Source organism: Spinacia oleracea, chromosome 4, assembly GCF_020520425.1.
Source record: "Spinacia oleracea cultivar Varoflay chromosome 4, BTI_SOV_V1, whole genome shotgun sequence".
Lineage (NCBI taxonomy): Eukaryota > Viridiplantae > Streptophyta > Magnoliopsida > Caryophyllales > Amaranthaceae > Spinacia > Spinacia oleracea.
The window spans coordinates 78,193,118-78,265,206 of NC_079490.1; the positions used below are offsets into that span (position 1 = coordinate 78,193,118).

General features: G+C 35.3%; 4 protein-coding genes across 12 annotated transcripts in view; all 4 read right to left on the minus strand.

The window, feature by feature from the left end:
- LOC110798357 (uncharacterized) overlaps positions 1–14,109 on the minus strand; it is a 15,156-nt gene extending 1,047 nt beyond the window's left edge. The window contains exons 1-8 of one of the 4 annotated variants that reach the window (XM_022003541.2): positions 13,722–14,109; positions 13,003–13,272; positions 10,911–11,037; positions 5,197–5,258; positions 4,820–5,032; positions 2,579–2,700; positions 2,032–2,193; positions 241–379 (exon numbers count right to left, since the gene is read on the minus strand). In XM_022003541.2, the coding sequence (XP_021859233.1) occupies position 2,193; positions 2,579–2,700; positions 4,820–5,032; positions 5,197–5,258; positions 10,911–11,037; positions 13,003–13,272; positions 13,722–14,063 (1,137 nt within the window). In that variant the 5' untranslated portion in view covers positions 14,064–14,109 and the 3' untranslated portion in view covers positions 241–379; positions 2,032–2,192. Of the gene's footprint in view, positions 1–240; positions 380–2,031; positions 2,427–2,578; positions 2,701–4,819; positions 5,033–5,196; positions 5,259–10,910; positions 11,038–13,002; positions 13,273–13,721 lie in introns of those variants that run through there. The other 3 variants (XM_056843790.1, XM_022003540.2, XM_022003539.2) reach the window with 3 other exon arrangements.
- An 8,369-nt stretch (positions 14,110–22,478) lies between these two features.
- Positions 22,479–34,635, minus strand: LOC130459439 (uncharacterized). 5 transcript variants are annotated; one of them, XM_056826813.1, is made up of 13 exons: positions 34,329–34,635; positions 29,184–29,468; positions 27,324–27,542; positions 27,145–27,236; positions 26,920–27,057; positions 26,101–26,831; positions 25,462–25,681; positions 24,970–25,301; positions 24,699–24,884; positions 24,459–24,569; positions 24,288–24,372; positions 24,092–24,190; positions 22,479–22,931 (listed from the first exon to the last, which is right to left on the minus strand). In XM_056826813.1, exons 8-13 carry the CDS (start codon positions 25,113–25,115, stop codon positions 22,926–22,928), a joined length of 633 nt encoding a protein of 210 aa, XP_056682791.1. In that variant the 5' UTR covers positions 25,116–25,301; positions 25,462–25,681; positions 26,101–26,831; positions 26,920–27,057; positions 27,145–27,236; positions 27,324–27,542; positions 29,184–29,468; positions 34,329–34,635; the 3' UTR covers positions 22,479–22,925. The 5 variants fall into 5 exon arrangements, with proteins under 5 accessions (XP_056682791.1, XP_056682788.1, XP_056682787.1 ...); XM_056826810.1 differs by having other exon boundaries at positions 22,479–22,966; positions 25,415–25,681; positions 26,101–26,827; positions 34,329–34,626; XM_056826809.1 differs by having other exon boundaries at positions 22,479–22,966; positions 34,329–34,626.
- LOC110798358 (uncharacterized) lies at positions 30,038–32,780 on the minus strand. Its single transcript, XM_056841893.1, has 2 exons — positions 30,733–32,780; positions 30,038–30,512 (listed from the first exon to the last, which is right to left on the minus strand). Exons 1-2 carry the CDS (start codon positions 32,778–32,780, stop codon positions 30,038–30,040), a joined length of 2,523 nt encoding a protein of 840 aa, XP_056697871.1.
- A 13,756-nt stretch (positions 34,636–48,391) lies between the features above and the next one.
- On the minus strand, positions 48,392–57,464 carry LOC110798356 (hypothetical protein At1g04090). 2 transcript variants are annotated; one of them, XM_022003538.2, is made up of 2 exons: positions 56,948–57,464; positions 48,392–50,200 (listed from the first exon to the last, which is right to left on the minus strand). In XM_022003538.2, the coding sequence occupies exons 1-2, from the start codon at positions 57,117–57,119 to the stop codon at positions 48,630–48,632; spliced, it is 1,743 nt and encodes a 580-aa protein (XP_021859230.1). In that variant the 5' UTR covers positions 57,120–57,464; the 3' UTR covers positions 48,392–48,629. The 2 variants fall into 2 exon arrangements, with proteins under 2 accessions (XP_021859230.1, XP_056699667.1); XM_056843689.1 differs by lacking the exon at positions 56,948–57,464 and adding an exon at positions 50,917–52,202.
- Positions 57,465–72,089: the final 14,625 nt, after the last annotated feature.

Below are 72,089 nucleotides of genomic sequence, written 5' to 3' on the forward strand. Positions count from 1 at the left end.
GTCAGGACGGCAAAAAAAAAAAAAATTTAAATAGAGCATTCCATGCTTTAAAGGTGTTTTAATTATATATGTCTCAGATAAACACCAAACTCCTTGTTTGATGTTCACATGCAACTAAACTTAAGCAGGGTCGACATGTAACTATATAAGTAGTTAATAGCTTATATGTCTCCAAACTTAGTATGGATGTTAGACAAGAAATTAAACGTCAGATGTGAATGATCAAGTGATGAGCTTTACATGACAAGCCATTGACATGCCACTGAGAGCAGCATTCTCTAGACTTGATCCCAGCAGCCAATCACCACAAATACCAGTTCTTCCCTGAGGATCAAAGATGCATGGTGCGCCTGGAGTATTGTTTGGAAGAGCTGCACCCCTGCAGATAGCAGAAAGGATCAATACTGTTCGCTCCACCACATTCCAAATTCCTACTTTAAAGAAAATTAAAAACTACAGCTTAAAGCCTTAAAATGAAGCATGACCTCTACGGAGTAACAAGAAACTAATTTAATTAACATTGTTACATTTTAATCACATTGGTCAAAATATCTTGATCACACCTCAATGTTGAATTACTTACTAAATTAGACATTTTTTTGCCAGCTTCCTTATAGAGGATAGCAGCCAACTATCACATCTGTGTATCCATCTATAATCCACGATTCCACGATCACAAGTAAGGTTTGCATCACTCCTAATGAAATAAATTTCATCATCACAAGTCTCTAATCTCTTAATTGTGACCAATTAAAAACATTGGTAAACAGGATAAGGGAAAAAGTTAATGACAAGTTTGTCAGAAACATTGAGGATACATCATCATCTTTAATATCAATTCCGCCAAAGAGGCTCCTGCATTGGGTGGGGTACGGGTGTTTGGATGTAAACAATAAATACCATAACAGAGAGTTCCTCGACAATTTACCCTCTGTTCATAACTTCATACACAATAGACAACTATCGTCTCCTCCATAATCCAAAAGTCAAAGAACAGTAGTCTTGATTATATTGAAAATGGACCATGTTATACCATTTAATAGTCATCAATTTTTTGGATTCTCAAACGAAAAATATTTTAGGACAGGGTAGTTTTTTCTATTTAGGATGACTTTTTATCTTTTTTGGGGGGTAGTCTTCGACGCTTCACCCAAACCTTAGTCTTAATTGTACTTCAAAACAGGCAAGTTTTCTCATTAACCATAGCCATACCATTTCCCAATGCCTCTTATGAGGATTCCTTCAAAAGTCATGTAATGTAATAGACTGGAAAATCAGAAAATTGAAATGAGGAAGACAAAGCGAATTTGAGGAAAATATTGATAGTTGATTATATCCGATTTTAAATAATCGAATGTGGTTTACTTACAATACCAGACCTGTGGCTGGATACTCCCAAAACAAAAGCTTGACAATTTATTGCTCAGATTTCTCTCCCTGATAGCCTGATCTCCTCTTTATATAGCATTTCTATGTCTACTAACTGACTTCATTCTTCTACAAGCTCATTCTAACAACTAATAATGCATTGTCTACAATACCCCTCCCCCTTAGGCTACTGTATATCACGTTATTAAGGGGTTCAAAGAAAAAGACAGGAAGAAAAAACAGCTGGTCAGTTTGTTTGTGATAGTTTTCCACATTAGAACTCAGTCAGGTAATATATCCCTTTTTCAAAGTTATATTTCAAGAAGGTAGCCTATTTAAAAATTTTGTGCTAATAATCCCGCGGGGGGTGGGGTTGTATAGCTAATATTCTACTTTCCTCCGATTTTTAATACTCGCAACGTTGATCATTTTCACGAATGCCAATGCACAACTTTGATCATTAGTATCTTTAATTCTCTTTAAGTACAAAATTACAAAAAATTGATATTTTGGAAGTACACATTGAGATGAATCTAACAAGATCTTACATGATTATATTTTATCTTACTTAAAAATAATCAATAATAGTCAAAGTAGAATATGTGAATAGTGTAAAAAGTTCAAACGTTGCGAATATTAAAAATCGGAGGAAGTATTATTTACTGATGCACAACTTTATCCGTCATTTTCCAGATTCCACGTCCTTGTTCTCCTTGCAGTCAACCTTAGTTACTTTCCTAATTCAACGATTATGAGTATATTTTTTGGGATGGCACTGAGTTGACTGCGCTTGGATGAATGAGAATAACATTTCTTTGCTGTCATCTGTCGACACAATAAGAACATAGAACACAAGTGAGTTTCTAATTTTTTCGCTAGAGATTTAGGTGATCACTCCCGTTCAATTTTTGCAGCTGCCGATCCCCGTTCACATCGGATACAGAATACAAGCATCCATCCCCTTTCATCTGAAGCCAAGCAAACCAGAGTACTCTCTATCCCTCCGGCCCTCCCACCCCTCAAAAAGAAATGACTTCAATCCTTTAAATCGGATATTTCTGTTCCAGATAGAAAAAAAACAAAATGTAGTACAATACACAGAAAAACATGTACATTTCTAATACTTTTGGCTAGATATTTCTGTGAATACTCCCATAATAACACATGCAAGAACGGATACTTTGACAGTAATCATAAATAAGTTCCTTACCATAGTTGCACCCTGGTATAAGTAGGTTTCTTCAGTGATCCTTTTGAGAGCCCTAGTGCAATCTCTACACCCTCCAGCATTTGTGTTGTTACCCTCTCTGCTGTAACATTTGGAATGTTTTCCTACAAGTAGGTTAATTATTATTCAGCTACATAAGCACAAAATGTCTAGCAAAGTGTGTGAAAAGGTGAGATGCAGCATGCATGAGGGGCTAATGCCTCTAAGCCACAAGGTTTAGTGGATGATCGTATTTATAGCTATAAGCGAGGCCATCTTAGTTAGACGCGTTTGTAGCATCCAAGGAGCTCTAGCTGCATATCTGAGCGTTTGATTAAACTAGTGTCCATTTCAGCTTCGTATATAAAGAAGTCACAAGTCCTACTATTCTTTTTTATATGGATTGTCGACTGTGCTTTGAAGCATTATTATTGAAATATTAACAATTTATAGCTTACATTCGTAATTTGACAAAATGGGTAGGATAGACTTCATACTACCTCCTTTTTTTCTTTATATTTACCTAATTTCCGTATAAGGTTATTTTTTTCTTGGCAAGTAAAATCAAAATTTATTACTATAAACACTAAGCATAAAATATCAGTTATAACCACCACAGTATACAACATCAGCCATCCAAGTGACAGTGCAACATTAGTAGACTTCAGTATGAATAAACCACTATCTTCTAGGAAGGGCGGGGAAAAATCACTCTTCATAGCCCAACAACTTGATATCAAGGCCAAGAGATAATACTTTGATAATATTTTGAACCTCTGATACTGATTTTATTAGTTTGGGGACCCTTAAAACTTTGGTCTGTTAAAACCAAACACTACTTCTACTTTATCCCACGTTTGACAAACACTTATACCATCTTATCCTTGTTCAATATATATTTATACACTTTTTTTCTAAAATCACGTGCCTTTTCACACAACATTTTTATTCAATTTCTCTTACTTGATCCATCTTTCAATTCTTGGTTGTCAGTAGAACAAAAAATAACCTGCAAATAGTATGAGTGATGATAATCTTATCTCTGGAAAATTTCACCTCTTTCTGCCAAGGCATGTGCCTTTCCTCCAGCTATATGAGTAGGCTCAAGCCTTATATATCACTATATTATAAAACAATGACGGCATTCATTTAGCATATCATACCTTAAAAAGGATGATGTTATCCTTAATAAGGTCCATCTATGTCACTAATCATATCATAGTAAAATTATACTATTGACTTCCCGACACTAATAATAACAATTTTTAAGTTTCTAGAATCAATCACTCTTGACACTTGATGAAGTCAAGGATAATCTAGAATGCTCACCTGTAACGGACCTACCTAAAATCCTAAAACTTGATAACAGACAAGTAGATGATAATCTATAGAGAAATTTATTCAGCCTTTTGGATTCCACACTGAAATTTTCTCAGTAGGGACTATTCAAACTACGTTAAGTAGCTACAAAAATATATAAGATCTCAAAATTTTAAGATGTTTCACTGGAGACCAAAAGTGACTTTCTTTTCAGCAGGGCCAGAGACATACGTTTTGAAGGTAGATTAAATGAACCATTTCATACACTTTAGCATATCTCTATGGCTTGATTCCTATTATCCAAGCCATGAAGTCAGAGGACCAGGCAGAAATTTCAAGACCACCTTCAGATAATGTAACTAAAAGTTCACAGTGATGGAATCTGGTGGTAGAGTTTCTCTCCCTTGGCCATCGATTTAATTGGTTTTAGATCTCAAAGGGGGTAGAAAAGGGATGCAACTCAGAGGTAGACCATCCCCTTGATGGTTTTAGGATATTAATCGTCAACAATTTAGCTTTGATCAATTAGAGTGAGTATTAGGCATACATATAGATGCCTGAGCAAGCTAACTCATCTGATCTAACTACCGAAAAAAATAAAAATTGCAGATCTACTCTTTCCAAGCTTTCCCCTGATAAGTTTACCATAACCATTGAAGTTTTATTCAGAATCTGGGTGTTCAGAACACTAACATTATTTCATAAAGAAGGCAGAAACATGACCAATATATTTCTGGGAGAAGGGTAATTTTAATAGCAAGTTACGACAGAAACTCGTGTGTGCATTTAGTTTGTTAAATTATCAGAACTAAAACAAGCATCAGATGAATTAAAATCTATTAACATGAGCTTAGGGAAGGTCTTTAGTTTTCTCCGAAAGTCAAATTTGTACTAAAATGTTCCACAGTTTAATGCGTAACAAACCTGTGGAACCTTGTTCTGCTTTCCAAAAGCTGCTGTACTGAAGAAGGTCCAGCAATGAGGACCACCTTGGGTAGATGACAATTTTGCAGAGTTGTTTGCCATCCATGATAAAGCATCTACTCCTTTAACAAATGCTCCTTCAAAGGGAAATGTCAAAGGAAGAGGATCTTCAAATGCTGCAAGCAGAGCCCAAATAGAACTCAAATCTAACCTCTGCAAAACAAATGTACTGCATCTTCAAATACAGAAAGCTAATTTACAGTTCAAGCCTGATATCATAAGTTGGGCTCCGATGAAAGCAACATTTATCAGGGAAACAATTAAAAGTAAGCACCAAAGAAAGCTTACACATAAAACAAAGGAACTTAACCACACACCTTCATTTGTTTAGCAATAAGTGGCAAGCCCGAAGTAGCGAGTAAGCGATTTGCACATTTCCCTGATGAATATTGACAAGATTTTATGGTCAGCAATGCGCCAAGAGCTAGTGAAGCCTAAGCAGAGGTAAAAAGAAATATTCCAAGGACGTATAATGCAACCTGTCTATTAACTAAACAATCTGAAGCCTTAGTTAATATTCATCAGGATGAAATGTAGTTAATAGAACAAGTTTAAAAAATCAGCAGGCTTAAAAACCAGAAGCATCAATTAATGAAATTCTGGAAACAGCCATATCAGAAAATATTTGATATCAGAGTTTTGTAATGAAATAAGGACATTAATAACGAGGCTATGATAGATGGTAATTGTATATTGATGCTATTAAATCACCAATAGAGGATACAACTGAGGTAGAAAAAAAAGGAAGATGACAAAAAGAATCACATGATCAGCTTTTACGTTTCTTTCCCTATTTATAGTATTCGGCTCTCTCCCAGGAAGCTTCCTCTCATGTGTCTAATTCCCAACTTATTGCCCAAGGCATATTCTGTTGCTGACACATTTAGTGCGAAATCCCCACATTGTCCTTCCTCTTGCGCCTAACTATGTCATTCTCACAGGTTCATGACAATACCCGCCCCCAAAACTTTCACTTTGTCCTCAAGGTGAAAAACTAGGAACATGTTATTGCTGCAAATTCCTCCCTTCGTATTCTGGCAGGTTAGCCCATTTAATGAGGACTTCCAAGACTGTGCTATCTCCAGCAGCTGCAGGCAGAACTCCTAAAAATGCTTCAGGCTCGGCAACCAACTCCAAGTCTTTGTTTAGTGGTTCCGGCGGAGGTACAGGACTGATTACATCATCTTTGGCTAATTTCAATTGGGACACGTGAAACAAGGGATGGATTCGTGAGGTTGGATACACCTCAAGCTTGTATGCCACTCTTCCCACTTTCTGGATTATCTGATATGGCCCATAATAGTCGGGTGCCAACTTCTCAAAGGGTCGTCGTGCCAAGGATTTTTGACGGTAAAGTTGCAACTTTAGGAAGACCAAATTTCCCACTTCAAAAAACCCATCTCTTCTTTTCTTATCTGCTACAGCTTTCATTCTTCGTAGAGCTCGAAGCAAGTTAAAACGAAGCTCATCAATCATGGCGTTTCTCTTGCAACTGTTCTTCCAAAGAGCCAATAGGGCCTATGTTACTTCGACTCTTCATTTTACCTCAAGTATCCGTGTCGGACCCTCGACACTCCGACATGGGTATGGACACTCCGACACTTCATTTTCGACTTAAAACTTGGAAAATTTTCACAATTTAGCCGAGTCGGACACTTGGACATGTACCCGTGTCCGACACTAGTACCCGAGTCCAAGTAACATAGAATAGGGCTCAGTTTGGGTGGGTCTCGGCCATATAGAGCCTTAAAAGGACAAATGTGCATTGAAGCATGAGGCGAGGTATTATAAGAAAATTCTGACTAATTGGTAACCAATTCTCCCAGCAGCGAGGTATGCAATACTTTGCGGATGGTATGCAATACTTATCTTGAGAGCGGTGCCTTGGAGACGGAACAATTCTTTCCAAAAACGATGAAGAATACTTTGTCCCCGACCAAGACAATAGAGGATGGAAACCCATGGAAGAGGACCACCTTACGAACAAAATGCCCAGCCAACAATGGAGTCAATGGAGTTGTTGTGCCAACCTGATAAATGATGTATATTTGGTTAGCCTATCCACCACTACCAAGATTGTATCAATGCCATGAAATTTGCGAAGCCCTTTGATGAAGTCCATGGTGATGTCATCCCACCCACATTTGAGAGGCAAGTGGCAGGGGCGGCTGCAGCGACTACGAGGGGAGGCGTTTTTTTGTTGGCATATGAGGCAATGTTGCACATATTTTGCTACGTCCATCTGCATTCCGAAACAATACCATCCGGAGGCCAAACGGAGATAAGTCTTTGAGTTCTCCCGAGTGTCCCCCACAACAGAGTCGTCATACTCATGTAAATGGCAATTATAACAACCGGATTTGGGGGTATGACCTGCTTGTCCTTGTACAACAAAATGCCACCTTTGAACTGAAACCCATCATGAGTTTTATCTTCCTTTGTAATCTCTCATAGTAGTTGTCCTATGTATGGGTCTCTGTTAATTTCCTTTTGAATTGTTTCCCAAACAACACTGCACACAGATTCCATGTTACACATTTCTGAATTTGGGTTCACTTTTCTTGATAATGCATCAACCACTCGATTAGAAGTTCCAGACTGGTACTTAATTTCTAAATCGTACACCATCAAAAAATTTTATCCATTTTTGGTAATCCACACCACCTCTTGTTGCTCTAGGAGGTAATTCAAGCTTTGTTCGTCAATTCGTACAATGAACCACGACCCAAAATATAATGGTGCCACTTTTGAAAGGCTAAAACTATAGCCATTAATTATTTCTCATAAATCAACTTCAACCTTGATTGACAACCCAAATTGTAGCTATAAAAAGATATAGGGTGTTGTTCTTCCATTAGCACCGCCCCTAGCCAGAAACCCGAGGCATCCGTCTCTATCTCGAACACTGACAAAGATGGGCCTGGCTAAAGGTCGGAGCCCAAACCATAGCCTGCTTGAGTGATTCGAAGGCGACGGTGGCTGCCTCACTCCAACTGAAACGGTCTTTTTTCAACTGTCAAGGGCAATGATATTTTGGCGTATAATATCCGGTGAGACCCAAAAAGCCACACAATTCCGTCAAGGATTAAGGTTAGGGCCAAGCTAGCATAGCTTGGACCTTTTCTTATTCCATAGAATCCATGGGTTGAAATTACATGACCAAGCTATGCAACCATGACTTGGCCAAAATAGCACATTTTGGCATTAATATACACCATACCATGTATTCAGTCCCAAATTCCCAAAACAATTTTCACATGTTTGCTATGCCCTTTTGCACTCACATTATTAATTAGGATATCATCAAAAAATACAAGGACAAATTTCTAAAAAAGGTAGGAACACCCCTAGTGTTAGAATCCAACCTTGATTGGAAAGTTGTTGGGCCATTAGTCGACCCAAATGGCATGACAAGGAATTCATAGTTCCCCTCGTGAGTACAGAAGAACGTCTTGGGCATGTCCTTTGTCTTCATCCTAATTTGATGATATCCTGACTTCAAGTCCAATTTATAGAAAGAATGCAGACGCGTGTAGTTCGTTAAGAAGCACGTCGATGTGTGGGATCATATACTTATCCGATACTTTTTCTTTATTCAATGCCCGGTAGTTAACATAAAATCGCCACGACTCGTATTTTTTTCATCCTAATTGATGATATCCGAACTTCAAATCTAACTTATATTTCTGCCGGTCAACATGAAACTCCTAAACATTTGTGTCAATCAACTATACTTCCTTAACAATTGTGTCGGTCAATATGTAACTCCTAAAAAGATACGGAGGGAGTAGTGATAAGTTTGAACTATGGAGGCAAGAGTTGGAAACAGAAGATAGAGTAAATGTTTAACACAATTCAAAGAGTGCAAGTTTGGTATAGAGATGAATTTAGGTAAAGGATTGTGAAACAAAGTAGGAGAGAAAATTGTTAGGGTCCAGAACGTCTATTGTCCAATAAAATAGAGATACTGGTAAGACGATTCATGCTACATCAAGTTTAAAATTAAAAGGAAAAGATAAGGACGGATGTTCATCTACTTTGTAATAAGGTCGGAATAGCTCCAAGAGTAAGGAAATATCTTATAGGAAGATAGATGTGGCAAAGATGTCTATCGTATGGTGATGTGCGATAACTCGAGAAAAAAAAAATACATAGCATGATCGGCACTTTTTTTCCATTAATCCCTAGTGAATGGACTCCTAATCATGGTATAAAATGCGGTATCGGACGCGATGATGCGGTAACAAAACAATCTCGGTGGTCGCGGATTGTGTCGCGGTGGTCACATAGGATCGATTACTAAGGGAAATAAGAAGTAATTAAAAAAATACTCGTATAAAAAGAGTAGAATAGTGAGGGAAACTAAAAATTTTAAAAAAAAAAAAAAAGAAAAAGAAAAGAAAGAGAGAGACAAAGCATATGGGTTTTTGTTAAATTGTTTCCACTTTCCAGTTTATTAAGAAACAATCTGCAGTTCCCATCACACAAAAAAATGAATCCAGAGTCCCAATTCTTTTTCCTCCTCTTCCAAACATCAATGGCGGTCATCACTTCTTCTCTACTCTAAATTCTCTGATTCTACTCCTCCTTTTCTATGAAAAACCGGTCAATTCCCGAGCCGTATTGATTTATCTCGGGCGAATTTGGACCGGAACGGTCAAACCCAGTGAAATATTGTTTTTTTATAAATTGTCACGATAAGATGGAAAATATTGTATCAGGAACCTCCAATCCGGTAGAACTCGGCCGATACAAGTTGACTCGACCGATATTTTACACCCTACTCCCAATTAACATATTAACTCCTTAGGTTGTTCCCTACATGAGAAAGTTTTGATATTCCAAGACAATAATATTCTAGTCATTTGCTTAAAAATTCACAACTTAGATATTAAGGATGAAATTGTGAATAATTATCTTGTTTTATTCACATCCACCACTGCAAGCACCTTTAGTATTGTGCCCTTACATTTTCTATGGTAAGAGAAAAAAGGGGCGAGAAAATGGTCAATAAGAAAGTCATTTTTGACCCCAAAAGAGGAATGTTGGTTTAAATTATGTAATTAAAAAAAAGTTGTTTTAAACTACTAGGAGGTTTTATACCCTATCAAACACTTTTAAAAGTAAATTGAGGAATCATGCACAAGACAATTATTAGATTGACTTCCAACGTAACCACTAGATTTAAATACAACATGCTAGCTGGTGTAGACAAAAAAAATTCCAAGGATCAACTTCGAAACATGAATTTCTTCTAAATAGTAAATTACTAATAAATTACCCAAATAGAAGTCTCTTTCGCTTCAGCAATCACCACAATGGATGGCACACATATTAGATTTACTAAAAGACAAAAGAGGACTATTTTCATCGTTTAGCAAAGCAATTCACCCATAGGGCTCTTCTTTCTGATGATATTAATTGCGGATTTTACATTTTGTTGCTGACTGTTGGTTCTTCATGAAAAAAAAATTATCCAAGACTGCTTGTAATCATCAAAAACTCTGTCTTTCTCCAATACACACTTGCGAGAAAAACATACTATTATTCGAGGGTTTATTGATAAGAAAGAATATATTAGTAACAATGAGGAGTTGACCTTACGTAGATTACCAAGAGTCCACTCACTAGAAGATTAATGAAAAAAAGGTGCCAATCATACTAAAAGTTTGAGCCAAGGCCATGGAAAAGCTGCAGCACTAAGACAAAAATGAAGCCAGAAAAGTGACTCTACACCAAAAGGAGCTGAGCCCTGCTTCAGAACTTCTAATAAAAATTATCAACTGTTAACAAAACCAAATTCTTGCTATAATGAACACCTCTTCCCCCTAAATTGTAAACAAAGATAAGCATTTATCTCTTCATGGACTTCTTCATTCATAATGTCAAGCAAAACTTAGATGAATCTTTGTTTTTAAAAGCAATTGGATTTTATTTTATTTTCGCAACTGCAATTGGATTTTAGTGTAATTAAAAATAGTGCAAAGGAAGTAAGTAATAGAATGCTAAGGAACAGAGGCTGCCAAGTTACCGTTGTGTGCAATGACAATAGCATCAAATTTTCCACGTGGCTTTCCATTCTCACTCAAATGCCACATCCCATTAAATGGCTCTATTGCACTAATCCAACAAGGCCTTACGACTTCAACCATTTTTGTCTGCACAAGATCAAGCATTAGCAGAATTAGTAGACTCGCTGAATGAAGAAAAGAATGAAAAAAATGTCACTTCCATTTGAGTCTGCGTATAATACAATCTTTTGCAAGATATTCCATGCCAATGTAAATGAAAAGGAAAGAAGAAAGACGGACGTAAGGTTAAGATTTCAAGAGGCATAAAGCACCAGAAAGATAAATTTAATGGTAAACTTTTGTCATATGATTTCCCTCTTCCCTTCCTGAAGCCTTTTTTAATAGGGTATAATGAAATTGATAAATTGGTAACAATGCCACTTAGATTGAATGAACCAAGACATACAGTATTGACCAAATCACTTTAATGGCTGACCACTCCAACAATCTGACTCTTGAATTCCTCAAAACAAACACACCACAAGGGATATAAAAAGTAGAAATCTTGGATATAAACACGCCGCCCGGAGGATGGAAATGAATACTCACGTCAGCACTCATAGTGTTAATGTAAAGCTCCTGCACAATTATATTATTACCTCCTTTATAATCAACTCACATTTTTTTGTCAAATATCGATACATTATTTCAATTACCCATAAAAAGTGGCAAGTGTTTGTCCCTTTTTATACGACATCCTACACCTCTTGTAGGAGAAAATTAGAACTCAAAGATTGGTCACTAGTATGATGAGTGATCCAGTGTCTGCAGAGATTAATGTAGTGTTAGAAAGCAAGAGTATGACTAAAATCATGTAGTTCTATCTTTGTCGATGTTGTATCAATTTACTGAAAAAAGAAAGGATCTGCATAAGCAACTCCAATCAATACTTGTGGCACAATTTCCAAGATTTCCTTGTCTTGTACCACACATAACACACTTAAACTTAAGGTCAGCTTCACATTTATAATAAACATCTTGCATAATCAAGACAGCGTCGTCAAAAGGATTATTCCTACTTGGGAATTTGTTCGGTATCAACGTTATCTCCCTTTAAGGGAATACTTTCACACACACCACATGATACATGACATAATGAGTAGTAATTTGATCATTCAGCTTAAAAGAAAAGAACTAAAGACATCTTATTTATAAGCCCTGAATGATTTCCATAAATAGCTTCAGAAATACACTGATCACCAACGTAACCATTTCCCAAAAAAATCATCTTTATAAAATTCCATCTAAGTAAACGAATATCTTAAACAGCAATAGGGTGTTGAATCACGACGATTGGGGGATGATGTTACGAAGGTCAGAAGCTTGCCGGGGAGGGTGGCAGTGAAGTTAAAGTCTGGCTGAGCTCTAGGCTCTTTTACCGGCAAGTGACGTTGGGTTAATGATACGTTAAAATAATGGTAGTGAACTGGAGATGATGATCCAGATGATGAGTCGGTAGTGTATATGGTTATGGTTGGTCAAAACGATACATATACTAGTACAAGCTCCATGTTTTGCTCCTTAAATTGATTTTGGTAAGTGTCAAATACAATATTAGAGAGGAAATTTCTTTCACTAAAAGTAGGGACTAGGGAGTAATTTTCCTATTTGTAGAACTCATTTTTAGTGGATTATATTTAACCTATGCGTTTGGTGCACATGTTAGAAAAAACGTTCTTATATTTGGTTAAAAATATGACTAAAATACTTGGAAAGTCTAACTACCATCTTCTACAAATAATATGAAACGAATGAGTTAAATGATGACAAAACTGTCAACACTAAATCAACAATTTCAATATGAAGATAAAGGTGTTCTGTTATACAATCTCTGTCTAGGTGCTACCACCACCTGATGGTAATCAATAAACTCATCAAGAAACCCCGTCCATCAAGTGAGAGAGAAGCTATGTCACGCGTTCTGAACATTTTAATGAGAATGGCAGAGATTTATATACACAGTTCAGTGACAACTAGCAATTCAAAATGCATATATCACGAGTAACTAGCAAAGTAAGAAATAACTTTGGTGAACAAAGCTAACAAAATCACCTCTGACAATATCGAATCAGCCAGTGGACGCATTCCATTGACACCTATATATCGTGTCGGGGAATCAGGCAGTGGAGAAAACTGACCCCCAGCTTCAATTTCTCCAACTATACCCTTCCATTGCTGTACTAGCCCCTTCTCTATCCATCCATTGACCAACTCAGCATACCGTAAATCGCTTACAGTAAAGAATTGAGCAGCATGGTCGAAAACATAGCGTTGAGGTTCAACAAATCTTGTTCCCATCCTCCCTCCCAAACCATGCATTCCCTACGACAGAAAAACTATCAGGGAACTCAGAACTTCAGCAGGAAATTATCTTACTAACGAATAAAGCATAAGAATATTTGAAAGTTCTTTTCTTTTACTCATAATGTGATGAATAAGAGGTCCAACAAATGACACTAATTGCAAATGTAGCCTATCATTCCAGTATCACTCACTGAAGATTGTATCATGTGAAGTTAAATTTTTGACAAAAATAGCATTAACGTTGCATCGATTTGAGCCATACACCACATTCAGTTTAACTAATTTCCCTAATAAACCCAAAATGAAAGTTGCCTGTCTGTTTGGAATTCAGTAAGCATCATCCATATCATCCACGCCCCCATAAACTTTCTCCATATTATCAAAATAGTAATACAATAAATCATAATTCAGAAAATTTTGAAATTTAACATAAAATTATAGAAAAGGAGAAAGAAAAACTACCCAACCGTATCGAAAACGGTGGAACGAATACCCTTCTTCTCCAAATCTAGAGCGCACATAAGACCCGCCATCCCGCCACCGATTATCCCAACTTCCGGCTGATCAGAAATCGGAGCTGTAAACACCACCTGTTCTTGAGATAATGTTTTCTTAATAACTGACCTTCTCCCAAAGGACCGTTTTCTAGGGCTTCTGCGAATTGGTTTGGTCTCGGAATGAATTAATTTCGGGTTAATTTGAGGAATGTAGAACTGAGAAGATTTGGGATTGAAAATTAGGGCTAGGGTTTTAGGGGTTTTGAGAGGTTGGGAAATGAAAGGAGACAGGAAATGAGTGGGTGTGCTCATGGTATTTTTACTCTGCTACTGAGACTGATACTCTTATCTAAATTGGCTCCCAATTCTACTCTATTTATATAAGCGCCAAATACAGTTTTGACCGTTACTATATCCTTGAGCATCAGGTTACTGTATTACTCCGTATCACTTTCCTTGGACTAACGTTAAAATTTTGCTGTAAATAAAAACATTAAATTTTATTACAAGAATATATGAAGCACCAAAATTATTACAATGGGGCTATTGACTATTGTAACATCATTGTATTACATTCGCTGACATCGCTGTCGAAAGTCACTCGTAACAATATGTTTACCGTTACAACGTAAAAACATACTCTTTCTATTTCAGAATACGTAAGTACTAATGCAGCATATAAAACTTATCTATTACTATATACTAAAAGAGACACCATGAATGACATGTGTCACTTCCTGGTGAAAAATTTTCCCGCCAAAAACTCTTTCCTAAAACGACATATTTACTTTTTTATTTTTTTTATTTTCTTTCCTTTTGTATAAATGTTTATTTATGGAAAAAAATTATAGGATTATGGATTATGCCATTATTAAAATTTTGGTAATATTTTAGTCAAACTGTCATATCAATAATAGAAAATATTCTTACTCAATATTTTGACCAAATTAGCATATTAAAAATATCAAATATTTTAGTCAGATCATTATATTAAACATATAAAATATATAATACGTAGTAAGTTAAAATATGATAAAATGAGTACATTCGAGATTATTAATTACTCCAATTAATTTTAAGGGGTACGCAATAGATTTAAGGGGTAAATAATTCAATTAATTTTTTTATAAAAAAGACAGTCAAATAATAATTTTCAAATATCCGTGCGTGCACGGGACCTAATCTAGTTTACACTATAATAAACCCAATTCCACTTGCATGGACCCGATCCATCATAAGATTACCATGGACCAGGGTACTTAGGTAATTTTAATAGTGAGTAAATTATAGAAACTGTAGATTCTGTAAAGTAACTATATCTCCAGAATAATAACTATGAACATAATAATGATAAGAATAACTATTCTATCCAAAGAGTAACTATATCATATAGAAAAGTAATTTTAACTGTAAAACAATTACTACTATGTATTCATTCTTGCAGACAAAAAGAGTAAATTATAGAAACTATAGGTTCTGTAAAGTAACTATATTTTCAGAATAGTAACTATGAAATAAATAATAATAATAATAATAATAATAATAATAATAATAATAATAATAATAATAATAATAATAATAATAATAATAATATAGTAATTTCGATGAGAACAATTATTCTATCCAAAGATTAACTATATTATATAGAAAAATAACTTTAGCTGTAAAACAATTACTATATTATAAAAATAAACAATATGATATAGATGGTTTAGAGGTTATATAGTAATTTTTTCTATTATATATCACATAATTACTGAAATATAAAAGAGTAACTATATCAAAAGTAACAGTAATTATAACTCTTGAAAAATAATAAAGAAAACATTAACTACTTGGTTAGTTGTTTTAGCTACGACATTCTAATTCTTTGCATCTATTAAATAAACCATGTTAAACTCAAATGTTTTTTGAACTAAAAAATACTAATCAACACGTCCACGTGGACCACGTCTCTTTTTTCCACCAACACATCATGTCCTTCCTCTACGACGTTCTTGGTTTCCATTGTTGTCAGGATTTTCTTCTTCTCCTCCTGCTTTTGTTTTCCTTGCAGAATTTATTCTTTACACGATTTCAATTTTGGGTGCATCATCTTTGCATTTCTGAATCAATAATATTTAAACTAAGTTAATAATTTAACATTTAAATATGAAAAAATAACATAGTAACTATGTAAAACGTGTAGTTTCTATTATGCATCATATAGTAACTCTTACAATTAACGATGGTAAAATACTTGCAGAATTGCATATATAGTTATTGTTATTGTTATAGTCATATAGTTACTGTCAAAATAATATAGTCACTTTTATTAATAATAATATGGAGTACAAAGAAAGATCATTAAAAGAATATAATGATAAGATAATAACTATTAAAAATATGTAGTTACTATTATACATGATATAATAACTCTTAATATTAATGATAGTCATATACGAGCAAGGTTGTAGATATAGTTATTGTTATGATCATATAGTTGTTGTGATCATAACATAGTAACTCTTATTACTAATAACATAGAAGACAACAAAGAACATAAAAAGAACATTATAATATACATAAAAAAAACTATACCAAACATATAGTTACTATAATACAATATAATACCTATAAATATTATTGATGGTCATTTAGTCACAGAGTTGCAGACATAGTTGATGTGATAATAATATAGTAACTCTATCCATAATACAATAACTATATCATTAAAAATATAGAATAACATAAAAACATGCACATAACATAATAAACTAACATAGTACCTATTTCAAAAATATAGTAACTATATAAAACGTACAATAACTATTAAAGAAAATAAACATATGAACAAGTCATGATAAAATAAACATAATATCTATTTCAAACATATAGTAACTGTATAAATAATATAGTAACTATATAAATAATATAGTAACTATTGAAGAAAATAAACATATGGTAACAAATCATGATAAAATAAACATAGTACCTATTTCAAACATATAGTAACTAATATAATAATATAGTAACTATTGTACACATATAGTTACCATTATAATCACACAACAACTAGCTTAACATATAGTGACTATTATTATAATATAGTAACTATTGTACACATATAGTTACCATTATAATCACACAACAACTAGCTTAACATATAGTGACTATTATTATAATATAGTAACTATTGTACAAATATAGTAACCATTATAATCATATAGTCACTATCTAAGAAGCGGACAAATACATACTCTAAATAACATAGTACATAATGTAATCGTATAGTAACTATTATTTATCAAAAAGTCACTATAAACTGTTCATAACATAATAATAACTATCTTAAACACATAGTTACTGTTTTAAACTTATAATAACTTTCTAAAAAATATAGTGACTATTTTAAACACATAGTTACTGTTTTAAAGTTATAGTAACTTTTAAAAAAAATATAGTTACTCTAAAAACTACTACTAACATAAACACAACGAACATTCCAATGACTATTAAAAACACTATTTCGCAACATAAATTAAAGGTGACTATATCATTTATATACTAACTATGTGAAACACTAACCCTAATTTCAACAAAACAACAAACATTTCGAATCACTCAACAAAATAATAACTATTGTACACATATAGTAACTGTTGTACACATATAGTAACCATTAAAATAATATAGTAACTATTGTACACATATAGTAACCATTAAAATTATATAGTACCTCTTTAAATCATATAGTTACTATATTACTCATATAGTTACTATTTAAAATCGTGAAGTCACTGATCAAATTCGCGAAGTGAAAACGATACTTCGGTAAAACAAAAACATTAATTTCTTCAAACAACAAATATTTTCAATTTTAAATAAAAATAGACTTAAAATTCTTTAAAAAAACAACAAACCGAGATGTGATCTCTAAAAATTCTTGTAAAAATTTGTAGGCGAGCGTAAATTCTTCGATTCGATTTCGGCAACGACGAACCTCCTTCTTGATCTACTACTTCCTCCAATTTTTCCTCATCTAATAGATCCAATCATAAGAATTATAAGATAATTACGAAGAAAATCGAATAAAACCTAGAAATTTGGGCTAAATTTTGAAAAGCATAGTGAGAAAATGAAGAGAGAGAAAATGAAAGAGAATGAATAGAATGTAGATCTGAAATTTTGATTTGTGCTACAATAGTACAATGGTGAAAAATCACTCAAAAACGATACTTCGGTAAAACACAAACAATAATTTCTTCCAACGATACTTCAAAAATCACTCAATAATGATTTGTGCTACAATAGTACAATGGTGAAAGGTGGTAACTACCGGTCCGAAAAATGACGACGTTGCCGGTTCGTCGAAAGAACCGCCGACTGAAGTTGTGCAAACCCAAGGTTCACAACTTCTGGTATGTTTTAGAAGTTATTTTATGGTTTATTTGTTGAGTGATTTGAAATATTTGTTGTTTTGTTGAAATAAGGGTTAGTGTTTCACATAGTTAGCATATAAATGATATAATTACCTTTAATTTATGTTGAGAAGTGTTTTTTGGTGTTTTTAATAGTCACTTGAATGTTCGTTGTGTTTATGTTAGTAGTAGTTTTTAGAGTAACTATATTTTTTAAAAAGTTACTATAAGTTTAAAACAGTAACTATGTGTCTATGTGTTTAAAATAGTTACTATTATTTATTACAGTATCTATATGACTCTTTATGTTACCAACGGTTTTATAGTAACTTTATGATAAAACATACTTAATACTTCCTCCGTTATGGATATATCGCACCATTTGTTTTTTACACTATTCACACTACGATTTTGGCCATTTTTTGTGATTCGTATGTAAGAAAATTTTAGTGATGTGGGGTCATTTTAGATTCGAAACGATATATATTTTCTAAATATTAATTTTTTATAATTTTTACTTGCACACGATGTGAGATCTTAAGAGTCAAAGTAAGACTTAGAGGAGTAAAAGTCAACCATGGTGCAATATTTCCGGAACAGAGGAAGTATATGATTACATTATGTACTATGTTTTTTAGAGTATGTTTTTATCTGCTTCTTAGATAGTTACTATATGATTATAATGGTTACTATATGTGTACAATAGTTACTATATGATTATATTAGTCACTATATGTTAACCTAGTTATTATGTGTTTATAGTAACTATTGTTCTTGAATAGTTACTATATTATTATATTAGTTACTTTATCTTATAATTGATTCTTTTTTCAGTTGTGAAACAATCTGTCACAATTAGCAAGAAGAAAAAGGGAGCGGATCCTCCAAAATCTAAAGCTATTGAACCAAAACCTAAGCAACAAATGATTCAAGCTGATTTTCTTTGGTTGAAGTTGAGCTGCTTGATGTTCAGCTGCTTCAGTATCAGGCAATGAAAGAGCTAGGTTGACGTTGATGGCTTACCGCTGGTGTAAGTGTTTATTTTCTGCAAAAGTTACTATATGTTTTATGTAGTTAGTATATTTTTTATATAGTTACTATATGTTTGAAATAGGTACTATGTTTATTTTATCATGCTTTGTTACCAAATGTTTAATAGTAACTATATGTTTTAAATAGTTGTATACTATCATTATGTTCTTTTATGTACTCTATGTTATTAGTAATAAGAGTTACTATATTATTATGACAGTAACTATTACTATAAGAATAACTTTTCTGCAACTCTGTATCTTACCTTAATTAATACTAAGAGTTACTATATCCTTTGTAATAGTAACTATATGTTTCACATAGTTATTATGTTATTGTTTCACATATGAATGTTAAATTTCTAACTTAGGTCATATAATATTGATTATTTTCAGGTATAGTTTTGATACACAATGTTCTGGTGGTTCATAGTACAAATTAATTAAAGGATTTACACCACAACTGAAGGCAACTGTGCAAGAAATTGGTGTTGGGGGCTTGTTACATCTGCAATTGTCCAGAAAAAATACGCAGATAATGTATCGGTGCGCGAAGTGTTTTGCCGGAGTTAGTTCTCTCTTCACAATCAGTGATACTAAGGAGTTTGAAATCACTGATTATAATGTTTATGATATGTTCATGTTGCCTCTTTCTATGATGGAGGTTGAAGGGGTTAAGCGAGGTCCCAATTCTACTAATCCTGACTTCGAGTTGAAGCGTAAGCAGCGACAAGAGTTTGGGTTTCAGAATGAAAATGCTCAAATCCCTGTGAGGTTGTTTGAGAAGAAAATGAAGCTCTTGACAGAGGATGGTGATTTGCCGCGCAGGTAACCTTGGTGCTCAAGATTTCTTGCCGCCCAAGCGATGCTAGCAGCTGCTGTTGTTGCCCCACGCGTGGCTTGATGCCAACGATAGGCGCTGTTGTTGCCTTGTGCTCGCCTGGTTACTCACTGGCTTGTTGCTGCCCACGCGTAGCTCGCAGCCCGTGCGTTGGGCGTTGGGCCTGGTGCTGGCTCTAGGCCTTGTGCTCGACGTTGGCGCTATGCTTCATGGGCCGGTTTGTCGAAGGATGGGCTGGGTCACTTGCTGGCCAGTTGCTCGTCGTGCTTCCGGTTTATTTTCTGATTCCGGAATTTATTTCCGATTCGAACAATATTTGCGTTTCCAACAATATTTCCGATTTCGACAACGTTTCTAATTCCGATAATATTTCTGTTTCCGGAAATATTTCCGATTCCGACAATATTTCTAATTTCGTTAATATTTTCCGAAACGAACCATATTTCCATTTCCAGAAATATTTTCGACTTCGATAATATTTATATTTCCGTTATGAGCCATATTTCCTTTTCTGGCAATATCTTCACATCCGGAAAATATTCTTCCTTTTCCTTTTGATGATTTTAGCTCCCACTGGAACCAACATCCATCATTTCGAATGTCCATAATTAGAGTATTTACCGAATATTATATTTACCTAAATACTTGATCCGTTCACGTACTATTTGTGTGGCCCTACGGGTTCAGTCAAGAGTAAGGTTGTGGTATTAATTAATATTATTAATTCCACTCAAACTGAAGCGGCCTCTAGCTAGGCATTCAGATCACTTGATCTCAGTGAATAATAACTTGTTTAATTAATATTGTACCGCATTTATTAGACTTAGCATTAAATGCAAACTTGGACCAAGGGCATTATTTCCTTCATATTAGAGTAACTATAAAAATGTAAGAATAACTATATGAAAGGAAGAGTTACTATATGATTTTCACAGTAAATATGTAACATATATTAGTAATTGTAATGTTAAAATCTCTGTATAGTATTACAGTAACTATATTAATTGGATAACCTATTTGGCATCCTAATTCTACCAGGTTGCCGGGAAGGTTATCCAGATGTATAGTTAGCGTGCCAGAATGATTTTTCGGAGGTATAGTCGGGATGCCAGATACAATTTCTTGAGGTAATGTTCAAGTTTTGGATTTCTCTTCTGGAAATTCTGTTTGATTGGTATCTTTTTACAATATGAGTCCGACAAAAACATTGTGCAAAACAAATATGACTTGCAAATATTACGTACCGTAAAGTAATTGTCGTAGTAGCTCACCATTAATTGGTATCCACCAGTTTGTAGTGTAAGGTGAAAGTTGAATACATTTGAAATTGTAATTAATTTACAAGTCATGAATATTAGAGTGGTTCAGGCCTGACACAAATGAAATGGAGGCCCATGTGCTATCAATTAGAAATAGTCCCCTAAAAAAATTTGAGGCAAATTATTTTCAAAAATCTCCAATTAAAAAGCAAGAACAATACAGTAAGCTACTGTTATATAATGAAAAAGTTTTTGTTAGAAAAAATGAAACAGTTATTAAAAAAATTAATAAAAATTGTTTTTTTTTTTTTTTTTTGCAATATACTCTTTCCCATACTTTGACACCTCTCTTTTTCCTTGGGAATGAAAAAGAAAAAAAATAAAGTACACTTATCTTCTCTCTCTTTCACGTGTTTACTTTAAAGTTTTTTTAATATCCAGTAAACCAAATTTGGATTTGGGGGGCCTTTATAATTGGGGCCCTGCTCCATGTCCCACTAATTTGGGTCGGTTTTGGAGTGATTACATACCTTTTGGATGGAAAAAAGCTATAAATTAGAACAAGGAAAATTCAGGAAAAATAATATATAACATTTTTCAAAAAGATGCAAGCTAGGAACGATATGTTATAAATCAAATATTTACAAAAGGATAACCCCTCTACGGAGGTCTATCTTCCAAGATAACATCTGAAACACACACGTGAGGTTGATCAAAAGTCTCTAAATCATAGTTTGCTATTACATTAGTCCTGTAAATCTGAAACATACACTTTATAGGACGCCTTAGAGGCGTTCTCCAACTCAGCGCACTATAAAGTTTATAAAACGGGTAAAAGAAGCGTTTTATATACCTAGTTATAAAGTACAGTGATAAGAGATAAGCATACTCTATTCCCTTCCTAAAATCAGAAAATGAAGAAGGAATATAGAACGGTTAACGTACATAACCGTCTCCTATACTCTACAATAAAGCGCGCCTTCCGTACATAACCGTCCTCTATTCTTCCTATTAAATATTGAGATACAGAACGTCTTCCGTACATAGGCGTACTATATTCTACCCTCATTTTTTTTAATATTATTTAAAAACAGCATGTGCAATTTTTTTTTATATAATATTTTAAAAAGGATATTACGATTCTAGTATGTAAACCAAATCTAAAACGATAAAATATAAATGATATTGACGCAATCTTTCCAAAAATCCTTTCATTCAATAACAAAATAATATTATTCATTCATTCAATAACAAAATAAATGATCTACACAAGGTACGGCAAAAAAAAAATCTACCCAAGGTACGGCAAAAATAGAAATCCAATATCACTGTAAATATAAAAAAATAAAATAAAATAAAATAAAAATAAAACTCAACAGCAACAGCGAACAAATTCTCCAGCAACAGCAGCCCCTTCAGCAGGTGCAACAGAGTCTGCAGCAGGAACAACAGCAGGAACAGCAGCGTAACAGCAACATAACAACACCGTAACAGCAGGAACATCATTGTCTGCAGCAGGAACAGACTCTGCAACAACCATCTCAGCTAGCTTAAGTCACACTAGATCATCGTCATCATCATCTTCATCGTTATTTGGTTGGTGATATTCGGTAACGTATGAAATCCACCTCTCCCTTAGCTCGTCAATCCTAGTTTGAGAATACGTGGGAGTTTTGGTAAAATACTACAAGACAAGTTAAAATGTAAGAGTAAGAAATAAAGAACATGCAGCAAGCAACAGAACCAGTAAGTGATGAGTATATATATCAAGCCACAAATCAAATGGTAGGGTAGAAGAACACTAATGCAGTATTAGTTAGAGTGGTGTATTGCAACTATATTATCCTAACACCAGTTCGAAACATGACCATTGACTGCTACATAGTGTAGTCATGCAATATAATCAGACATTAAAAGCCAAGCACATTGTCCACAACCAAACAACAGTAACCTGTGGCCCAAGTTCAAGAATAACAAATATGTACACAGTGCTTTATTCCAGAATAAAACAAAATCCAACAAACAGTCCAAAGACCCAGAAATACTTTAGTTTATAGCAGGAAGGTACAGACAGACAGACAAGGAGGTAAAAGCAACCAGTAGTGGGTGGCGCTAGCCGTTTGCAACAGTAGAATAAGAAGCAAGCAATAATAGTATGTCTAATTTTCTCGAGTTCATTTTTCATGTTCAGCTTCTTTTGCAAAAATTCTCGATCTTAAAAATTATTTTAACAGAAAGGGTGACTTGATGTTGTGTTTGTTTTTTCCTATTAGAAATAGAAACTGAAGATCCGAGGACAGATGCCTCTGGATATCATTTTGTACCCTTTGCTTATGGAAACTCTGCTGATTCCAGTGGACAGAAGACTCTTGAAGTGGCTCCGGACATATCTGCGTTTCATCCACCATTTTCTGTGCCTGAAAGTTTACTTCAAAACCTGGTAGGTTTATCCCTTTTTAGCTATACATCTTATACATAGCTTTAAGAAGAGTCTAGACTTTAATGATGATTTTTTCATTTTTGAAGAGTTAGCTAATGTGGACAAATAGTATCTGTCTGATGTGCATATGTTATTTTGAGGCTTACTATGTCTAAGTTTTCAGATGCTTGGAGCAGGGTGAACTTCTTCTGACCTAAAGTTGCCATTCAGGGGCACCTTGTTCCCTTTTGATGTCATGAAAGATAGGCCGTGCATTAGGACCATAGAGTTCAATGCTTAACTGGAAATTCAAATCATCGTAGTCGCTTGGAGCATATGGAATGAAATTCAAATAAGCATGAGTTTCAATGCATCAGAAGAAAGCAATACCTTTTCAGGAATGAACATTTGTCTCAACGCTATTGTTTCAATCATGTAGCGACCAACATAATATCCACTTTCCTTGGAGCCTGGAGGTTGGCGTGGGCACTATTACACAAGAAAGTTTACATCATAATTAAGCACCTAAGAATACAAAGTATTAACAAACTAATATTGTTACGAAATTGTAATTAATATCACATACCTCAATTTTTTGCCACTTAATGAAAGGGTTCTTCTTTATTTTTGGGATATCCTTACGGTATTCCGCGCTAAATTTGATGATTGCCCTAAGTAATTGTTAATAGTTCAGTTATGTAATTTAATATACTACAATAGGAAAAATATATGACAAAATAAGTAATTTAGTACATACCTGTTGATTATTATTTGAGAAAATTCGGGAGGTTCATTTTGTGCTCCAAGTGGACCTAACCACTGAACCAATGCAATCCATGGACAAATAACAACCAACATCCAATCCCGACTACACACAAAATTAAGCAAAAACAAATATCACATTGTTCGGGGATGTAGGGTCAGGTACTGTGATTATAAATACTATTGTTTCTGTTGCAAAGTACTGATTAAAATATTAGCTGAAGAAATCACTTACTCTTCTATATAGGGCAAGAAGAATATTTGATATTTATTTTTGCCATCATTGCACGCAAATACCCTATATAAATAGTCACATCGATCATCTTCTTTTTCCACACGTCTTAGCGGGGATAGATAGGTGGAGTCACAAAATCCATATAGCCCAGATATGCCATCTTTGAGAACCATCTCACTCAGATGCCTTGCACATCAAAAAACAATTAAATCATTTTTTAGAAACCAATATATACATTTACTTGGAATCAAAAAGGATACAACACACTTACATCATTAAAATCAACATGTGAGATGATCTTATCTCTCTTTGAAAGCACCAATCAAGCATGTCTTCATAATCAAGGCTAACACATTGCTCATTTAGGAACACTCTAGCCGGGATCGTGAAGGATTTGGTTTTTCCGCTCTTTTTCATTCCAATAGCTACATCCTTGAAAACTTTAACCAAATTAGAAGTCAACTTTAACCTATCAGTTGGAGTGATCGTATACTTTCGAGTGCATGATGACTGTGATGATGGCGAGCGTGGAGATGGCGAGCGTGGAGATGGCGAGCGTGGAGATGGCGCGGTGAATTCCTTTGTTATTTGTTTATCAGCAGCCTTGTTATACATTAACACGAAAAAAGAGATAAATATAAGGTATGTAAAAACTATAGGCTGAATGAAACAAATAAGTATCGTGATATGTAACGCATAAAATTTCAATAACGTGCCTTCTTTAAAGGAAAAACCAAATGAGCAGGCCATATTAAAAATCTACCCGAGCTTTGACAAACGAATTTTATTTCCCCGTCGGGACATGGCAATTCCGCACTTGAGTTGATATCTTCTTTAATAAAAACTCGATAATGACCGCTAGGCACGGTTTTGAAATGATTCTTGACCACTTCTCCTTCCCTACCAACGTACACTTCTCCAACGGCAACTATATGGACACCTTTGTCATTCTCAATCGCCAAGGAACATAAACTGCTAACACCCTAATCATAAAGAACATATAAGTAGAACATGTTATTTGTATTTGCATTTAGAGGTTTACTCTGCTACGGAGTCACATCTACTCTCTGATCAGATCAGTTCTGACCTGTTCTGTTCAGATCAGTTATGTCTTTAGGATTTCAATTAATAACTTGATGTGTTAGTTGATTTGCATCAGTTCTGATCAGTTCTGATGTTCTTTTCTGATCAGTTTTGATCAGATCAGTTCTCTTATCAGTTCAGTTCTGACGAGTTGATATGTTTAGATCATTTATTTCTTTAGGATTTCAGTTTCTACCTGTTTATTTTGCGGGTATGGATAATTGTGAGCAACAGAAAACTTGTAGATTAACGGGTTTTAAAGCTTGTAGATTAACCTGGCATGATAACTAGATCAATTTAACTAACAAAATAATGTTACCTGGGGAAATGGTTGATCATTGACTTGCTCAGTGTAGAAAGTACAAACTCAGTTTCAGGCACGTATTCTTTCTCTGGATCAGGCCAAGCAACATGGTACACCTCAGTTTGGACTTCTGGAACTTGAACTTTATTCTGTTTTGAGGCAAGTTGAAAGTTGGCACCTTGCAGTCTTTGGTCACTCGTACTCCCTAACATACCACCTAATCCTTGACTGCCACCAAACCCACCCTCTTGGAAACCCTCTAAACGACGACTAACTTGGTTGCTGTCAGGCACATTCTCATGCTCAGGCCAAGCACCATCTTCTTGCTGTTGCACTGTATTCTGTTTTAAGGATAATTGGAAACAGGCACCTTGAAGTGTTTGGCCATTTGTACTATGAAAGTGGGCAGACTTGGCACCCCCGAACCCTAACCCTTGGATACCACCACCATCACCAAATTGTTTCAGTTGGTCTTGGTTGAGCTGACCAATAGACATTAAGTAATTTAACAACAAATCCTGAGTGTTTTTCATAACAGTTAATTCTGATTTGACACCATTGAGTTCGGAGCGCAATTGACTAGATGGTGTGGGTTTGTTGTAACCAAAGTATTGCTTATTGGTAACACCTGATCCAGCACCCCTAACACAACCTCCATGTTCAGGAGTCTTTAATGATCTTGCTAGGATATCATTTCGGCCAATGGCATCAATTTCTCCTTGGATTTGTTGTGCCTCTAATACTTTCTGACATAAAAAATGAGCAACCAGATCAAGTTAGCATAATAGTGACAGCAAAATGTTTAATTTGATTTATATATAAATATATTCTCACAATTGCTTTAGCTATTTCCAAATCGACGGGATTGTCAAAGGTTATCACACCATTTTCTTCTCTAGAGTGGGCTCTTATCCAAACCAGATGTCGAGGCACATCAGCAACTTGGATTTCTTATTTCTGAAGCTCGTCAGCCTAAGAATACAAAATAATAATCATAATCATAAGAATCATATGTATAGGTTTTCAGTGTTAGACTATATGTGATCGTTCTGAACTTACAATCTCTGCTTCATAATACAAGTACCCTTTTCGACCTCCACGATATCTTGAAGTATTTTTTTTGCCCTTTCTGAATTCAAGTCACTTAGTTCCTATCCATATTATGTACATAACAGTAAGTGCACAAAGTTCATTTGAATGTTCAGTAACTATGCATTGACATGGAGTATTGAAAGTACCTTGAACTTAGGATCAGTATATGTTGCAATGAATGTGTCCCAATCAGTTTGCGTTATCCATCCATACAACGAAGGTGGAGTCCTTATTATCACATTTTCATTCTCTTCCTTGGAGTCGTACATGAAGACTTTCCTTAATCTAGCCTTGAAACATCTCCACCGAATTGAAGCTCGCCCTAACACGTAACTTCTACGTTCTTCGGGCACTATGAATCCCTTCTGCAAATTCAAGAGAAAGTTATCCTGAATATACTTACTGTTGAGAATCATGCTTGCGAATACAGAGAAAAGGTAAACTTCTGAAGTTCTGATCATTTCCGTCTATAATATTTACTCTGAATATGTGTATTCAGAAAACCAACAACCTGTCTTTGAATATCAGCTTTCACAGTTTTTAATCAGCAAAAACTAGTTCTGAACTTCTGATAAGTAAACTTCTATTTTATTGAAAATGTCTGAATCCCATAGATGGACTAGTTAAGATGTATGCTCATGAAGCTAAATTGCAGGCATTCTTTCAAGTAGCAGATGCTTTGGAGCAGCCATTTGAAGATGGTCAGCTTAATTTGGTTTGGTCAATGGAGAGTGGTGAACACATGCCTGATAAAAAGAAGGTTTTAGTTCTCTCTATCTTAGACCTTTTACTAGTATAAAAAACTTGGTAAAAATAATTATTAAACTCCAACTTGGTAAGATGAGAGAAAACTCAAAGGACAGAATCAAAACGTCCACCATCTTATCGGAGATCGTAATGATTGTGAAAGGAAAGTGATTGACACACATGGTGAGCTCAAAGGAAAAGAAGAAGGAAAGATTAGCTGGCAAGTCAACTCAAGGGAACGGGATAGAGGAAGCCTCAAAGTGTTCTGTAGCAGCAAGGAACAAGCAGGGTTAAAGGCTGTTCTTCAGGGGGTTTCTGAAGCTAAAACAAGGAATTGGAGGCACCCGATAATTAGACCTCCGAGCACGAAAATAACTAACATTCTCATTGGGAATAATGTCTAGGGAAAACTAGCATGCCATTTCTGGACACTTTAAAAATAGTAGTTTGTTTTTTGTTTTGGCTTCATTTAAAGAACTATAGTTTAAAAATGTAAGCCAGAAGACAAACACTCCAGCAAGATTATTCTGGAAATTCCAGAGCACACACTCCGACTTTACAAACATTTACTAATGCATACATTTGATTAATAGGGTTTTTGTGTTCAAATTGGATACCAAAATGTCAGCCTCACATTGAATGTCTCTCCCAAAGAAGATTTCTGGTCAGAAAGTTATAGACATTCATCAGATTTCTGGTGTTTGTATTTCTACTCTAGTACTCAGCTGGCTAAAATCCAGCAGATGCACTGAGCCTATAGCTCATGTGTTGTATTTCTTAAAATCCAGCAGAATAAGTCATATGTTGGGTGATGAATCATTTTGTTCAGTTTTGGATCTGATAGAGTCAGTTTGTCTGGGGTCACACGATTTTAGTTTGTTCTATTGATTTGTGGTTATTAAACCCTTGAATGGTTCAGCTACTGAGCCAACAATGGGTGTTGTTAGTTAGAATGGTTCAGATACTGAGCCAACAACAGGAAATTCAAAGAACAGGTGTTCCACAGATTCACCAGATAACCCACAAAGAAGGCAAATGAATCTGAATTTACAGCTTTCGAACCTCCTATCTAGATCAAAACCTTTGTAGTAACGTCAGAATCTCAAGACGATTTGCACATTTACATATGCTGTTTACTGATTAAACAATTAAGCAATTAAACAAAAAAAATAAACTGCATCGCAATTGAAAAAACAGGAAGAAAAAAAAAGCGAAATTCAAATGGGAGAAAAAAAAACTAGAAGTGATATCTTTCTTACTGCAATATAGTCATAAACTTCATTGATGACTTTAGGAACTTCATCCCACGCAGTAAAATTGATGTTCACTCGTTCACGAACAACAACACCAATGTAAGAGGCGAAGTAATCTTTGTTATCCCCAACCGGCACTTTGTTGCGATTCCATTCTAAGGGGAGTTTAATGCCCTTACGAATTACATTTCCAACTAATTTAAGCACCGTACGACCCCTGCAATTCTCACATTCAATCAAAGCCTCTTCATCTCGAGGGGACTTGCTCGCTTTTTCTTTCTTGCCATCAACCTACAAACATACAAAGTTCATTAGATAACATAACTAAAGCACTATATTAATATAAATATAAGCATTTGATATTAAAATTAGGCATCAAATTAGTAAGTTAGTAAGTTTATTCATTGATTCACAACAACCTGTACGACGACGTTTTTTTTTTTCCGATTTGCATTACAAGTTTCATCTTCAAACCAAATTCCTTATTCATGGTCACTACGGACATATGTCGATGTATCATCAGTACTATCATTCACATTAGCTACCTCACTAGTGGAAGACCTTTCCTCAGACACAACATTATCATCATGGTCATCAATGGCATATCGAGGTTTCGTTGTTATAACGACCGACCATGTTTTATCAAGTGGGTCAGTCATATAAAACACCTGTTTTGCTTGACTAGCCAAAATATAAGGATCAGCCTCACTGCCAAGTTTATTAAGATTCATTGAAATTTGCCCTAAGCCATCACATATAACGTTATTGTTATTGTCAGCCCATTTACAACCAAACACAGCTATTGAAAAGCCCATATAATGCAACTCACAAATCTCATATATTACCCCATAGTATTGCATTTAACTATAGACAGGACGATTGTCTTTAGAACTTGAAAAATACATTGCTTCAGCTTCGAGAGATACCCCACTGTTTTGCATAGTACTTTTATCATCTTGGTCCCGCGTATAGAATGTACAACCATTAACAACATATGCAAAGAAAAATGAGGCACGGAAATCAGGACCATAGCACAAACTCCTAAGTCTCTCAGAAACAGGTTGTTCTTTCATTAGTTGATCTTTGAACCAAAAACGAAATGATTTACTATGTTCTGTAGCTAATGCTTTCGGGTTAGCCTTTCGGTTCCGCGCCTTCAAGAAAGACATGTGTCGGTTGACATACGGTGCAACTTCATCTTCATTAAAAAGAATATATGTGTGGGCCATGTGCCACTTGTCAAGAGACATATCATGATCTCTACGGCCTATAGTTCCCATACCATCAAATCGACCATTGTGTCGAGAAGAGGAAGCCCTACTGTCTTCACATGATCTATATGTTCAAGACAATATTCCATAGCTAACTCATAAAACATTTTCTCAGCGATACAAGCCTCAGGTCGATAAGCATTCTTAACACATCCCTTATAGGTTTTCATTTGCCTTTCAAAGGCCCATTGAGCTCTCATGTGCACAGGACCACAAAATCTGATCTCTCTTATTAAGTGAATAGGCAAACGCATCATGACATCAAAAAAGACGGGGGAAAATACATCTCCAACCGGCACAAAATGACGGCAATTTCAATCTCTAAATAATCCAATTCTTTAGGATTAATGACTTTACTGTATATTGCCTTGAAGAAACAACATAACCTAATAATGGTATACGGTACATTTTTAGGCAAAATTGAACGAATTGCAATAGGTAAGAAATCTTCCATCAGAACATGGCAATCATGAGACTTCAGCCCCATGAGTTTCAAATTCTCCACTGAAACAAGCGAAGAAATGTTTGAAGAATAACCCTCAGGCACTTTAACTCCAGCTAAGGAAGAACAAAGCTCGACTTTCTCCTTTTTGGACAATGTATAGGCAGCAGGGGGTATATACTTCCGTTCTCCGGTCTCCTCAACAACATGTAACTCATTTCTAATATTCCATTTCTTCAAGTCATCTCGAGCCTTAGGACCGTCTTTTGTCTTCTTATCAATATTCAATAATGTGCCAATCAGACTATCAAACACATTTTTTTCGATATGCATCACATCTAGAGAATGTCGCACAAATAAAAATCTCCAATAAGGAAGACGCCAAAAACCAGAACACTTTTTGTATCCCTGTTTAGGAAGGGCATCTTTATTTTTCTTCAACTTTCCAAATGTAATTTTAATGTCTTTTACCTTGTCAAACACTTCTTGGCTAGTAAAGACTTTTGGGCAACTTTCAAAATTTTGTTCCCCATTAAACGCCTTTTTCAATTTGCGGTACTGGTGATCAGGAGGAAGAAATGGACGATGATCAAAGTAGACATACTTTCTCGATGCTAATAACCATTTCCCCTTCAAACTATCTTCACATATAGGACAGGCACATTCCCCTTTCACGGTATAACCAGAAAGATTTACATACGCTGGATAATCTTGGATAGTGCAGAACAACATGGCTCTTAAATTGAACATTTCATTCCGACTAGCATCGAATACTTCAACACCTTTCTCCCACAACAACTTTAAATCGTCAATAAGAGGTGCCAAGTACACATCGATGTCATTTCCCGGTTGTTTTGGCCTAGAAATAAGCATTGACAAGATAATATACTTTCTTTTCATACACAAGGAAGGAGATAAATTGTACGTTACCAACATGACCGGCCAAGTACTATGGATGCTACTAAAAGAACCATATGGATTCATACCATCAGTAGACAATCCAAGGCGTAGCTTTCGTTCTTCTTTACCAAAATCACTGAATTTTCCATGAATAAATTTCCATTGCGGAGAGTCAGCTGGGTGTCTTAATAACCCATCATCTTTTTTCCGACCAAATTTATGCCATGTTAACATCTCCGCATCTCCTGCATCTGAATACATTCTTTTGAACCTTGATATTATTGGAAAGTACCACAAAACCTTAGCCGGAATTCCTTCCTTTTGTTTCTTGTACCTCGAGACATTGCACTCAGGATAATTCTTTAAAGATTCATAGTCACCTCGATACAATATGCAATCATTAGGGCAAGCATGAATTTTTTCATAACGCAAGTCCGTTGTGTGCAACATCTTTTTTGCCTTATATGAAGCACCCGGCAAAATATTGCCTGCAGGAAGTATGGCTTTGAACACCTTGAGAAACGCCGTAAAACATTGATCTGTCACACCATAACCCACCTTCACATTATAAAGCTTAAGTATAGTTGATAATTGTGTGTGCTCACTATCTTCGTATAAAGGCTTCTCAGAATCGGTCAGTAGTTGTTCTATCACTTCAGGATCCTCATCAACTCCTCCCTGAAATTGATACCTCACGTCCTCCATTCTATCACCCTCATTAGTATTGTGGCTTTGATGACCAGAAGTTTCTTCCCTTTTTTCACCATAACGATACCAACAAGTATATGTTGTATCAAATTCCCATTTACTCAAGTGGCTCAGTATTACATTAGGTTTGTGATGCATAAGATTATGACAGACATAAGAAGGACAAGGCAACTTATCATGACCTTCAGTGTTATTTTCCAAAGCAAATGTAAGGAATTCCATAACCCCAGCTTTGTATTTTGGGTCACCCAATTTTGTTGTTGTTATCCAACTTCGATCCATTTATACACACTATTAAGTTAAAAAATAAAACACATATAATTAAAATTGTAAAGTCAATATTAAAAAAAAAAATGCAATACAAGGGCGGGATGTTGTGGCACGGAAAATTGATAGAAATTTGAGGACGCACGCGAACGTTTTAGTGGACCTTAATACTATAACAAAATTACATTTTTATAATTGATTACGTTAATAAGGATTGTACAAATATTTGCGAGATACCATGTCTCTCACTTATCTTATTTATAGTGGTTTTATCTTAGTTTCTAGATTTTTCTAGACTTGTCATTTATCTAGATTTTTAGGATAAATCTAGACATTTCCTTACAATCATATATTTCTAGATTGTTTTACATTAATACATTTCACTACTAGAATTTTACAATCATATTATCTAGATAACCGAACCATTAAAAAAAATCACCAACCTCATTCTACCTAGGGCTGTGCAAAAAAACCGAAAAAACTAAACCGAAAATGCGGATAACCAAACCGAAGTTATTCTTAATTCCCATATGATTCCACTAAATATGGGATAACTGAACCGAAGCCAACTTCTTAATTCCACTAAATTCCGACCTTAATCCTTAAACATGGAAACTGTAAATTGTTTTATGTAGATATATATATATCCAGAAGCCTAGGAGAATATAACTACATAAAACAACGCCATAATCAACTTCAGAATACAACACCGGGATTATGATCATTGCCACCTCGTATTCAGCAGCTCAATATGACATTAAGCCAAAGAGCAGATCGAAGAAGAGCTGAAGAGGAGAGCAAAGTCGGGGCATGTGAACACGACGTGGGTCTTCCCATTCTCGTCACTAATCTTACGAAACAATTCGTCCGACACGATGCCACCCTCAATGTTATTTAAACAAATATCATGAATTATAAAACAAAATTCATTACTACAACAGTCTTGCAGCTTACATTCAGGTAAAACTACATTTTTTATTCTCCCTTTGTCTGCATTTCTGCTCTCCTACTCTATACCCCAATCATTAGTTTATTAACAACAGGATTCTCGTTGAGATTATGCACGAAAACCAAACTTTGGGCTAAACACCAGAATCACTAATACCAAATTTTTTCGACCAAAATCAGGCTGCAAACCACATGAAAGACTAATACCATATTATTTCTGACACAAAATCAGGCTGCAAACTAATACCATATAAAAGTTTATTCCTACTTTTATCACAAACCACATAATCAGAACACCCAAACCACGAAACAGGGCTGGAAAGACTAATTTACCACATATTTTCGACAATAACACTAATAAATTAAATGTAATTCGATTAATCATTATAACCTCTCAACCAAAAACTTCAACAAAAATCTCTTCCACATAGAAACTTCAACAATTAGGGTTCAATAAAGAGTTTGCAGCAGAAACTTCAACAATTAATAACTTCCACAAAAATCTCTTCAATAAAGAGTTTGCAATAAGAATTCCATATAAAACATTACAATTTGATAATTAAGAACGTTATTAATTGAAGGATAAAGATGTAGAACAAAAATAAGAATACCAACCTCAAAAATCGGAGTATGGAACCTCGACTTCACCAGATTTTGAAACAGAGGTGCGGCGGTACAGCGGCGGCGGTACAGCGGCGGAGGTACAGCGGCGGCGAAGACTATGGTGATGGGCGGTTATGGTTTGGATTTTGCGGGAGGGGTGAATTTAGGTTCTGTGAGAGGTTGAGTTCAGGAAAGCTTTGGAATAGGTTTTGCACTTTTACGGGATTTTTTTTTTTTTTTTTGAGTTTTACAATCTGCCGCCAATGCTTAATTGGGAGATGATTTTGTTTTTTTGTTTTTTTGTTTTTTTTTATTAAATGAGAATATAGTACGCCTTTCTTACTTTATTTAAAACACAGTTCTATATGTTATTAATTTGCATACGTACATGTACATATTAAATATAATTTTTTATATTATAGTAAAATATATGAAACTGTTAAGTAAGTTAACCGTTCTCTATTCTTTATCCCACAGAACTGTTTTCAGTTAAATACGTTCTCTATTATCCTGTGAAACGCTTAACTCACTTAACCGTACTCTATTTAGCGTTACTTATTTCTACTTTTGTAGTAGTGAAATACCTCGCTATATTTGCATCATCACCCAACTTGATGAAAAAAAGAATCCACATTAAGTTTAAGCAAATTATAGGGAGGGGGGTTCCAGGTTTGATGACAGAAGGAGAAGAGGAGTAGGTGGCTAAGGTGCAATTTCGTAAAGTGTGAAATTAGATCCCAAATTAGAGCTTGGGCATCCCGAATCACTTATCCGCGGCAATTTAGAATTGTTTGAAGGTGAGAGTGTTTCTTCTCTTCCATATAACCCAAACGAGAGGAGGAAATGTTAGGTTATGATACATATGACAAAACATAAATCATGCGGAAAACCTTAATGCCAGGAAACATATTATTTACACATAATCATTTAGCATAATTCAGATGCATACACTTTGTAGTGTGCCCTCCCTAGCTGCGCCCGAACCGAACAAGAACAAGTCTTTAGGACTCCAAGTGTCGTCCCTCCGTAGATAGTCCACAGCACGTCCGGATCCGCCTTAAGCTTGACCAACTAGAATCGCCCTTAAGGTTACTTAGGATTTTCGGCTATTTTGGGTTGCAAGTGTTTGGCTGATTTTTGCTTAAAATCTTACCTTTGAATACTTCAATATCGTCTATCAAATATGTGACCCTAGGCCCTTATTTATAGAATTTATGGAAAGGAATTATAATCCTACTAGGATGTGGATTTATTAATTAGAATGCTATTAGAACTCTAAATAATAAATTTAATCTTTTAGGATTAGGATTTAATCAATGCACGAATTCCGATAGGATTAGGATTCGTTATGAACACGAGCGTCCACGACCACGAGCATCGCACAAACCCGTGCAGGCCTTACGGCCCACACGAGCAGGCGCTGCTCGCAGCCCACGAGCATCAGCCCGCGCGCGCCCCATGGCCTTGCTGGGCCTGGCCTTGCGCTGGGCCTGGCGAGGCTCTGGCAGCTTCGTGTTGGGCGCTTGGCTTGCTGGGCGCGGGCCTGGCTTCGTGCTGGGCCTTCGTCTAGGAAGCCTCGTCCGATGCTAATTCGTACGATGCGCTTCCGATTAAATTCCCGATTCCGGAATTCATTTCCGATACGAACAATATTTAATATTTCCGATTCCGGAATTAATTTCCGTTTCGAAAAAATATTTAATATTTCCGTTTCCGGAATTATTTTCCGATTCCGATAATATTTCCGATTCTGACAATATTTCCGTTTCCGGCAATATTTCCATTTCCGATAATATTTTCCGATACGTACCATGTTTCCGTTTCCGGCAACATCTACGACTTGGATAATATTTATATTTCCGGTACGATCCATATTTCCGTTTCCGGCAATATCATCGTTTCCGGAGTATTCATTTCTTGCTTTGTGACGATCTCAGCTCCCACTGAAACCAAGATCCGTCGATTCCGAATATCCATAGATGGAGTATTTAATGCCATTAAATACTTGATCCGTTTACGTACTATTTGTGTGACCCTACGGGTTCAGTCAAGAGTAAGTTGTGGATTAATATCATTAATTTCCACTTGAACTGAAGCGACCTCTAGCTAGGCATTCAGCTCACTTGATCTCACTGAATTTATTAACTTGTCAATTAATACTGAACCGCATTTATTAGACTTAACATTATATGCATACTTGGACCAAGGACATTATTTCCTTCAGTCTCCCACTTGTCCTTATAGACAAGTGTGCATTTCCTAATTCCTTTGTCACTCGATGCTTGCTCTTGAACATAAGGTAAGAGTTGTCATCCTTATTATGTCTAGAGGTGTTTCTCGGTTTCAGAGTTCAACTGATCAAATAAACAGATAATCATAACCTATGATTCATCCGAGCACGGCCATGCATTTTACAGTTTCTAGCTCTCCGAGTGGCCTTGTACAACTTTTAAGCATCTCATCCCGATTTATGGGAGGACAATCCCAATCTTGCGATCTTGAGATTAGACTTCGTTTGATAGGTGATTACCTGAGCGTTGCCTTTATAGCCTCCTTTTACGGTGCGACGGTTGGTCAACGTCAAAGTAAGCAGTTCTCAAACAAGTAATCTCAAATTACTCAGGTATTGAGGATTTAGTGTCTAATAATTTTAATGAAATTTACTTATGACAGATTTTCATCTCTTACAGTAAAGTTTCATAGGTCTGTCTGATACTAGTCTTCTCAAAGTAAGTATCTATGCAAATGATTATGACATTGCCATGTCCACATAGTTCAAGAAACAGAACTACTAGTCATCTTGCATTCTAGTCGTCTAACGTTTTCTATGCGTCCATCTTTATAGAAAACTCCGACCAGGGACCTTTTTCAACTTTTGACATTCAAGTTCACTTGATAGACATTTCTTAGTCACAAGACTGGTCCTGACAGTCTATCTTGAATATATCGTCAAATTGAAAGGACTCATCATTTAATACTAAACCAAGATTAAATGGAATATGAAAATACATTTCATATATGATAAATGTTCAACCCTAATGTTTTACAACCATGGGCCTCGAACCCATCTTTAAAACAATTAATGGAATTTAAAGCTATGCTTGATTTCCAGTGCCACAATGTGAGTGTTGTTTCTCACTTGTTGCATAGGTTTAGTTATCATGCTTTGCCAATCTTAATATCCTTTTCATCGAATGTTCTTCGAGATATGATGATAAGATCTTTTGAGTTTGTTTATTATGTGATCTAGTCTTTCTTACTTCGATAGTGGTTCTACGCATTTTGCAATGAAGAACCATCAAGTCAGCAGACATGTGATCCACCCAAGTTCAGTGAAGAACTCTTTAACATAAACAACCCTGTTTTATTGCTTCTTAGGCAATAAGTACTTTTACTTCAACTGTATAGGTTGTTAGTGATGCTTTGTTTGGATTTACTTATCCAAGCAGTTCACAGATATGCGGAAGACTTTCCAACTATATCTTAGAACATAGAAATTATTATTTTAATTTCCCACGCAACAACTCATGGTCTCCAATCCATGTTGCCATTTCAAAACACGATGCTCTTTAGCTCGTCCTTGTCAATGGTTAACTCCAAAGGAATCTTTCTTGATTCTTTGCCAGTGTTTATGCGTGTAGCATCAATATTTAGCATATCTTTATTTCCTTGAATCAAGAACTACTCTTATGTACCTTTTCAAGTACCATAAGTTTTTCTTGATCTCAATCTAGTTGATCTTCACTTAGATCAATAGAGATTGGTATATGTTCGTCATGCCTAAAGTCATACGATACATTTTTGGCGATCCTCATATTATATCATACATGATAAATTCTTTTGCAGAATAATTCCCAATTGAATTCTATTCATGTAACTTTAGCTCATATAGTTTTAAGTAGATAGTAAATCCAGCTAAATTCTTTGACATATAATATAGGTTAAGAATCTTACTTAGGTCCTTTGATGTTTAACTTAGTAAATGCTTATACATAGTTCAAACATCTTTTACTTAGATTTATTCATATGGGTCGAATGTCTCCAATGGAGTCTTTCGTGTTTGATTTAGTAAATGCCATTACTTAATCCAGAACAATATTATAAGATCTTTGTGAATGGATCTTAATACCCAGTATGCACTAAGTTTCGCCTTGGTCCGTTATTGATGAATAATTTCAAATCTAAGTCATTAGCATTTGAATGTTATTTCACAATAGAGAGATATGTGTGTGATACACATAGGACCAATTAAGTTTTATGTACTCCCACTAAACTTCTTATATATATCTATAAGAATCATGTACATTTTATGAAACTAAAATCTTAATAGCTTCACTAAAATACAGTTCCAATTCCCAATTGCTTGCTTAAATCTGTACTTAGATTTTATAAGCTAGCATCCATTTCAAGCATTATTTGGATCCACAAATCCTATAACATGCCATGTACATAGTTTCTTCCAACATTTGACTGAGGAAGATGTTTTGTCATCCAATTGCCATATGTACCAATATGCAATCATTGCTTGAATTATAGACTTGAGCATTACGATTTTGCATGAGGTTTCAACACAATCCACACCGTGAATTTGCTTGTAACCTTTAGCAACTAATCTAGCTTTGTGTGTGAACACAATTCCATGTTTGGTGGTTTTTATCCTTAAAACCAATTTGCAACCAATAGGTGTTAACCCATTCTTGCAAATCAACAAAATTTCAATTTTGTCATCAAAACATTGAATATGTTTTATGGCCTCTAACCATTTAAAACATTTGAGTCTATATATGGCTTCTAACCATTTTAGGGTATCTGGGTTTCGTCATAGCTTTCTTACAGGTCACAAACTCATTAATCTACATGATAGTTGACTGCAAGTTGTAGGTTTTTTCACTATTTAATAGAAGAATCGCATAGCTTCAATGACCTGAACTCCATGTTTCTTCACTATCTAATAGAAGAATCTCATAGTTTCAGTGATTTGAACTCTATGCCTACTTGGGTATAGAACATCAAAAAATAGAATATCAACAGATACTTTGAAAGTCCTTTGAATATTCTGTTCTCCTTGAAGCACTTGTAAAGTCTTCTAAGAGATGTCTATTCTTAAAAGCCACTTCTAAAGTCCTTAAAGAATATGTGTTCGGAATTTCTGAAGAACTTCGAAAAGCCTCCGGAATGTCCATTTATGTTTGTTGTTCGCCTCGAAGACTTTCGAGGTCTATTTTCTCCCACTTGTCATTTTGGAAACGAATCTCCAAAAGGACATCATTTCGAGCAAACAAACATTATGTTCTCAAAAATTCGTGGTAGAAACAATACCCTTGTGTCTCATTTGAATAAATCACAATGAAACATATATCTATACTTGGGCCTTAGTTTGTTGAATAACAAACACTAAGCTCCCACTGAGTTTAGCAACTCTTTAGATATATAATTATGAAAAGATATTCTGAAATTACTTTTCAATAGCTTTGACGAATTTGGTTTAGTTTGGTGGTAGTTGAGAATTTTGTTTTAGAAATTATTGGAAAAGTTTTTATGATTCATCATTGATCGAATCAAGTACTAATTGACTTCGATCATGCCATATCTCATGGAGCTAGATTGTGAAATTACAACACACAATCATTGATGATCATTTTTGGTCTCAAGCAATCATTAACATGATCTATCCTAGATCTTTTATGATTTCTTACCAAGTAGGATTTATACTTCTGAATCTTTGAACTAGCCAAACAGATTCAAACTTATATCACATTGAGTAAATAAACCTATATTCACTCAAATCTGTGTGAAATAATAAAGTCATAAAACCTTTCTTTAGCTTTGAATTAACTCTGTTGTCTAGGCGTTCTAACAATAGTTCATACCTTTTGTTACTTTCAACAAGTAAGACTAGTTGTCTTAAATTGATCTAGAAATCAATGAACTTTCAAAAGTCCATCAAAATAGAGCTTTTGAATGTTAACTTGTTGATATGGTCTAAGCAACAATGCTAAAGATTAGTGGAACTCAAATCAAGGGGTTGATTTGAACCTAGTAAAGTTTTAATTGTTAAAGAGTTGTTTGTTTTTAATCAAGCATATTGACTCAAACCGTAAATGGCCATTTCATTCAAATAACAAACAAAGAAGCATTGTTTTCGTTCTTCTGAATGTGAGTCTTTCTGTGTTTGAAGCAGAAATTTAGGTATGTTGATTATGGAATAAAATAGCCATTAAGTTCCAGCCTTTGAAAGGACTTAAAACAAACTAGATGACCCTACAACTAATGTAGCATTGCCATGCTTCATTTCCCACTTGTAGGCCATTAGTGTAGCCTAGCTTCCATTGTTTGAGTTATTACGGAAGTAAGAACCTCAAGCGGTATATGATACCAAGGAAGTTTGATTGCTAGGTCACTTCTCTTTAAACATAAACTTATAGGTAGAAACGGATTTGTAAATTCCTTTCATTTGTTCCTTTGTTTTCCTATTTCTTGTACCTTTCCTAATAGCCTTAAGAATTGAATTCTCTAGTGTTGACTTTTATACTTTGTTTAGACATGTCCAATGTCATTCCAAAGTTCTTACCATTTATGTTGAATATTCTTGTTTCAACTAGATGATCTTACCAGAAGCTTCTAAAGTTCTCTAAGCATCGATCTATTCGAATGTCTAGGGACTAGACTCATTCGAGAATTAAATGGACAAAGATGTTAGGTTGTTAACCGTTGGTAAAGCTGAGCGTTTAAACTCAATGCTTTATGATCTCAAAACTACATTGTATTTTGAATTCACAAGCACCAATCGGTTTGCCATTCGATTTTGATATCGAAAACAACCATAAAAGTCGCTAAAAGAAACGTACATTTTAAATTGCTCATTTTCTCTCATTTCCGTGAATCGTTCTTGGATTCACTACCAATCGAGGAAATTTATTGTTACCTTTCTAAAAGGATTTATTGCAGTGCAAGATATTTAATTATAAACAATAATTAAAACATACATTGAAGCATGCAAAGTCTAAACATTTATCATGAGTAATAACTTGAAAATTAAAGTATTCATGCAATTTAAACAAGTCATTAGCATTTTATTCGAATTTATTGTTCCGGCAGGTGTGAATAAAATGATTCCAAGACCCTAAAACCATTGAAGAATTAAGCACATTATGTATTTTGACTCAATTCTAAAACATTTTAGGTAAGCAAAAGCCTTTTGCTAATAGTCTAGAAACTACTCTTGGTTGATAGGTACGTCTAAGAACTTATTAGGTAACCCTATCGATTTTGCCACGACATAAAAGGACTCCTTACTTATATCGTTGAGTTTCACCAAAACTAACATGTACTCACAATTATTTGTGTACCTTACCCCTTTAGTATCGATAAGTAACACCTCGCTATGGCGGAAGACTATTACTAAGATCGATGTAAAGGATATCCAAGTAAGTTTTATTTTGGCATGGCACCTTTTAACTCAATTTTTAAGTTTGGAACTTAAGGCTCTTACTATGTTGGTTAGATTTTAAGTGAACTAAAATCCTTAATCATGCAACATAGTCAAGCCACAATCTCATGCATATTTAAGACATATTTAAAAGCAATAAATAACTTAAAGCATGCATAAGATAAATGTGATCTAGTATGGCCCGACTTCATCTTGAAGCTTCAACTTCAAAATCCGTCTTGAAAATCTCCGTGGGAGGCGCCATTTTCTTCAAATAGGATAAGCTATAATTAAACTAATTACAACTATTTGATGGTACGTAGACCATTTTGAATTGAAAAACAAATTTGCTGCTTTAGACCAATTACATTCAAATTAATGGTACGCAGACCATATTTTCTATCCTATTTGGCCATACTAGTCACTTCATAACCTGCAAAACAGTACATATACAATATATACCATTCATCCATTCATTATCATGAATGGCCCACATAATTGGTTAGTTAAAACACATTGTATGCATCACATAAATATTTGCAGCAATTAATTAAGGGCACCAATAATCTACCAATTATTCAGTCTTTATTAATTCTAATCAAGTTGTTTAACCTTAAAGGATTTGTAGACCTAATCAAGAGTTTATGACTAAAATTGATCCCACTTAAACCAATAAATTCATATGCTTTACTAATTTTAAACATAAAAATGTATTTCTAGTCTAACCGGAAACATACAAATTTAATTAAAATTTAAAGCTCATATAAATTTATAATTGAATCCACTTATTTAATTTATTTTCAGTCGAATTTAAATTAATTCAAGGTTTTTAATTTTAGTAAAATAATTAGAATAAATTAAAATTTACAATAATTATAATATTCAAAATTAAAATCCAAGAAAACAATTTAAATTATTAATTTTAAAATTAATTAAAATTATTCGAACTGAAAATCTCAAATTAAAATTTAAAACGATTTAATCGTAACACGACGAGCACTTGGGCTTGCGCCCAAGCCCCATCGTGTGCACGATTGGTCGCTGCACAAGGCACGCACATCACCACGCAACGCACAGCCATAGGCCACACGCACACGCAGCCATCGCTGGCCACGATGCGCGCAACCTCTGTGCTGTGTCGCGTCTGCTGTTGCTTTCCCTCGCAAGGCACCGCTCGCTGCGCGAGCCTGCGCTCGCTGCACGCGAGGCAGTGCGCGTTGTGGTGCAGCTCGCTTGCTGCCCACACGCGACTGCTCGCTTGCCTTGCCCCTCGCCCACGCCCATCGCATAGCACACACGGCCAGCTCCTTTGCTTCGCGCGCGCGCTACGCTATGTTGCTCGCTGCATTCGTACCGTAGGGGCGACGAGCTCCCTTGCTCGTCGTCGCGTGCCCGCATTATACAACACCCTTAAGGGTAACACGTAGCTTCCATTTCTTTGTGCGTGCAACATTCATGAGTGTTTTCATAAAAAATTAAAATTAAGGCAAATTTGTCAGAAACCACCTTTTAAAATAGAGATTTTGCGAGAAACCACCTTTTAAAAAATAAATTGCGAGAAGAAACCCGATTTATAAATATTTTTGCGAGAGACCACCTTTAGCCGGATTCCTGTAGTTGACTCTTTGTTTCGGTGTTGACTTTACATGTGACTTGCACGTGACTTTTTTAAACAAAAAATTAAATCGTTTTTTCATATTCTTCCCTTTAATTTTCCCTTAAACACCGCTCATCTGAATTTTTGGGTTTCTTCCTCAAATTTTGTTGAATTTTTGGGTAAGTCTTCCATAAACCCTGTTACTCATTTTGCAGATCACCCAGAAAAACTAAAAGAAGTTCAAAGTCAAAAGTTGAAATTAGGGACATTCAACTCCTAAGTAGTTGTTGACTTGTGTTCTTGTTATTGTTTTGTGGCGTGAATTTTACTAGGGGTTATTTATGTTGGAGATTCGATAATTTGTTGATTTCTCTTTCTCTATCTCTTTCTCATTCTGACATTTTCTACCCAACACCTCGACTTTCTCTATCAGTTCACCAATCACCACTACAGTTGAAGGTGATAGAAATAAAATGGAGTGAAATTGAATGGGAAGAATACAAAAAAAATATTTAATTTTTTGTTTCAAAAAGTCACGTGCAAGTCGACGTCGAGAGAAAGAGTCAACCACCGGAATCCGACTAAAGGTGGTCTATCGCAAAAAAATTATAAATCGGGTTTCTTCTCGCAATTTACTTTTTAAAAGGTGGTTTCTCGCAAAATCTCTATTTTAAAAGGTGGTTTCTGACAAATTTGCCTAAAATTAATGACAAATTAATAAATCATATCAATTTCATAATTTTAGGGCGAAAAATCGAAAATTTATTAATTAATTAATTAATTTCCGATTAACATGGATTCAAATCTAGGTCATAAAACTTTAAAATTTAACATAAATTAACAATTTTTATCGTGGATTTTAATCATGGATACCTAATTAAATTATTAATTAATTATGAAAAACAAATCAATTCTAAATTATTCGAATTTCAACAAATTAATCATAATTACAAATTAGGTTGTATAATTAACAAGTCTAGAAATTCATAATTGTTAAACATATACTGTAGGTCAATAAAAAACTCAAGATTTATCAACAAGAATCGCAAATATTCAATTTAACATCTTAAATTTACAAACTTTTGCGTTCGGAAAACTAAAACCTTCGAAAACTCATAGTTAGGCTTCGAATTTGGGAATTCTGGGTTTCAGCGAAAGATACTAATTTTGTCAAAATTTTAGAATGCCTTTTACATGCGGAATTGACACAAAAATCACTAGATTTGGATGAGTAACGAATATTCTGCCGAAAAACTGCGTACATATAATTAAATAAACGCAATTTGCAATTAATTACGAAAATTAATCACCCCTTTAATTCTTTGCAAATTTGTAAAATTTAACCATGTCCATGCAATTTAGATTATGAAAATAATAAGAGGCTCGTGATACCACTGTTAGGTTATGATACATATGACAAAACATAAATCATGCGGAAAACCTTAATGCCAGGAAACATATTATTTACACATAATCATTTAGCATAATTCAGATGCATACACTTTGTAGCGTGCCCTCCCTAGCTGCGCCCGAACCGAACAAGAACAAGTCTTTAGGACTCCAAGTGTCGTCCCTCCGTAGATAGTCCACAGCACGTCCAGATCCGCCTTAAGCTTGACCAACTAGAATCGCCCTTAAGGTTACTTAGGATTTTCGTCTATTTTGGGTTGCAAGTGTTTGGCTGATTTTTGCTTAAAATCTTACCCTTGAATACTTCAATATCGTCTATCAAATATGTGACCCTAGGCCCTTATTTATAGAGTTTATGGAAAGGAATTATAATCCTACTAGGATGTGGATTTATTAATTAGAATGCTATTAGAACTCTAAATAATAAATTTAATCTTTTAGGATTAGGATTTAATCAATGCACGAATTCCGATAGGATTAGGATTCGTTATGAACACGAGCAGCCACGACCACGAGCATCGCACAAGCCTGGCTTCGTGCTGGGCCTTCGTCTAGCAAGCCTCGTCCGATGCTAATTCGTACGATGTGCTTCCGATTAAATTCCCGATTCCGGAATTCATTTCCGATACGAACAATATTTAATATTTCCGATTCCGGAATTAATTTCCGTTTCGAACAAATATTTAATATTTCCGTTTCCGGAATTATTTTCCGATTCCGATAATATTTCCGATTCTGACAATATTTCCGTTTCCGGCAATATTTCCGATTTCCGGCAATATTTCCATTTCCGATAATATTTTCCGATACGTACCATGTTTCCGTTTCCGGCAACATCTACGACTTGGATAATATTTATATTTCCGATACGATCCATATTTCCGTTTCCGGCAATATCATCATTTCCGGAGTATTCATTTCTTGCTTAGTGACGATCTCAGCTCCCACTAAAACCAAGATCCGTCGATTCCGAATATCCATAGATGGAGTATTTAATGCCATTAAATACTTGATCCGTTTACGTACTATTTGTGTGACCCTACGGGTTCAGTCAAGAGTAAGCTGTGGATTAATATCATTAATTTCCACTTGAACTGAAGCTGCCTCTAGCTAGGCATTGAGCTCACTTGATCTCACTGAATTTATTAACTTGTCAATTAATACTGAACCGCATTTATTAGACTTAACATAGAATGCATACTTGGATCAAGGGCATTATTTCCTTCAGGAAAATGGGTCTTCCATGGGAGAGATGTGTGGTCAGGCAATATGTGAGTCAAGTTAAATAGCTTGAAGCCAAGGGTTCAGGCAGTATCATAGAATGAAGAATTAACTCCAAAAAGATCCCAAATTTCTTTAGCTTGGGGACAATCTCTAAGTACATGGAATGAATCCTCCATAGAGTGTTGATACCCCGAATGCACAAATTAGAAGAAATCATATGCCTCACAAATAGACATCTCTTATGCAGAATATGATCTTGGAAATTGAGCCAAAAAAATTAATTTTATGAATCATATCACATTTCCCAATCCAACTCTACGAAACAGGTTGGGATTGCTCCCTCCGAGAGAGGACTTGCAAAGCTTCTTTAAAATCAAACCTACCATTTGTAGAAAATTTGAAAATCATAAAATCATCCACGTGAGAGTTTTTGTTAGGCAAGGGGATAGAATGGCATTTATTAGCAATGTCTACATGGAGCACGAAAGACAAATGGGAAAAATTCCAACTAGCATTGCACACCAAGTTACGGACCTTCATATTCTCCTCACCCCAGATCAAAGGACCCGACATAAGCTCTCTAAGGGTGAACTCTCCCACCCATTTATCCTCCCAAACACACAGATTGGAATTGCTACCCATGGACTTCCAAAGATGGAACCCATAGGAGAAGGAACGAAAGAGATTATCAGATTTTGAGTACTTGTCCTTAATGATCCTCACTTCCAAATTGTTTTCTTGGTGAAGGACCCTCCACCAAAACTTCAGAAATATAAGCTCTAATAATATTCTATATTTAGGTATTATACTGTTAGCTAAATAAGTAATTGGAACAACTTAGATGGATAATACGTACGTACGAACTGAACACTTGTCGCGTCGTGGCCGAACCACTGCTCTAAAAGACAATTCTGCGCTACCTCCGGTGCAGTAGATCACTTGCGGTTGCCCTCTAGGGTTAACACGACACCAAGGATTATGTGCACTCACAAGCCTCGGTTGGAGACTAGAATATTTGCCAGAAAAATGAGAACAGTGTTTAGCGTTTGAGGGAGGATGCATAATACTTTCTGTGATTGTGTGTTTGTGAGAAACTGAAGAGATGTATTTATAGGGGAATTGTAACAGCCATAAAACGGCTAGTAGTGGGGTAACGGGAAGTAGTGGACATAAAAACGGTCAGTAAGTGGGAAAACGGGAAGTAGTGGATGTTTAGTGGGGCAGTTACAACAACATTAGTGGGGAATTAATTCTGAGAATTAATTAAAGCAACTTTTTACCAAAAAGAATAACCCCGCCCACAGAACCCACCCCACGCCCGTGAACCGCATTCGCCAAGGCCCACGGCCCGGCCCGCGCGTGTCTGTATTGTGTGTCTACTCATGCCACTCACATGCTTTCTTAAACAAATGTTTCCCTCAAACCCCAAATATAAACATTGAAAGTAGTTGGTGTTTTCCCATGTGGGACTTTTCACATTCCCTTTTCCCCACTCATTTTCTTTTGTATTCTCACTAGGATTTCCAACCTATTACCTACATTTAGTACAATAGTTTGACCTTAAAACTGAATATATACTAACTTTGACTCTAGTGATATTGATCGTAGGAGTGTTGTTGCATTAGGACACTTTACAACTTTGATTTCTTGATCTTAGTATACTTCCGTTTTGGAACTTTGGTTAAAAAAATCCTTCAAAAAAAAACTTTGGTTAAAAAAATACATAAACAAATTGAATACATGTGTGGGCAATTGGCCAGGCATGAGTAAAACATCCTAAACTTCCAACTCCATACCCACCGACCCCGTTGTACGTGTAAGTAGGGGTCTTAACAAGCTGAGTCGAGACCAAGCCCATTGCAGGCCCGAGATCGGAGATCGTCGAGCTTACGAAATTGAGGTTGCGCTCGGATTCGGAACTTGAAAACCGAGTTTGGTTCGACTTGAAGCTCGATAGGCTCATTTGAGACTCGATAAGTCCGGTCGAAACTCAAACATCAAATATTAACCAATTTCCCATGTGTTAAAAATAAAATTCCTATTAAAATTAATTTATGTAGAAAAAATATTTAATAAAAATACCAGCGTTAGCAAAAACTCGAGCCTGCTCACGATCTATCTAGCCGAGTCATTGGTAGCACAAACTTGACTTGTTAAAATCTCAAGCCAAACTAGAGCTCGACCTCGATGCAAGCTTTATCTGAACCGTATAACGAGTAGTTTACGAGCAGGTTCGACTCATTAACACTCAGGTGTAAGTATCCTTAAAAACTATTTAATTGCAACCAAACATCTGGTAAATGTGTGACATTGTTAGTCCTAAAAGGTCATATTTCCATTACCTTGCTTAAGTTATTGACGAATCGGTACATGAACGTTGTAGATATATAAATTGAGAGCTAGCATTCTAGTAAATGAAATCAAATAAAAATACGGATAAATAAGCAAATAATGTATCCCTGTAATCTTTATACATGAAGTTGAAAATAAAAGCACAGACTCTAGAAATGAAAATGAAAATCAAATAAAAATAAATAAGCAAACAATGTATCCCTGTAATCTTTATACATGAAGTTGAAAATAAAACAGACTCTAGAAATGAAAATGAAAATCAAGTATGAAAATGAAAAACAAAAACAGAAGCAATTCCGGATTAGTTAACCTCTTCTCCATCCCAATTCTTCTTCATCTTAGGACCAGTAGGCCCTAGTTCCCCCATCAACTCAGCCGGCAAGGTCTTAGTAAAAGCAATGAATTTATCCTTAAGTATCCCTGGCAAAAGTTTAGCAACTTTATTAATCTCATGATTAGTATCATAAGTAATCTTAGGACCCCATGGCCTTGCAAAATTCAACCATGCCGGCTCAGTAACTGTGCCTAGATAATCCGCAGAGATAATCTTGTAACCATTACCAGTATCCCACACATAGTTACTCTTCTCTGTATCATTCTTTATTCCAACATAACTAGAACCTTGTAACACCTCCCCTGGTTTACGGTAAGTAGCATGACCATGCAAAGAAGCATACCCTACAACCTTATTATTACCATCACCAAATTCAAGGTCTGTAGGGTACACCCATTCACCCCCAGCATGTTGTGAAAAAAACACCTTCCTTAACAAACCATTAAAGTTACTAATCCTTAAAGTTACATGCTCCCAATCCCCTACATGTTCCCCTATTTCACCTAAAGGTATAGTTAAAAACCCAACTTTAGCTCTAGACGGTCCATTAAAAGGGTAAAACAACCATATAGCTAAGTCAGTATACGTTCCTGCAAGCATAGGCTTAATGTGATAATATGCACAAGCTGATCCTATATCACCTTTCTTCACTCTTTCCCGTTCATTTTGATCCTTTGGAAGATCTATCCAATATTCACCATCATTGGTGCCGCCTTGTGGAAGATTCGACCCTGAGGGATCAATAGGGACTGGATTTGACTCGTCTCCTTTCTTGTACAACATTGCCCCATTTTGAAAGAACCACTCAACTGATGAAGGCAAGTATTCTTCTTTTGGGTGATTGTATATCTTTGGAGAGTAGGTGTTTATCAGTGCCTCCAATTGTTCTAAATTAGGCATGTATGTGTTGTTTTTTAGAGTATACTTTAAGCATACTAGCAGAGGAGTATCCCCTGTTGTTCCTCCACCACTTTTTGCTAAAAATGTCCCTGCGCTCACTGCTGATGCCTGCTTTCCTTTCCTGACAGGTCTGGACTCGAAAATGTTGAACTCGTCACTATCAACACCCCCTTCACGACCCCATATCCAATCATCGGGTTCACACAACGTGGTGAAATCAGACCGAACACAACGAACCTTTTCTAAGGGTGGCTTCTCAGGGGTTGAGGTAACCACAAGGCCCACGGCTTGGTAGCCATCTCTTGGGATAGGAGCCCAAATGTAGCCAGGAGAGTCTTCCTTAACAGTTTGAGATTTACTACTCCAAACAAGAGCATAGTCTACAGGCCACCTTAAAGCAGGATTAGCAGGATTACTAGTATCTTTACCTACAAGAGCACGCCCAAATAGAGGTCTGTTATTAGGTTGGGCATAATAACCCAACAGATAAAACCCTTCTGCTAGTCCAATTGGCTCGAAGAAGGTTGCGCCTTGATCGCTTGGTCCTCCATTGTATGTTGCCCACACCTTGCTGAAATTTGTCACTTCGGCTATTTCTAGACCTCCAAAATCAATTATTCCACTTGCAAATCCACCACCTAACCAAAATACACTAACTATCAACAATCTTATCTTCTTTATTTAATTTCCACACAAAATCAAAACCCACCCGCAATATCTACAACAAAGCGCTTCATTACCAACTGTTTTTACCGACCGCCGTGAAAGTAGTCACTAAAAATTACAACTTACAAATCAACCCAGGAAATGACCTATCTTTCATCTCAAAACCTCATTAGTTTCAAACGTGCATGTTTTTATACGGAGTACGTAGTACGTAGTACGTAGTACGTAGTATTAGGAGAAAGTGCCTAAGGTTCAAGAAATCTTAAATGGCTAATTCTTTACCCTTGTTGTGTCAACTTTGTTCTAATTCCCTAATTCTAACATATGATGCTCACAAATCTACCGTAGTGCGGAGTATACACACAGTAGTCGTTAATTTACACAATTTATTTCTCAATCTCTAAACGTACGTAAAATTGAGATATGCATAAGTCGAGATTAACCTATCAGCTATCATCTCTCTTTTAGATCGAACACCTTACAAATTATCTTCTCATTTCTTATATTCAATTAAAAAAAATAAACAAACAAACCCATTTTTAAAAGAGCCCCTAGATAAAAGTGAATAATTTCTTGATAAGAATGAACATGTAAATTTTCTCTTAAAACAACCACACAATAAAGTACATAAAAAAAATTACAAAACATGCCAGGATCAATTAATAATAAAAAGAAGAAGATGGTTTACCAGATGGCCAAGAAGGTAATGGAGTTGGAAAATTGAAAGATGAGTCAATTAGAAAGTTTTTCTTTGACCTTGAAACAACATGAAGCTTGGGAAGATCACCATCCCCATCAAATGAAACATCATCAATTTTTGGAGGATTGGAAATATTATAACAATTGGAATTGCCTAGGATTAGTGCAATTATCAATGTTAATTGCACCAAAATATGAGAGTTTATATCATTCATTTTTATTATTAATATTAATTATTTAGGGAGATTATTTTAATTTAATCTCTCATATTTAGCTAGGGAACAACATAGTTCCCCCATTGGGAGACTTCTAACCTACCTATAGGAAATTAGAGATGAGCTAATCATGGAAAAAACAAAAATAAAAACATGATTAGCCTCTCTAAATAATAATTAATAAAGTTGGAAAATGGTTAAGAACGTTGATTAAGAACGTTTCTAAAATTGTTAGTTAGTTTAGCTTTTCCTGAATTTGCTCATCTCCCGCGAATTCTAAATAACGGCTTTTCCTTTTTCTGTTTTGTTTGCCCACTATGATTTCTTCATAGCTATAATTGTCGGTGACCTTACACCTTAGACATTTGGGCCTCACCGACCTACATTATCCATACACCTAGTCGACCACGGGGACCGGACAAAATTGACTCGTACCGATTATCCAACTTGAGACCTGAATTCTACCCGAAATCACTTGACACGAATTACACCCGACCCGAACCATATATACCCAGCAATAATGTGTCTAATTATGGTTATTTCACTAATTAATTGTAATACTCCTACTTACAGTAAATCGAATATCATTCCATCTAGACTGACCTGATTCGATACCGAAATCAACTCGAGCTATTTTTCACCCGAACTTTATCCGGTCTAAATCGACATGACCTAAATACTATCCACAACCCAATTTCCACCCCTAGTACTATCTATATACTCCCTCTGTATTTTAAAAAGAGATATATTTTCCTTAAACGATCGTATTTTAAAAAGAGATACACTTTCCTTTTTTGAAAACATGTTTTGGTCACCACTTCCAATTATATTAATATTTCTCTCTTTTTTGAGGTCCCTACACTTACTCACATCATCTTTTTACTACAATAAATCATTTACCCATTACCCACTTTAATCTTATTTTAATAAATTCAACCCACTCTCCTAAAACTATGTGTCGGTCAAAGTGTATCTCTTTTTAAAATACGGAGGGAGTAATATAGTAAAGAGAAAAAATCAATATGGTGATGACAAATATCGCTCTATGATTCGCCTCTCTTTTAATATAAATAATATATTATTTTAAAAATCATCTCTATTACATTTATAGAATAAATTACTATTTGACCCTCCTTTTTTATAAAATATTTTAACTAAAATTTTCATCCCTTAAAACTAATGCGTAATTAATAAATCTTGAACGTACTTATTTATTCATTTAACTAGCTTTCGAGCCCGTTCATAGAACGGGAAGTTGTATAGTGGTTGTTCAGATGTCTTTTGAAGTTTTAATAGTGAGTACTTGTGATTTTTGGTAATATATGAATTAAATAGAGGTGTAATTTGAAGGTTGGAAAAATATAAAATTATAGGTTGAATAAATATTGGATGTTAAGGGGGTGGAGTGGAAGAGACTAATGAGTATATTAGACTATTAATAATTTGATGTTGAATAAGGAAAATGAATTGGAAGAGGCATTAGAAATTATAAAATGAATTGGATATGCCACATGGCTTCTAATAATCTATGGTGTTCCTTTTTATAGACTAGGTATAGATGTGCAATATTTTCCCTACTACTATTATAGATTTTATGTGTTTAATATGATAATTTGATCAAAATATTCGACATGCTCAATATGTTAATATTACCCAAATATTGAATAAATATATTTTCTTTGATTGATATGATGTTTTGACTAAAATTTATCCAAATTGTACTGTCATATTTTATAATATAATATTTTTTCCATACATAAATACTCTTAGTTTATATAAAAGGAGGGAAAATAATAAATAAAATAAATAAATACGTTTTATTAGGAAAGTATTTTTTTTTACGGGAAAAATTTACACCATGAGTGACAATGTGTCATTCCTGGTACCAATTTTAGTATAATTAATGTAATAGATTATTATGGGATGCAATATAATGTAAGAATTTTAATTAAAAAGAAGACATACGTATTATATTTTATAGAATCACATAAAAACTGTGAAAGAGTATATTAACTATGTTAAGTCTCGTGCAAACGCACGAATGTTAATAAATAATTTGTTTATTTTTCCTTCCTACTATTATATTCAAAAGAATTTTTTCATTAAGTGAAATAAAAATAGATTTTGTATGTAAGTGCATGGAGTACCACCCTTTAAGAAGGAAGAGGGAGAGCGCCACATGGAAGATGAACTTGATTGTAAACGTCTTTTAATATATAGTATAGATATGGAATTTTCTCTCGACTACGTATGATATATTTTATATGTTGGATACGAAGTTTGATAATTTGACCACAATATTTGATATGCTTAATATGTTAATATGAGTAAATATTTTTTACATAATTGATATGTCTATTTGACTAAAATATTACCAAAATTGTCTAATACTGTAATATTCTTTGATCTTAATTTATGTTCCATAATAGCAGTTTATACAAAATGAGAGAAAATAAAATAATAAATAAGTAGCTATGTTTTTTAGAAAAGTGTTTTTTGGCGGGAAATTTTTTAACCAGGGAATGACATGTGTCATTCCTGCTATCTGTGTTAGTATAATATAATTGATATTGATGAAGATATTTAAAAGTGACATACATAATTAGAAAGTGAGTGTTCTCAAATCCAATCAATTCAAAGTCGCCCCATCATGAATGTGTGTATATGTTATCCTTATACCCATCCACCAACAGTAAATCTTATTTTGTTAGTCAATATTAGTCAATCATCTACGTTTATCTTGTCGTCAGCCCAATCTAAAATCCAAACTTGCCTCATCATCAAGTGTGATGCACCATTATATATAAAAATTTATTTTTGCACAAAATTTTAAGGTGATATTGCAATCATTTACATTAACATATAACAAAAGGCACGCACGGATATTCGAAAATATTATTTAGCCATTTAAAAAAAATTAACTGAAATATATATTTATCCCTTAAATCTAATGGGTAATTAATAAATCTCGGGCATACTCATTTTATCATTTAATATGCAATTTCTGGCAACTACGTATTATATTTTATATATGTTTAATATGATGATTTGACCAGAATATTTAATATGTTAATTTGACCAAAATATCCAGTAAGAATATTTTCTACTATTGATATGACTAAATATTACCAAAATCATCCAATACTTTAATATTTTAAAATCCAATAACTTTTTTCCAAACAAAAACTATTTATACAAAAGGATAGAAAATATATAAAAAGAAAGTACATATGAATTTTTAGGAAATGGGTTTTTTGCGGGAAAATTTTGCACCAGGAAGTGACACCTGTAATTCCTGGTGTATATTTTAGTATATTGTAATAGTTTTTTTTTTTGTTGCAAACTATTAATAATAAGGAAACTTAATCATTTAGATTTATGATTTTAGAAATAGTTTATTATGATATATTAGTCAAAATTTCAATCAACATGTCCTTAACATTCAATAAGATGAGAGAATAAATTGTTATCCATGGTCCATATAAATAATACGGCAATGAAATTGTTGCAAAAGTTATTTTGATATTTAAGATAAAATATTGGCTAGAACCCGTCATAAAAAAAATATAGTTAGGGGTCTCATTTTAGTAGTTAACATTTTGTGTATAAAATATTTTAGACAACCTTGTTAAATATATTAAATAGAGTTAACGTTTGTTATGCATATCAACATTAATTATATGACACAAATTCTTAAAAAGTTGATAGTATTATAATAATTTAATTGATAGTACAAGTTCAACTATTATAAGATTTCGTATGTCGGTTATCAAAAATTGCATGCAAAGATTTTTCATTGCATTACAAATAATAAACGATCAAAGGTAAACGTTCTTATACATATATATCTAGTATAAGACACAATTTCTAAACAAAACTTGATAAAATTAGTCATTATTTATGTTATAAGAGAGGCAAATCAGAGATCAACATTTGTCATCTCCACATCGATTTGCCTCTTTGTAGTTAATGTGTGGAGAATATATATATATATATATATATATATATATATATATATATATATATATATATAATTTATTGGCATAAGTAAATAAATACTTCGTAGTATTATGGATTATTACCATAAGTAATTGGAAGGTTTTAGGTAAATTATATACGAAATATATTAATTATGTTATAAGAAAGGCAAATTAAAGAGTGGCATTTGGCAGCTCCACATGGATTTGCCTCTCTTTTAGCTTAATACTCCGTATACAGATGTTTCTTAAAAGTTGACTAAAATATAATTCAATTGTTTAACCTTAAATATTTGGAGAAACTTATTTTAGTAGAGAGGACCACATGTTAGTTGCACATCGATTTTCTTGTGTACTACTATGGTCTTCTATTTTTTTGGATATACCAATTTTATTTTCGATTGTCAGTAAGTAACTTCAACTATTAATATCTTAAATTATCAATTAGTAAAAATTATTAGTGGCAGTATTATGTAAGTATTTAGACAAATCAAACAAAATGCTACAAAGTACATGACTATGTTCATCAAACAGTATTAATAATCACCAAAAAAACAGAAAAAGTAGAGTGATGTGTGAATATAATAGCTAGTGTAAAAATCAAAGAGTTGCATCTAAAAAATTGAGGAATTACGTAGTAGAGTTGTAGATAGATTAGATTACACAAAATTTGCTCATGTTTAATTAGAGAGGCAAATCAGAGAGCCATATTTGTCAAAGAGCGACATTACACGTTGATTTCTTCCATTTTAGTATAATATATAGATAGATTTTGCTAGAAAAGAAATCATACTTTCCCCGTTCCTTAAATATTGCATCATGGTTGACCTTTTACTACTCCAATAATTTACTTTGACTCTTAATATCTCCAATTACATATAATTAAAAAAAATTAAAATTGATATTTAGAAAATATATATCGATACGAATCTAACATAACCTTACACGACTACAACTTTTCTTACTTGTAAATCACAAAAAAGGACTAAAGTCGTAGTGTGAATAATGTAAAAATCACAATGTTGTGATATTTAAGGACCGGAGGAAGTGTATAAATTATGAACACTGATGTACAACCATTATTCATCATCGCCTACCAAACCTTGTAGTCAATGTATAGACAACAACTAAGACGATGTTAGATACTAAGCTTTAAATTGCAATAATGAAAATTACAGAAATTAAATATGAACGATTTAATCTCTTTTCTTAGGATAATACTAGCCACCACTATATTGTTGATGAGATTAAAAGTGAAGCCAACTCCGGAATTCCATAATCATATAAACGGAATACAACAAATTTGTCCATTCTCATGAACATGTCTTTTGAGATTATATTTGAATTTTGATGAGAAATATATGAGAAAATGTATTAGGCTTAATCTTCTGCATTAGTATAAATAGGAAAACCGATTTGACAATAACGGCTATTTAACAATATCCAATAAAAATAATAATTAAATAAAATATTAATAATTAATAAAAATAGAAGATTTATGAGTTATATCCTTAATTAATATGTGTGTCACGTGCGAAATGGTAGTTTTGATTAATAATATATAACCATATTATTAACCCAATTAAAAGCATACTAAGCACAATAAATTCTCTACTTAGCCCAATAACTTAGGCACAATTCAATTCAATATATGAAGCACAAACACATATTTAAGGATATACCATACTTAGTATATCAAATTTCTTACACGTGGGAGAATACTCATCCCACATATTTCAAATGAAGACTATTTATAAGAGAGGATAATAGTATGATGCAAAATAATGAAAGCTAAGCAAGAAAGAAGACGATGTTTGGAGTGAATTACCTGCTGGCCATTCAGGTAAAGGAGAAGGCAAACTGAAAGTCGTATCAATTGCTGAAACTTGTACTTCCTTAGCCTTGACATTCTCAATAACAATGGCTGCATCGTCATTAGCGTTCGCGTCGTTGTTTACGGTAGAAGGAGGATCGGAATCATAGGTAATGCAATTGCCCATATTTCTGTACTTTATCAAACTTATCACAAGTTCACAACATTCACAAGCTAGGCACAATATATAGTATATATTCCTAAAAAGAAGCTAAGCTATCTAAGCTAAGTTAATGAGTATGTAATTCAAAATAGATGAGAGAGTTGGCACTCAAATGTGACGTGCAAGGGAATAACTAATTTGGACAATTTTAAAGGCTTGAATTGCATGTATTGCAAAATATGGAAGAAAGATGTTCAAAGAAGCCAAGTTATTAGTGTGGGAATTTAAGTGTTTGCTTTGCTTTGCTTTGCTTTGCTTTTGAGTGGATTATAATTCTCTTTAAATGATAAAATCCAATAATAATCCTATCTACATTTTAACTACTTTTTTCCATTATTCAATTCGATGTATGTTAATTGCTATATCTACATAATTGTTGCATGTGAGACCCTTGGATTCTTTTTCAGATTTTTTTGCTTCCATAATTATGGCAAATACCAACAATTTTTTACCTATCCCACCTACATAAATACTATGGGCCCAATGGTCTTGCCCCCTTTAAAATGCTTTATCTAAATTACTTCATATACATGTATACACTTTTTAGACGAGGTTTTTTTTAAAAGAGTTCTACACTTGGTAAACAAAATTACAAAATTAAGAGGTCTATACTTTGAGCTTCTCAATTTTCTTTGTCCAATATAAAGCTTTATAGTATTGATCAATTCTCTTCTATTTCGATCCAACTTTTTAAATAAAAGAAGACTATGAAATATAAAGATCTAGCGCTTTACGCCTTTAAGATATAAATGTTTTGATTCTCTGCAAATACTCCGGGAGGTGCGCTATTTAAGCAATTATATAATTTATTTTTGTTGGGAGGTTAAAAGTCGAAATAATATATATATATATATATATGTATATATATATATATATATATGTATATATATATATTTATAATAAAAAAAATATGCAGTAGGTTGTAAATTTGATCATAAATCCTAACAATTCTTAAAGTGCAAACTTGAAGTTACTATTGCAGCAATAGTGTTGTGACGGTATTGCCCCCCGTTCTCACTCTTTAACACTGGTTTTCCCTTCTGCCACATCACGCTAAGCAAACTAGAAGTTACTATTGCAGCAATAGTGTTGTGACGGTATTTTCCCCCGTTCTCACTCTTTACAACTGGTTTGCCCTTCTGCCACATCATGCCCACGTTTATAAAGAAAAAAAAACTTTTTCTCCCTTTCTTTTCTTTCTTCTAATTCTGGAGTTCTGGGATCGCCCATCTACCATCATCCTTCTTCTCTCCTATCTCCTTCCCCTCTTTTGTTTCACTCACTAAAGGTATTAATTTTTCATCTTTTTGTCTTTTCACTTAAATTTATTAGTTTTTTTTTGTTGGATAAGAAGCTTCTCAACACTCTCAACTACTGTAATCAAATGGATCTTGTGTATTATTGTTCGATTTTGATTTCAAGAAAAACCCTAATATGAATTTTTGATTTGAATTGTATGTGTGTAGAAAATTATGTGAGAAAATTCTGCGTTTTTGCTCACCATTCTATTCGATCTCTTGAATCCCCGTTCTTCGTGTTATTGTGTAATTATTTTACGATTTTGAGTTCAAGAAAAACCCTAATTTGGTTTTCGATTTGAATTGTATGTGTGTAGAAAACCATGTGAGAAAATTTTGCGTTTTATCTCACCATTCTATTCGATCTTCGTTATTTATGTTATTGTGTTGGGTCTTGTGTAATTATTGTTCGATTTTAATTTCAAGAAAAACCCTAATTTGGTTTTTGATTTGAATTTGTAAGTGTGTAGAAAACTATGGGAGAAACCAGAGAGGACGATCAGAAGGAAGAAAAGGTTATAGATCCCGTTGTGGGCGCTGTCACCTGTGAGGGGGTCGAAAAACACGACGGAGCGTCTCTAAAAGAGTATACGGCCCGCACGACTTTTCCCCTCTGGATGTAGCAAGCAAATGTGGGCGTTAGCCTCTTTTTACTAGTCTATAGGAGTCACCATTCAGTATAAGAAAACTGACTAAACCCGGTCACTACAAGAAAGCGCTTGATTACCAACTGTTTTTACCGACCGCCGTGAAAGTAGTCAGTAAAAATAAATTTATCGACCGATAAAGTAGCAGTCGCTAAATTTACCGACCGATGTAAAAGCGGTCGGTAAATTTTAAATTTACCAACCGCTTTCAAAACGGTCGTAAAATTAGCGACTGCTTTTACCTTCCTTCTAACTAATGAGCAGTCGGTAAATTTCGACTATTTTGAAAATAAATTTAAAATTTTAATATCCGCCTATTTAATATCTCCGACCATATAAGCGGTCGCTAAATTTTTTAAAAAAAAATAAAAAATAAAAAACTAATTCAATGACATTCAATTCACCGACCAACTAGATTCCCTTTGCCTCCTTGAGTTCGACCATTCCAAAAAAATTAAAAAAAAAAATTGAAAGTCGCAGCCCACGAACGAAGCTGCACGGCGGCCACCTTAACCACGCCCAGCCGCGCACGGCGGCCACCTTAACCCAAGAAACGCCCAGCCGCGCACGGCAGCCTGCGATTTGGGCTGGGCGACCACGCAGCCTCCTGCCGGCGACGCACGCAGCCTCCTGCCGGCGACGCACCTCCCACCTGCCGGCGACGCACCTTCCCAGCCCAGCCGCACTTCCAACAACCCGCCACAGCCCAACAACCCGCCGACTCACCTTCCCAGCCCAGCCGCACTACCGTCGACGAATTCCCAACCCAAGATCTAGCCACAACGAACTTAGATCACTTGAAGGTAATGATGCTCCCTTGTTAATGAATGGTTCATATGTAGTTTTCCTGGATTCAGTTTTTGTTGTGATGTTGATTTTAGTTTTAAATTGATTTTTCCACTCATACCCCAATCCACTGATATTAGGTTGGGAAAATTAGGTGCAATTCAACTTTGGAAATCCATGTCTTTTGTTGTGATAAGAAAAAAAAATATTGTTGGTGTCTCATATCCCAGGCTGTATTTATCCATTTCTTCATTATTTATTTTCGTTGATTTCCTAGTAGTAGTGGCCTTCAGTTATAATACTCTATCTCCTCATAATTTGGGGGGCATCTATGTCCCTTTTGATTGGGAACTTTATGTTTTATCTTGGAAGTTCCTGCAAGTGCTAGGATATCTCAAGTGCCACTCAATCTTCTGCTTTCAATTCTCTGTATTAATGAGGATCTACTTAACATATATATTTTTTAATCATTGATTATGCTAAACGTTAAGATTAATAATCATAGCATGATATTGGAGCCAAGGAAGTGTTATAAGTAGTAAACTGAAAATCGAATTGCGCTAAATGCTTCTCCCTCCGTTCTATTATGGTCAATGTAATTACTGTACAAGTGTACATACAAGACCAAGAAGAATAAAAAGGACCACTATTTTCTACTTTTAGAAGGAGAGGTACTACTAATTAGTTTCAATGGTTCAGTGTAGTGGGCCAATGGAGGAGAAAAATAGAGAAACAAATTAACCTAAGAGCATGTTTAGAACATCAAAATGCTTGGACTTGAGCAGAGGGAATCTATTAAAATACTAAAAGTAATAACAAAGAGGACATAGATGGAGGCCAAAAGAGAAAATGACTTCATGAAAACATTTTGAAAGACCAAATATTTGGTGTTAGGAGAGAGAAAATATATTGAGAACCAAAGATGTTGCTAAACATGCTATAAGGGATAAAGTGAAAGTGTGTAGAACTTAAAAGAACAGATGAAAACAGAAAGTGGGTAGGGTAAAAAAAAAAAAAAATGGGAGTTGTCGTTTTGATCTGGTGCAAGAATTCTGATTGCAGAGGCCATATTGACATTTTTCCTTTCTTGCAAAGCAAAAGGCTAAGGAAAGAGTGGAAAGCTATAACAAATTATCAATATCAATCATGTAGGAATGATTACACTAACTAGTGTCATAAACTCATAATTCAGCTCCATTCTTAAACCAATTTACCCCATCCACATAAGGGTCAGCCTGAAAGCTATTAAAGTATTAATCTTGTAGATGACAAACTATTTCCCGAGTGAAAGTAGGGTAGATGTATTCCTTTCTTTGATTGGAATCTTTAATTTCGATTGGAATCTTCCCTTGGATGCTTTAGAATCGGTAAGATAACAATTATCTGGTTGTTAGTTCACATTTTTTGTAATTTCTAAATAATTCCAAATTGTTATGCTGAATAATTGTTTTTCTGTCATTCTTTAAAGGTTGTAAATTGTTTTTTTTTATCTAATTAGATATGTTGAATTAATGACTTATTATGGGCTTAAAAATGGGTAAAATAATGTAAAAATGTGAATGAAATGCTTACTGTTTCAAAATTTGTTCTATCATTATTATGTTAGTGATATTTAAAATTAGATTCCTAACCACAATGCTAATTACTCTTGTTTTATTATTTATATTTTATTTTTATTCTTATTGGCTTGTGGTTAAGTAATTATTGATCTTTATATAATTTATATGTAAATTATTGATCTTTATATAATTTATAAGTGTGTTTAAGTAAATTATTGATCCTTATATCATTAATAAATTATTTAACTTTATATCATTAATAATTATTGATTTTTATATAATTAATAATAATAATAATTATTCGAGTGTTTATTTAGAAAACTTCGAACGTTAGTAACATGATTAGTGTGAGATGTGTAGAGATTGGTTAGTAACATTTTTTTGTGAGATGTGTAGAATTTGGTATCATGAAAAGAAGAGAGCGTAGTTGGATGTACGATAGACTTGACGGGCGCAATCTTAAGCCCGACTTTCTCAAGGGGGTTGGAGAGTTCATTGAGTTTTGCAAAGAGCATCCAACATGCAATGATGGTGACAAAATAAGATGCCCATGCCCCTTGTGTGATAACAGACGTTTCCATGATACTGAAACAGTTAGAGTACATTTGTACAAGAAGGGGTTTGTTCGTAATTACTATCAATGGATATGTCAAGGGGAAAGCTTAGTAGAGTCCTCGCGTGTTCAGCCAAATCAATATCGGTATGGTTATTGATGCTCTTGGAAATAATCAAGAGCATTTGTTGAATGAAGAGGGTAATTCAGTTGAAGAAGAACCAAATGATGAAGCTAAGAAGTTTATAGACCTTCTAAAGGCAGCTGGAGATCCATTATATGAAGGGAGCAAACTCTCTGTGTTGGAGATGGCATCAAGAATTGCAAGTTTGAAATGTGAATTCAACTTACAACACAGGTGTGTGGATGGGTTTGCATCTTTGATGAATGATGCGATTCCAAATAACAACCAAATGGGTAGAACTTTCAATAGCACAAAGAAGGTTCTCGAGGGCTTGGAACTTCCTCATGAGAGGATCCACACATGCCCTAAAGGTTGTTTTCTCTTCTGGAAAGGCGATGCACAGTTAGATAAATGTAGAGTATGCGGAAGTGATCGGTATAAGAAGACTGCAAAGGGCAAGCTTATTCCAGCAAAAGTTCTAATCTATTTTCCAATCACACCGAGGTTGCAAAGGTTGTATGCTACGGCCAAATATGCCTAAGATGTGAGTAGCTACATTTGAATGTGACTTAACAAGTTCAAACTAAGCTTATAAAACACGTTTTAAGTTTAAAATCTGCCCCTAGGTGATTTAGTTGAAAAATGGGACCGAAAATGCCTTATTTAGCCTATATATGACCTATATCGACCAAATATGACCTAAATGTGCTTAAATTGATTAGAATCAGTTTTAGAAACCTTGAATATGCCACATAAAACTTGCAAATGGTTTGAAATGACAAGTTTGGTTCCTTAGCTCAAAGTTGGGCGAGAAAATGACATTTTAGGCAAAATATGACCTATAACGACCAAATAAGACTTAGATGTGAGTAAATATATTTGAATGTGACTTAGCAAGTTAAAACAAAGCTTATGAAACATGTTTTAAGTTTAAAATCAGCCCCTACGTGATTTAGTTGAAAAATGGGACCGAAAATGCCTTATTTAGCCTATATATGACCTATATCGACCAAATATGACCTAAATGTGCTTAAATTGATTAGAATCAGTTTTAGAAACCTTGAATATGCCACATAAAACATGTAAATGGTTTGAAATGACAAGTTTGGTTCCTTAGCTCAAAGTTGGGCGAGAAAATGACATTTTAGGCAAAATATGACCTATAACGGCCAAATAGGCCTTAGATGTGAGTAACTACATTTGAATGTGACTTAACAAGTTCAAACTAAGCTTATAAAACACGTTTTAAGTTTAAAATCTGCCCTAGGTGATTTAGTTGAAAAATGGGAGCGAAAATGCCTTATTTGGTCAATATAGGTCCTATATCGACAAAATATGACTTAAATGTGCTTATATTGATTAGAATCAGTTTTATAAAGCTTTAATATGCCACACAAAACATGTAAATGGTTTGAAATGACAAGTTTGGTTCCTTAGCTCAAAGTTGGGCGAGAAAATGACATTTTAGGCAAAATATGACCTATAACGAACAAATAGGCCTTAGATGTGAGTAAACACATTTGAATGTGACTTAGCAAGTTCAAACAAAGCTTATGAAGCACGTTTAAAGTTTAAAATCATCCCTTAGTTCTTTTAGTTGAAAAATGGGAGCAAAATGCCTTATTTGGTCAATATAGGTCTTATATCGACAAAATATGACTTAAATGTGCTTATATTGATTAGAATCAGTTTTATAAAGCTTTAATATGCCACACAAAACATGTAAATGGTTTGAAATGACAAGTTTGGTTCCATAGCTCAAAGTTGGGCGAGAAAATGACATTTTAGGCAAAATATGACCTATAACGAACAAATAGGCCTTAGATGTGAGTAAATACATTTGAATGTGACTTAGCAAGTTCAAACAAAGCTTATGAAACACGTTTTAAGTTTAAAATCAGCCCTTAGTTCTTTTAGTTGAAAAATGGGAGCGAAAATGCCTTATTTGGTCAATATAGGTCCTATATCGACAAAATATGACTTAAATGTGCTTATATTGATTAGAATCAGTTTTATAAAGCTTTAATATGCCACACAAAACATGTAAATGGTTTGAAATGACAAGTTTGGTTCCTTAGCTCAAAGTTGGGCGAGAAAATGACATTTTAGGCAAAATATGACCTATAACGAACAAATAGGCCTTAGATGTGAGTAAACACATTTGAATGTGACTTAGCAAGTTCAAACAAAGCTTATGAAGCACGTTTAAAGTTTAAAATCAGCCCTTAGTTCTTTTAGTTGAAAAATGGGAGCGAAAATGCTTTATTTGGTCAATATAGGTCCTATATCGACAAAATATGACTTAAATGTGCTTATATTGATTAGAATCAGTTTTATAAAGCTTTAATATGCCACACAAAACATGTAAATGGTTTGATATGACAAGTTTAGTTCCATAGCTCAAAGTTGGGCGAGAAAATGACATTTTAGGCAAAATATGACCTATAACGAACAAATAGGCCTTAGATGTGAGTAAATACATTTGAATGTGACTTAGCAAGTTCAAACAAAGCTTATGAAACACGTTTTAAGTTTAAAATCAGCCCTTAGTTCTTTTAGTTGAAAAATGGGAGCGAAAACGCCTTATTTGGTCAATATAGGTCCTATATCGACAAAATATGACTTAAATGTGCTTATATTGATTAGAATCAGTTTTATAAAGCTTTAATATGCCACACAAAACATGTAAATGGTTTGAAATGACAAGTTTGGTTCCTTAGCTCAAAGTTGGGCGAGAAAATGACATTTTAGGCAAAATATGACCTATAACGAACAAATAGGCCTTAGATGTGAGTAAACACATTTGAATGTGACTTAGCAAGTTCAAACAAAGCTTATAAAGCACGTTTAAAGTTTAAAATCAGCCCTTAGTTCTTTTAGTTGAAAAATGGGAGCGAAAATGCCTTATTTGGTCATTATAGGTCCTATATCGACAAAATATGACTTAAATGTGCTTATATTGATTAGAATGAGTTTTATAAAGCTTTAATATGCCACACAAAACATGTAAATGGTTTGAAATGACAAGTTTGGTTCCTTAACTCAAAGTTGGGCGAGAAAATGACATTTTAGGCAAAATATGACCTATAACGACCAAATAGGCCTTAGATGTGAGTAAATACCTTTGAATGTGACTTAGCAAGTTCAAACAAAGCTTATGAAATATGTTTTAAGTTTAAAATCTGCCCCTAGGTGATTTAGTATAAAAATGGGACCGAAAACGCCTTATTTAGCCTATATATGACCTATATCGACCAAATATGTCCTAAATGTGCTTAAATTGCTTAGAATCGGTTTTAGAAACCTTGAATATGACACATAAAACATGTAAATGGTTTGAAATGACAAGTTTGGTTCCTTAGCTCAAAGTTGGGCGAGAAAATGACATTTTAGGCAATATATGACCTATAACGACCAAATAGGCCTTAGATGTGAGTAACTACGTTTGAATGTGACTTAGCAAGTGAAAACAAAGCTTATGAAACATGTTTTAAGTTTAAAATCAGCCCTTAGTTCTTTTAGTTGAAAAATTGAAGCGAAAATGCCTTATTTAGCCTATATATATTTTAAGTTTAAATGTGCTCAATTTAATATATTTGTTACGCATGGGTGATAATCATTTTAATTCTTGTAGGAAAACTATGAAAAAAATGTTGCTGAATGTGTTGAAAAAGGCATTGCTAAAGATCCCAACCAAATCTACTTTGAGACAGTAGGTGGGAGAAAGAAGGGAAAGGTCCCCGGGCTGGGGAGTGGAGACTCTCTATACTTTGCACCATCTAGAAGGGGTGGTAGTTCTTCTAGCTCATACACCCCATCTATTTATTCTCAAATGTCATCTCGATTGGAAGAGACTCAACAACAATTGACCCAAAAATTCATTGAGCTTGAAACAACAAAAAATCAGATGCTAAAGGTTATGGAGGACGATCTACTTTTGAGGCGAAGGGAGAGAGAAGAAAGAGAAGCAGAGCGACTAGAGCACCAAAGGGAGATGGAAAGGGAGAGACAAGAGAGAGAAAGGGAGAGACAAGAAAGAGAAGAACATGCCGCCCAGATGAAAAAGGCAATGGAGTCTTACGAGCGGATGTTCAGCCAGTGTACTGGTTTTCCTTTCTCGCAGTCGCAGGACCCTTGAGATCCAACCGGCGGCGGGACACCTTTGTGTTAGGTAGTTAGTATTCTTGTATTAGTTTGAACTAGTTGCAACTTTTCGTATTAACATGTTTGAACAACATTATGTGTATTATGAATCTTTGTTGTATGACTTTGAACAGGTTTAATATTATAACATCGAGCAGGTTTCATACGATTTTACAGAATTTATATAAATTCGTATATATACAGGCATATATAATATTTACAGGTACATATATAATATTTATACAGGCATATAATACAGGTATATATGCGATTGATATTTGCATAATTACCGACCGCAAAGGCAGTCACAAATTTAGTGACCGCTACTAAAGCAGTCACTAATTTAGTGACCGCCACCAAGGCAGTCACTAATTTAGTGTCCGCCTAGGCAGTTACTAAATTAGTGACCGCCACCAAAGCAGTCACTAATTTAGTGACCGCTTGGGCAGTCACTAATTTAGTGACCGCCACCAAGGCAGTCACTAATTTAGTGTCCGCCTAGGCAGTCACTAAATTAGTGACCGCCAAAGCAGTCGCTAATTTAGTGACCGTCAAAGCGGTCGCTAAATTAGCGACTGCCTTAGCGGTCACTAAATTAGCGACTGCTAGGCGGTCACTAATTTAGTGACTGTTTATCGCGGTCGCTAATCCTGTCGGTAAATTTTAGCGACCGCCTTCCAGTCGGAGTTTCCTAAATTACCGTCCAGGTGAAAACTGACCGCCAACGGTCGCAAAATCTTTTACCAACCGTTTTTCGCGTTTTACCAACCAATTTTAGCTGTTGGTAATTAATCAATTTCTTGTAGTGACCGGTTATGGTGATATGCCTGGTGTTAGAATCCAACCTTCCTTTACTTGTATTTCTCCTTTCTATTGCTTTCTAGGATCTTTCTAATAGTTTTCTAGGCTTTAGGAAGAATTATTATGTTACTGTAATTCCAGTGTTCACTGGGACAATTTAGCTAATTCAAAATAAACCTCTATGAGGGGTATGAACCAATACCTCTCACCAGAAGTTGCCTTTGCTTAATTCATGTGTTGTTGCTAGCCTTTATAGATATTGTGCTGTCGCATGCTTTTAAGCTTTCCAAGACCCATCAAAATCCCTTGCAAAACAGATACACTCTCGTCGTCGGTCCCGCTTGTGCCTGCTGTGCGCACACAAGCGCCCCGATCGACCCTCGACCCTCGCTCTTGTCGCCAATAGGCAAGAGTGCCCATTCTAAAGCAGACATCCGCTCGTGCCCCGAGCCTTGAGATTCACTTTCCGCACAAGGCTTGCGCCCTTGCCGTCCCATAGGCAAGAGCGCGCCGCACGGATCCGGTGTCAAAACACTCGGACCGTGACAGTTGGTATCAGAGCCAAGGTTCAAACCTAGGCATCGAGAGACCCAAGCAAGCAATTTGAGATGGAAACAATCGAAGAAAGACTAGCCTGGCTAGAAGGCAAGTCTGAGAGCTGGACCCGACTCGAGGAAATTGTGATTGGCCAAGCCAAAGAGATAGAAAGACTCGAGGGCGCGGTCGATGAGCTCATGCAAGAGAAAGAAGCGCTTCAGGAACAACTCAACTTTGTCCAGAAGCAAGCTGAAGATGCCCAAGACAAATGCGCGACACTGATGCGCGCTGCAAGGACTGACTCGAGTGGGGGTGGTGCGATGAAGATCAAACCTCCAAAACCTCGAGACTATAGTGGGGCTAGAGACTCGAAGGAAGTTGATAACTTCCTCTTCGACATGGAGCAGTATTTCAAAATTTTTCAACTGAGTGACAATCTAAAGGTGGATACCGCGACCATGCACTTGTCGGATGATGCGAAGCTGTGGTGGCGCACCAAGCACGCCGACATCGAAGAAGGGAAAATAAAGATAGACACCTGGGAGGAGTTCAAGAAGGAACTCAAAGATCAATTCTACCCCGAGAACACCGAGTTTGTTGCAAGAATGAAGCTACAGGAGATCCGCCACAAGGGCTCCATACGCGACTATGTGAAGGAATACTCGGCCTGCATGTTGGACATCCGAGACATGAATGAGAAAGATCGGTTGTTCAACTTTGTTCACGGGCTGCAAGAATGGGCGCAGCGCGAAGTATTGAGGGCGAAAGTGGACACGCTTTCGGCCGCTATGACTGCTGCAGAGCGATTGATGGACTACTCCGCGGGAAGGGGTCATCGCTCGGAAGAAGGAACAAGGGGGACGCCTACAAGCTCGGAGGGCCCGACTCCAAGCTCACCCAAGAGTGTGAGAAGTGACTCAAGGGTGTCGTCCAGCTCAGTCGGAGGATTCAAGAAAGGAAGTGGGGGAGGAGATTCACAGAAATCCTGGTCATCACCTTCCGTATCAACAAAGGAATCCAAGATCAACACGCCCTCGGGAAACTTTAGTAGACTGAACTGTTTGCTATGTCGAGGCCCACACAAATGGTGGGAATGCAAACACAAAGGGGAGATCGACAACCTACAGAGGAAGTTGTCGGCCATGTCCGTGGAGGAAACCCCAAAAGAGACAGAAGAAGAAGCATGCCATGAGGACGAAGAACCCCGCAGAATGAGTTCCGTCTACATGATGTATGCAATGGGGAAAGAGGGCCCGAAGACAAGAGAGGAATCCACAAACATGATGTACGTGGACCTCGTGGTAAATGGGAGGAATGCTCGAGCCATGGTAGACACTGGCGCCTCTCACAACTTTGTGACCGAAACAGAAGCCCGAAGATTGGGGTTAGTGCTCAAGAAAGGAGGCGGTAGCATGAAATCCGTCAACTCCAAAGCCAAGCCGATTCTCGGTGTGGCAGAACAGGTGGAAGCAAAGTTGGGAGACTGGGAAGGAAAAATGAACTTCACTGCCGTCAACATGGACGACTTCAACCTTGTGCTTGGATTGGAGTTCCTCCGCACCAGCAAAGCAGTTGTAATGCCTCACTTGAATTCTTTGCTTGTAGCAGGTGGACAAACTTGTCTAGTTCGAAGTACAGGTACCCCCACAAAGACAAAAGAGAAGGGTCGATTCCTTTCGGCAATGCGAGTGATGGAGCCACTCAGAAAGGCGACATCTCAGATACCCCCTCGCATCAGAAACAAGAGACAAGATGCAAGCTCAAGCCAAACCGCTTCGAGCCAGAAACCAAAAACAAGGAAGACTTGGATTCACAAGACTCACCAGCCTACCGAGACACAACAAGATTCAAGAAGACTCCAGCAACCGCCATCAACCAACGGCGCAGAGAAGACTACAGAGTTTAGAATAGGAGCTTTTTCTTTCATCTTTTGTAACTCTTGTAAGTCGACGAGGGCGTCGATTGCTTAAGTGGGGGAGGATGTTAGAATCCAACCTTCCTTTACTTGTATTTCTCCTTTCTATTGCTTTCTAGGATCTTTCTAATAGTTTTCTAGGCTTTAGGAAGAATTATTATGTTACTGTAATTCCAGTGTTCACTGGGACAATTTAGCTAATTCAAAATAAACCTCTATGAGGGGTATGAACCAATACCTCTCACCAGAAGTTGCCTTTGCTTAATTCATGTGTTGTTGCTAGCCTTTATAGATATTGTGCTGTCGCATGCTTTTAAGCTTTCCAAGACCCATCAAAATCCCTTGCAAAACAGATACACTCTCGTCGTCGGTCCCGCTTGTGCCTGCTGTGCGCACACAAGCGCCCCGATCGACCCTCGACCCTCGCTCTTGTCGCCAATAGGCAAGAGTGCCCATTCTAAAGCAGACATCCGCTCGTGCCCCGAGCCTTGAGATTCACTTTCCGCACAAGGCTTGCGCCCTTGCCGTCCCATAGGCAAGAGCGCGCCGCACGGATCGAGTGGAAACATATTTGACTCACAACGGATATAGGTTCCCTTGTGATCCCTGATGTGGAGATCGCTAAACGTACATCAAGCGGAGTAGAGATTGAGAGTTCGGGGGACGTTTATTAATACGTGGAATGCCCAGCATTAGCCCACGCGACGGTCCTTACTAGTTCAATGTAACGACAACAGGACATGCGTTATGCTACATTACTACTATGAATTGATTTTAATGCACATATATTCACTAAACAGATGTCAAAATAATGATTTAGGTTAATTCAAGGTGTTTAGCAATAAACCAGTTTGTCAAAGAATTATCTGATTTAGGCATGAGTAATATAGAAGATCAGAAATTGTTGTGATTGTAACAGCTATGTATTTTCTCTAAATTGTTCTCCCCTGTTAAAAAAAGTTTTAAAAAAAATTATAAAAAGGTACAGAATTGATATCAATTATTAGAAATGTAGGTATTAATTGAAAATTTTTAATAACTTAGGTAGTAATTGACAAACTCCTTAAAAATGTACTTCCCCTGTTTCTTTTTGTTCTTTACGTTTTCCTTTTTGGGTGTCTCAAAATGTTCTTTACATTTCCTTTTATATTATCACATAAATGTTTTAATATTCTAACAAAATTTATGTCAAATGATTATTTTAACCAATTAAATTCATTGGGTCTTTTAATCTCTCACACTTTTCTACTGGGACTTTAAATTTTTCTCATTTTCCCAATATCCTAATTTTGATAAGAGTAAAACATTATAAATAAACGTAATTTTTCTTGTTTAAATTAAAAAAAATAGAGGGATCTCAATGCACATTAATTAGTCGTTAATAAACGTGTAAAAAGCCAAATGTAGAGAACAAAACGAAACGGAGGGAGTAGGTAGTAATTGACAATTTTTCATAGAAAAAGTGAAAGAAACTTGAACAAATTCAAAAAAAAAAAGGTCAGGCTCAAAGAGCTGCCAAACGGTATTCCCCAGACAGAGTTGTCAAAAACAGAGAAACCGACCTGAACCGACCTGTATTTTTAAGTACCTAAACCCGACCCGAGACCCGAAATGTTGTTAAAATAGGAAACCCGTAACTCGACTGTATCCAACCCGTTAAGACGGACGAACAATTTCGACCCGTTAATGCATGACCCGGACCCGAACCTGGCACCCGACCGCAAAAAAAATCGATGCAGAACTGAGTCAACAGACCCGACCAAAAATGACCCGAACCCGATTCAACACCCGATCCAATGCCAACCTGAATCGATTATAACCCGATGAAACCTGTTATTGACCCAACTCGTGACAACCCGTTACCTGATTTTACACGACCTGTTAACAAACCGATTTTTCATTGACCTAACTAAATAATAACTTTTTTTTTTTGAGGGAACTAAATAATAACTTAAATCAAGTTAATGTTATTTTTTATAATTACCTAATCTAGAACAAGTGAAAAGCGTTAAACCAAATTTAACCAAATTCGACTCGTTAAGACCCGAACCCGAAATTGTACCCGACTAGAAAAGACCCAACCCGAACCCGACATATACCGAAATGAAAAATTAACCCGACATGTCCCAACATATAATCAACCTGACCGAACCCAACCTGCACCCGGGAATAAAATGACCTGACATAACCCGACACCCGAGATGACCAGACCCGGACCCGACTCGAGTAACCGTTTTAACAGCTCTATCCCAGATGAAGAAGTCTAAATCACATGTTCAGTTTTGCACAAAATGAAAATTCCACAAGTTATTTTTATTAAAGGGATAATACAAAACAATTCACATTGGTACGAAAGAAAATGGCTATATATTTCCATAAATTAAGAAATACAAGATACATCATTTTATTTTAGATAATACAGAGGCGGCACACCAAGAATGGCAGATTTTGGTGGTGGAACTGGATACTGGATGAGTGATACACCCCGCAAGCGCCTATAACTGATTTGAGATCACAAATATGAACATGTACTGTCTAAAAACATTGAGAAATGCAAGAATAGTTTTGTAA

Excerpts from the sequence above, each read along its gene's own strand:
- LOC130459439 (XM_056826810.1), bottom strand. The coding sequence starts at position 25,115 with ATGAAAAAGAGCGGAAAAACCAAATCCTTCACGATCCCGGCTAGAGTG. Across the intron at positions 24,373-24,458 it reads TCTCAAATAATAATCAACAG|GGCAATCATCAAATTTAGCG; the intron begins GTATGTACTAAA and ends ACAATTACTTAG. Across the intron at positions 22,967-24,091 it reads AAATGTTCATTCCTGAAAAG|TATTTTACCAAAACTCCCAC; the intron begins GTATTGCTTTCT and ends CTTGTCTTGTAG.
- LOC110798358 (XM_056841893.1), bottom strand. The coding sequence starts at position 32,780 with ATGGATCGAAGTTGGATAACAACAACAAAATTGGGTGACCCAAAATAC. Across the intron at positions 30,513-30,732 it reads ATTTTGTGCCGGTTGGAGAT|ATCATGTGAAGACAGTAGGG; the intron begins GTATTTTCCCCC and ends TTGAACATATAG.
- LOC110798356 (XM_056843689.1), bottom strand. The coding sequence starts at position 51,142 with ATGAATGATATAAACTCTCATATTTTGGTGCAATTAACATTGATAATT. Across the intron at positions 50,201-50,916 it reads ATTACCTTCTTGGCCATCTG|GTGGTGGATTTGCAAGTGGA; the intron begins GTAAACCATCTT and ends TATTTTGGTTAG.